Raw genomic sequence first — 68,308 nt, 5'->3', positions numbered from 1 at the left:
CTGCCAAAGCGGCCCCACCCTCCACCACCACAAACCTGGTTTCCACCGCCTTGACCACACCCCCAGCCCCAAGCCCAGGATCCCGTGAGGGTGACAGCAGCAGGCCCAGGGACGCTGGAGCCAGACGCAATCAGAGTGGGCAGCCGCGGCTGCGGCGACTTCGGAATCTGGTTGTTAGTGGGCGGCTGAGGGAGCCGCGCTGTCTTCCCTGTGTTTATTTGGCTCCATTGAGGGGCTGGAAACTTGATCTCCGTGGGGATCGGGCTCTGGGTAGCCCTCGCCTGGAGCCCTGGCCGCTCAGAGCTGCTCACAGACTATCCTGCCATCTGGGGAAACTGAGGCCAGGGAGCAAGAGGAGAGGGATTTGCACAATCATAAACAGAATAAGCCAGCTGCCCTGTAGGGGGCGCTTCTTACACTCCAAGCACTGGGCCACTTGCTTTACATCAAATGTCCCTGGAAGGAAAGTAATAGGATTTTTATTTAACAGCCTGGGAAATGGGCTTAGAGAGGGCACGGAATTTGCTCAGCACCACACAGAGCTGGAGCTGCTTTGGAGTTCAGATGTGCCTGATTCTAAATCCAGTGTCCCTAACCACTTTGCAATCTGGCCACCAGAATATCTCTATCCACTCTGAACCTCCCCTCCACAGCTGGCCAGGGGACATCTGACCTTGCCTGGCCTGACCACCCTCCACAGACAGGATGGAGGGTGCTCTGAGCCCCTTCCTCTAGCCCTGAGCCCTGCCTGTCTCTGAGTCCAGCAGCAGAACTGGCGTCTCTGAGTGGGCCCAAGACTGTGAGGACCAGGTAGGTCTCTAGCCTCTTGTCCCAGGATCCCCTCCACCCACCCACCGTGCAGCACAGTTGGCACAGAGATGGGACAAGAAAGGCCTCCAGCGTGGGCACCTTCCATGGCCACCTGTGCCACAGTGGAAAAGTCAAGCTCACCACTGACAGCTATGTGGTCCCAGGCAAGTGACACGACCTCTCTGAGCCTCTTTCCACAAAACAAGGTATTGAATCCCGTTTCCATCCTTCATCCCATGATGCTGTGCGTGCGAAGGGCTCGGGAGCCAACATTTGCTCCATAAACATTTTGTCCTGGATTTGAACTTTGACCTTTGTCTTGTTTTGTTTTTGGCTTTTGACTTTCATTCTCAGATTCTGTCTTCCAGCAATGTGCTACCACTTTCTGGGGAGCAGAAACCTGTACCCACTGCCAAGATGCCCCATGTGGTACTGGGAACTTGGCCAAAAGGCTAACCAGCAAACCCGATGTCCCTGCTCTCGCTCTGAGCAGCCCTGAGCCTCCACAAAGCTGTTTACAGCTTCGGGTCAGGTCCCTCTCAGAGCCAGGGGATCCAGTGATTGCTTTATCTTTGAACCAAGTGTCTAATCCCACTCCTTGTATCCCAGCCGGCTTTTCCACACTGGGTGGAGGGACTGAGTGGTTGTCCCTTTCCTCCAGTGGCTCCCAGGCCTGGAGAGGAAGTGAGCGCCCACCCCCAGCCCAGGAGCCTCCCAACCACCTTTCCTCCCGGAAACCAAGACGTCACCCCACACTGCTTTCCTTTCCTTTTCTTTTCTTTTTTTTTTTTTTTGATGTAATAACACTTTGTTCCCCACCGGGCCTTTTAGGGGAATGCTCAGACCCCTCCCAGCCTGGGGAATTCCCAGGAATCAGGGTCAGACTTCCAAGACCCTCCCCGCAGCCAGTCCTGCGGAGGAAGGAGTGGAGCCGAGCCCCTCAGTGGGCAGATGGAGGAAGAGGTCACCAGGGAGATGGTGGCACATTCCTGACTCATCGTCCTCCCTTGCCCACCTAGGGCTCTACTCCATTCCTGACGTAGGGTCCTTTCTGGCTGGTACCAGAGAGCAGAAAGGTTGGGCTTTTGGTCTAAAGAGTGTCAGGTCTGATGGTCACCAGGACTCCAGCCCTGCCCTGCCACCTTCTTCCTGGTCATAATCTGGACCTGAAGTACAGACTCTTCTTACAGAGCAGCCTCAACAGCAGGGCTTTGAAGAACAAAAGCGGTGTCAATTCGGCGCGTGTATACACACACACACACACACACACACACACACACAGCATACACACACGCACACGCAGCACACATGTCCCTGTGTGTTAAGGGCACAGTGGAGGCTACTTGTGTCCGTGAGCTTTCTTAGCACTTCCCGGTCCTCAAACTCTGAGACCCAGGCCTGGACCCAAACCATAATCCCCACACACTCCCTGAAGCCTAAAGCTGACCCCTAATGGGAGGAACCATCTATGGTGCTGCCCAGAGCAGAAGTCCTGGTCCAGGTTCCCTAGTGACGGGAAGCTCATGACCTCCCCAGGCCTCCCACTGCAGGGCAAGAGCGGCAGAGAGAGCTGGAGAGGTCAGAGATCTGAGTCCAAACCCTGGCCCCAGGCCTTTTAGCCCTAAGTGAGCCTCCTCCTCGCTCCTCTGAGCCTGTTTCCCCTCCTGTGTGATGAGATTAAAATGTTTGTCTTAAGAAACTGGGGTGAGAATTAGATGAAAATATATGCAAACCCCAAGTGGCAGCTGCCACCTCCCTGCCCCCATGGAGAATAGTGATTGTTACTGTGTCTGATCTCCACCGAGGTACACGTGCATGCCTGGGGCTGGACTTGGGGCCTGATACTATTAGTCTTCACCATGGCCTTGAAGGGAAATGCTGGAGTTTGCCTCATTTTGTAGTTGTTGTTGTTATTCTTTTTTGAGACAAGGTCTTGCTATGTAGCCCAGGCTGTCCTTGAGCTCACAGCGATCCTCCTGCCTCAGCATCCTGATTGCTGGGAGTATAGCCACCTGCCACTATGCCTGGCTTACCCGTTTCACAGGTGAGGAAGCTGACATTTAGCGAAGTCTATTTAACTTGCCAACGCCACACAGGCAGATAGGACCCAGGTGCCCTGAACTGGAAAGCTACTGGTTTAATCGCTGCAGACATGGTAGAGCTCAGGAATATTGGCCACTGGTGCCATTTCATAGTATTATTATTATCATTATGTGTGCGTGTGTGTGTGTGTGTGTGTGTGTGTGTGTGTGTGTGTGTTACTGGCTATTGAATCCAGGGTCTTTGCTACATCTCCAGCCCATTTTGAGACAGGGTCTTGCTAGGTTGCTAAATTGTCCAGGCTGGGCTCAAATTTTCAGCCTGCCTGCCTCAGCTTTCCAGAATGCTGGAATTACAGGTGTGTGCCACCACAGTGATCACCTTGCTTCTTCTCTCCCTCTCTCTCCCTCCCTCCCTCTCCCTTTCTTTCTTTTCCCCTCTTTCTTTCATGGGATATATATATATATATACATATATATTATATATAATATTATATATTATATAGGGATATATAAGCCAGGGCCTTTCATGGGGTAAGCAAGTGCCGCACCCCTGAGCTACACCCTAGTCGGTCACCCTGTTTCTAAGCCTCCTTTTCTCCCCAAGCCCACATCTCTTAGAACTTTTCCCTGCTCCCTGAACCTCCACGGCACCGCCTTCCAGGGCCCAGGCCCCAGCCCCTGGCCTCCTCTCTCCCTCCCAGCTCCTCTGTTGGGCCCAGAACGCCTGCTCCCCACAGCCCGCCCTCCCAATCCCGGTCAGACCCCATCCAGGCCCCCACGGGACAGTCCCCTCTCCACGCAGCCAGCCTTTGAAGGCTTCATGGAGCGTCCTCGGCCTGTGCCTTGGACTTGCTCATGTGATGACAGCTACATTAGCAAAAGAAGATGCTTCCTCACACTGAACAATGAGCTCTTTCCCAGCAGCACTCCTCAACTATCAGAAGTCACAGGCCTCAGAAACGATCTTGCCCAGCATTTCTCAGGGAGGAAGCACTGGTTCTGGTGGGCGGCACCATCCTGGGCATCACAGGATCCCTTGCAGGTGCTCAAGGCCAGCAGCACCCTGACTTCACCATTGTCACAACCAAAAGTGCCTCCCGTTACCAAAGTCTCCCCATCTCTCCTACACACACACTCATGCACAGACCATGAACACACACACACACACACACACACACACACACAATTCTCTTTGTACATATGAACTCACAAGGCCCAGAGAGGCAAAGAGCTGTCTCTGAGGTCACACAGCAAGTGAGGTTGAAACTGACTGGCGGTCAGGGCAGAGCTCCTCTCCTAGTGTGCAAGATGGAGCTGTCCTGCTGAGAGGCTGGGAGCTGGAGACAAGGGCCCTGCCATGTGTCCTACTCCAGCTTTTTGCAAACCCAATTCCCCAATCTCCTGCCAAGGACTCCCGGAGCCAGGAGGATTCCAGCTGATAAAAACCTCAACCTCTCACATTCTGAGGACTCCGCGGATTCTGCCTCGCTCCCAATAAACCAGAAATGTCGATGTCAAGTGAGGTTAACACAGGGGAGCCTGAGCCGGCCAGACCTTGGCCTTTCACTACTGGGCTCCACTCACCCCACCCCCCAGTTGGGGACCCCTTGGCCTGACCATGGAGGGGCTATGGGGTTCCTGGTGTTACCCACCCAGAGATGGAGGATCCAGGAACAGGAGGGGGATTCAGAGAACCCCAAAGCCCAATGCACAGCAAACATGTGCTTTCCAGACGGGAGGCTCCACCAAGCCCAGCATCTGGGTCTATGCTTAGGGAGGGATGCAGAGGGGAGCAGCTCAGGCAGGAGGGGGTGAGCCTTGCTGTGCCTCCTTCAGTGCGGCCACACCCCTGCCACTTCTGTGGGTGAGGTCAAGAGGACCCTGGAAGGTAACCATCTCCAGATAGGGGACACTCCTGCCCCTCACTAGCTCTGTGACCAAAGACATGCATGCGTTCTAACCACTCAGGTCTGCAGCTTCTCTTTCTGGATCATCAGGAGGGTAGAGCCAACCTCTAGGGTTCTTTTCTGAGCCTAAACAAAGCAAATCCTGGATGGGGGTAACCCAGTTCCCAGCTCTTGTTCAGTGTAGAAATAAAGCTATGAAGGCAGGCACAGTGGCCCACACCTGTAACCCCAGCACTCTGGGAAGCTGAGGCAGGAGGATCACAAGTGCAAGACCAACCTAAATTGTTAGCCTAATGCAACAACTTAGTGAGACTCTATGGCAGACAAACAAACAAACAAAAAGGAGTGCTAGGGATGTAGCTCAGTGCAAAGGCCCTAGGTTCAATCCCCAGTACTGGAAAAAGACAAAGCTATAGGAACAGCAAGTAGAACAGGCTGGACTGGTGATATAATAAAAAAAATGACTTTATTTCTGTGTCTCGCCATCTCTTTAATATGTAGTCAGTGAGTGAATTGGGCAGGGGATGAATTTTTTTTTTAATGTCTTGGTAGTGTCTAAGTTAAACAATCCGAGGCAGCACGAGAAAGCCCAGACCCACGCAGATTTTCTGGTGCAGGTGGCTTCTGTTGCCATCCCCAGACCCCATCCTTGGAGCTGAAGTTTTAGCCCAGCTCCAGCCTGAGCAGCAGGGGAGGGAGGGATGAAGGAGACAGGGGAACCCCCATTTCCCCTACCCCTCATGCGGGAGCAGCCTCGCTCTCAAGTCTGCCACTGCCTGTCGCAGGACAGGTCATGGGGGTGTCTCGGGCTCCTTCCCACAGAGCCTGCACCCCACTCCAGCCTCATGAAGACACCTCCCATCCAGAAGATTCTGTTGGACAGGTATTTCGGGGGGCTGCAGATCAGCTCTCCGGCTCACTTCTGGCCTCAGGAGTCTTGTGCTGGGTGGATCCCTCAGACTTGGCCCTCCTCTCTCTTCTCTGGCCACTTGAGAGACTCCACCAGGCCCAGCATCCAGGTCCCCTGGCTTCAGGAAACATGAGCCACCACTCTTTAGTAGTCTTGTAAGCTCCAGGGGAAGGAGGTGGCTGCCCCATGCCCCTGCCCCCTGAAAGCTGAAGCGCCTTCTCCACTCTGCCCTTTCCCAAGGTTTCCTACTCAAGGCCCAGGGCATTTTCTGCTGCTTCCTCACAGATTCTGGAACTGAGACCCATTGTCTGCTGGTACCCATTGTCCAAACCTGCGTGAAAGTGTCACCTCAGCAACCCTCACCTCCAAGTGGCCGGCAGGGCAGGGAAGGGGACAGCTCATGAGGGTTGGCTTTATCACAAGGAAAGCACGTTTTAGGCAGCAAGGGATAGGATTTTAAAATCAATTCTCTTTCTTTCTTCCTTCATCCCTCATTTGCTCGCTCCCTCCCTCCCTCCCTCCCTCCCTCCTTCCTTCCCTCCCTTCCTTCCTTCCTTTTTTTCTGCTCTGAGCATTGAACCCAGGCCTTGAGCATATTAAGCATGCATTCTACCACTGAGCTACAACCCCAGTCCCTAAATCCTGTTTTGCTGTGTTTTGAGAAAAGATCCCGTCCCATAGTTCTGGCTGGCTTCAAACTCACGATGACCTTCTTGTCTCGGCCCCCAGAGTTCTGGGATTACAGGTATGCACCACTGCTTCTGGCTACCTAAATACTGTTTTAAATCAATGAAGTATTATACAATCACTGTAGAAATATTTTAAATGCATAAAGGAAAAATAGAGAAAATGGCCTATAATTCCACCCCCAATGGCTAATGCTGTAAATATTTAAAGTCTTGTTTCTTGTCCATGTATATGGCAGGATAATTTATCAAGATCATTTGTGTTTTCGTTCCCCACCCCATCGGATTACTTCTACTGCCCGCTTCTCTATAACAGGATGAAGATGTAATTTGCATAACATAAAAGTCCCCATTTTTAAAGTGTACGGTTCAGTGGCTCTTAAAATATTCACTAGGATGTTGTGTAAATACTGTGGCTGTCTAATTCCAGAACATTCCTATCCTTCTCAAAAGAGCCCTTGTAGAGGTTGAGCTCCAATTCTGAATGTAAGGACTGTCCATGCTGTAGCATGAACTGACGCTTCACCCTGTCTTACGGCTGAATACTCCACTGCGCAGACACAACACACCTTGTCTACCCGTTCATTGGCTGACCGACGTTTGGGTTGTTTGTGCTTGTTACAAATTCTGTAGAACACTGCTATGAACATCCATGTCTAAGTTTTTGTGAGGACATGTTTTCACTTCTCCTGGACTCGTACCTAGGGTGGAATTGCTGGGTCGATGCTAATTCTGTGGTTAGCATTTTAAGGCGCTGCCAGACCGTTTTCCATGTGGCTACAGAATGTTGCACTCCCACCAGCGTTGCGTGAAGATTCCAGTTCCTCCTCATCCTCACCAACACTGGTTAGTTTCCCTCCCTCTTCTTTTTAAAAAAAATTATAGTCATCTTTGTGAGTGTGAAGTGGTATCTCATTGTGGTTTCGATTTGGATTTCCTTAATAAATAATGCTGTTGAGCAGCAATATGGTTTTAAATTGACAAGCAAATTCCATTGTACATTACTATAATGTATGGTAATAGGCTATTATCAGATATGCAAATTCTTTCTATTTCTCCAATTCACTGTGCTGTTTTTAAAGAAATGGGTTCTCATTTGAGCATAGTGGTGCATACCTGTAATCCTAGAACTCTGGGAGGCTGAGTCAGGGGATCACAAATTCAAATACAGCCTGGACAACTTAGTAACTCAGCCAGACCCTGCCTCAAAATTAAAACAAAACAAAACAAATTAAAAAAAAAACAGAGAATATAGCTCAGTGTGAAAGCCCTAGGTTTAATTCCCAGTACTGGAGAGAGAGAGAGCGAGAGAGAGAGAGAGAGGGAGGGAGAGAGATACTAACTATGCTGGCAAGGCTGGCCTAGAATTACTAGGCCTAAGGGATCCTCCTGTCTCAGCCTCCCAAATTGCTGGAATGACATGCACAAACCATTGCACCCAGCTTAATTCACTCTTACATGTAAAGCTTTGTATAGTGCAATCATTTCTGATTCAACAAGTCATTCACTCACTCACTCAGTCATTCCTTGTTCCATTTAATAGCTACCACCCTGGCCAGGCCCACCATAGGTGCTGTTGTGCAGCTCTAAAAAAAATAAAAGCAGATTGAATCCTGGCCTCCTAGAGCATGAAATCTGATGACGTATTAAATAATCACACAGGTTAGGAGTGACATCAGAAAGCCTTGTGAGTATTTGTAAGGAAATACACAGTGCATACATAGGGATGGAGGGAGTTGTGGAAACCCCCAAATTCATGGCCCCTCATATGCAAAAGTCAAGCGGGCATCTGAAGTAGGGGCAGTGAATCCTCAGCCTGTGCGGTCTGCACTACCCCTGGGAGCTGCTTCAGACTTGGGTCAGGTTGTGGGTCTCCACCTGGTTTTGGAGAATCCAAGACCGGGTGTAGGAGCCATTTAACTACGGCCTGTACTGGAGTGGGGTGGGTGGGGGCTTCCCAACCTATCAAATCCTCCCTTTGGGCGACACAGCTGTGCACTGAGAAGCTGGGAGTGAGAGCTGAAACTGAGTGCTACATGCAAGGAAGCAAAGAGAAACTCTGGGGCTTTGGAAGCTGTGAGCAGACAGGAAACCGGACCAGAGGCCACAGGAAGCAGAAAGCAAGAGCCAGACAGTGGGGAGGACGTAGCCGGCCACAGCAGCAGGTAAGGCAGGGCCAGGCAGAGTGGGGCCGAGCTCTAGAGAAGGGCTGGAGAGGACAGGTTCCCTCTCCTGTCCTCCACAGAGCTTGGCAGACACCCTGGCTCCGCTGCTTGGAGCTTCTGTTTTCCTCATTTCCTCTCGTACCTCGCTCACTGGAAGTGGTCTCTGTGCCTCATATAAGTTTCATGTTCCAGGCTTGTGGACCCAGCCTGGCTCAAGAATCCCCAGCCTCATTTTGCAGAAAGATCCTGTGAATGGGAGGAAGCGCTATGGATGGTCACGGAATCCAGGACAGAGACGTCCAGCTCCACGGCTCAGGCCCAGGGCTGAGAAGCCCGGATCTGACTCTGAGTCACTGTACAACCCAAGCAAATGCGGTGCCCTCTCTGGGCTTGTTTCCCTACCTACAAAAGTAGGTAAGTTCCACATCCCATCTTAGTGTGAATATTTGGGGAATCTGTGATATGAGAGGCAAAAATGATCTTTTTAAACAAAGCCAGAAATGTAAGTAGGCCAATAAATGTCATTTGTTTGAAAATTGCAACATCAAACATTTGAGAAAACCAATACAGTTCTTTTTTAAAATGAAATAAAAAGAAACTTCATGCAATCCGGAGATTTGAAATTGAGGGGGTCTGGCAGTGACAATCAGGTTGAGTCCCCTACAGGCCTCCAGGGTCACCAGCCATCGTCTTCTTCCCTCTTGGGAGGAGGAACCTGATTAGTCCACAGTCCACAGTGAGTCAGGGCCCCCAACACCATTGCCCCTTGGCTTCTGCGGTTCGGGTCATGCTGGTCTGTCTGCTGCCCTTGGGCCTAATCCTCCACCATGCCATCCATGGGGCAGCTCCAGCCTGTGTCCCCAGCTCTGGTTCTGCCACCCTCAAGAGCTGCCTTCCATTTCCCAACTCTGATGGTCACGCCATGTGCCTGAGGGAGAGAGAAAAGATACTGGGCCGCCACCCAATCCCACCAAATCACGGCCCTCCCTGGGGTCACCATGACAGCAGTGGGAGGGGAAGGAGACTTTCGGAGGGAACACAGACCCAGAGCCCAAACTTAACTCATGTTCCCTGGCTGTGAACCCTGGAAATATCTATTTCTTCCAATATAAGGAGGTGTTTTAACTCCCATCTCACTAAGCTGTGGGGAGGCGAGTGACTGGCCACTGGATCTTTACTTGTTGAGGGAGGACCCATCCAGTGCCCACCCCGTGGTCCCTTCCACACCCCCCTACCCTGAGTATAGGAGGGGTGCTGAGGCACGTAGCGGAGAGCCAGGGGCTGGGTTTTAATGTGAACATCAGCTCTGGGTGCCCACAAGGCCTCTCTGGCTCCATTTATGAGCACCGTAGTTTTAGCCCAGGACTAGGTGCCTGTGGTCTGAGTCGGGGTGGCAGGGCCATTTATCACGTCTGAGTGATCCTGGACTCACTCTGCCCAGGAAGTGAGCCCACAGGGGCCAGCTGCAGGGTCCTGGAAGAGCAAGACGTTCAGCAGATCAGGAAGCTTCAACCTGCTGACCCCGGAGCAAGTGACGCCCAGCCCCGGGAGAGATAAGGGTATAATCATTACACAGTGATCATTTCCTAGGCCCAGGCACTGTCCACCAACCTGGTAAGTTTCGACTTACTTAACCCTTACTATGAAGTAGACACTAGTGTCATCCCCGCTTCACAGATGAGCAGCAGTTCGTTTCACCTGCTCAGGGGGAGCAGGAGCACTGCACACCAGGCCGTCAAGCGGCAGCTCCAGGATGTGATTTCCTGGCAGCTTTGAATCTGGACATGAGCAGGCAGTCACCTGCTTCCTCAGGTCCCAGACCTGGGCCACTCGCAGCCCACAGAAGTCCTCTGGGATCTCAAAGGCTATTAGTCCCACCTTTTTGGAGGTGAGAAAAGATCCAGACAGAGCTCAAGACTGTGCAGTCATAGGATCCTAACAACCAACCTGGAACTTTTCCCACCGGAAGATTCTGTAGAGCAGGTTCGTCCCGTCACCTGCAGGCCTCCTCTGCCAGTCCCGGGCTTCAGAACTCCACCTGTCCCTGGCTCCCTCTTCAGCTTGCTTCAGAGCAGAACCTGAGCTCTGGAAGCAGATCTGAGCCATCCATGGTCCCGACTTGCCATGTGATTTGGGGCAAGTCACCTTGCTTCTCTGTGAAAAGGACACAGTATCTTCACCAGGCTGTGCTGTGAGTTTAAATTTCCTGGAGTTTCAATAAATGTGGGTTTTCTTATCTGGGGCTCCTTGAACCATTTATTAACCCTCCCCTAGCCATGAGTAATGTTCATGCCATGCCCAGGGTTACACCTAAAACATAAGCTCTAGGGGGAGAGTTGGAGCAATGACGCCTGCCTGCATCTGCCCAGTGCAGATTCTCTGCAGAAGGGAATGTGGCAGAGGAAGCGAAGAGAAGACCTGCACATCCTCTGAGCCAGGAGACAGGAAGGCAGATCAGCCAGGCCGAGCTCAGGGCCGGTATGGTCCTGTCCCGCTGGGCGACCTAGGCAGTCTCTGCTCCGACCCCACCCAGAGCCTTGGTCTCCCAAATGTAGAGAGGGGACGAGGCTCTTTCGTGCTCTTCCTACCCTGATTGTCTGTGACTTGATCAGGGCAGGAGTCCTTCAGAGGCTGGGAATCCTCGTGTCCCCTGCCACCAACCCATTCTCCTCCCCCTTAGGAAGCCCCACCCTGGGCAGCTCCTGTGGTGTCCTCAGTCTCTTGAGTCACTTGGTCTATAAGTGACTTTCCTCAGTTCTGAATCCTGGTTGCAAATTTCCTGGCCAGGAAAGTATTTTGGCCCCAGCGGCATAAGGTGGCCTGTGGGCTGGATCATGTGTCATCGGCTAGGGGTGAAATAGCTTCTCCAAAAGTAGGGTGTGGATGAAGAAGGAGGGAAGGCATCTCTACTTCAGAAACAAAACAAGTCCACCTAGAATGCAAACGAGTTACATGGAAACCTGTACCTACATTTAGTTTTCATTTATCCAAAAAGCTTTCCAAGGCAACTGGCAGTGGGATATTAAAAAGAAAAAAATCCCCCCTTACACCCATCTGGGAAAATAAACATCAGAAGTGAATACCCTTGACTCATCAGAGAATCTTCTTCCTCATCATTTATTAACTCTCACAGTACATGAAATCCTGACTTGTGGAGGTTACTGGTTTTCCACCGGAAGGAGTCATGATGACGTGGTGGCAACTAACTGTAGAGAGCTGTGAGTGGGAAATCTTTAAAAACACGCAAATAAGAGCAAAACAGTGCTTTTAAAAGCAGACACAAGGATTTAGCAGCTTGAGTAACATTCACCACTCCAGCTCGTGACAGTTTGGGAGTCCCTAACTCTTCAGGACGTACGATAGTTGGCAGACACATAACAACCCTGGGACATGAGGGAAGAGTCACTTGAGATGATGGTATCGATGATAGCACATTGGGAAAGGTTTCCGTTTTCCTTCTAAGTTCTGAACAGCAGAGCTAAGGCCTCATCTGGAAAAACACATTCTTGGGGACTCATACACTATAAATGATGTATGACTGTGCAAGGGTTTATAAGCCACTCCAACAAAAATAATAAATGGCACAATTTTGAAACCAAACTCTGAAGCTAGCAACTAAAATTTCTCCATTGGAAGAATGAAGTGCCTTAACAGTGACTTCAATTGGACTGAGGACTGTGGAGACCCTGCCAAAAGCAGACAATTCTACCATCTCCCTGAGGCGAGACCCTCACACTCAGTTCCAGGAGGGGGAGGAGATTCTGCTGGACTGCAGAGTGTTCAAACCTAACACCTGGGGCGGGGGGATTCAGGGTCCTCAGGACTGTGGGTCCCAAAAGTCACACACATCAAAATCACTTGAGGCTCATAAAAACTTCCAGAGGCCTGGGAGAAGAAACAGAAGTTTATGTTAGTATTTTATTTTATTTTATTTTACACAGGGTCTAGTGAAATAGTTGAGGCTGGCTCAAACTCACAGTGATTCTCCTACCTCAGCCTCCTGAATGCTGAGCCACCATGCCTGGCAGGAGTGTATTTTAAATGCATTCTTAAGTAGCTCTGGGGTCCATGGCCCCCCAGTTGAGAATCACTGCTCCCCCCATTTTAGAGATGGTAAAATTGAGGGCTGGAGAAGAGCAGAGCAATGGTTCAGTTGCACTGAGAGTTCAAAGCCCAAGAAGAAGCAGGCTTCTTTTCACCACATTGGCCCTGCCCCCACAGCCCCCTGGGACGAACATTCCAAGGACCCATGTAACAGGAAAGGAAATGTCAGCCGTGCCTATGCTGATGTTGGAGAGCTCATTGTGACTCCAGGATTCCACCAGATGCAGCCCTCAGCCCACAAGCAGCCAAGCTCCATGAGCCCAGTTTTTTCCAGATGGAATTGGGGATGGGATTACAAAACCCAGCATTTATTTTTATTCCCCCAAGAAAATAAATCAGCAGTTTTGCTCCAAGCAAAGTGGTCAGAGGAAGCAGTGTTCTTAGCCAGCAGGAGGGCTGGGACCTTTTCCAGCCCCAAGCCCCTCTGGGCTGCCTTAACATCCTGAAGGTGTCTAACTCGAAGGCAGGCAGGACCGCAGACAAAATGCTCTTTGGGCTTTGGACTCAAGAACTCTCTTCTCTACAGCAGTGGGCAAAAAAGACTTAGGAGGTGGAGGGTGACTGTCTTTCTGGGGACAAATGGAACTTTCCCCATATTCTCTCCTCCCCTCTGATTTCTAAAATTGGCTGAGGGGGATTTAGCTTCGCAGCACCACACTTGCCTCACAAGTGCAAGGTCCTGAGTTGAATCCCTGGTACCAAAAAAATAACAAAATAAAATAAAATTGGGTGGGGTAGAATAAGATTGCTACTAGGTTTAACTGGCATCGAGGTGCTGCACAGAACTCCTCAATGGTAAATGTCAGTAGTGTTGACAGAGAACCCTGAACTGTAGGCCTGCTGTGTCACAGATGTTAGGAATCTGGGTGTGAAGCCAGATTTTACCTCCAAATGCTGCGTGAAATTGGGAAGACTGTACTCTCTCTGGCCTGCACAGTTTTGGGACTCTAGAGTCCACGAAGCCTAAGACAATGGCCCGCCCTATGCTTCAGATGCGGCTGTCACAGGAGAGGGGACTGTCCAGCCCCCTGCCCCCCCCAGATGTAGACAAACAGCTTTCTTGTACCCCTCCCCCAAAGCGCAATATCTGGAACTCCTGCTCCACCAGGAACGGAAAAACCATTATCCGCAGATGACATCACTTTGCAAAAATGCCGGCAGTGGTTGCCAAGCAGAACTCCAGGGAAGGGGAGGGAAGAAAGGGTCGGGAGCATGCCAGCCACCAGCTGCAAAGCATCCAGCACCTCCACGAGTCTCAGGTTCATCCTGTGACCAAACTGCTCTGGACTTCGGTCCACCCAACTCTCGGAGAGGCTGCACCCAGGCCATGTAGGTGGGAGCCCTTCCCACTAGGACAGTCCACCATCGAGTGGGTCTTCAGGTGGAACCTAGGGAGCCTCCATGCTGCAGGTGCCGGGGAGGGGCCAGAGGTGGGGCTGGATGCCTCCTACCGAGCTGGTCCTGCCCCCCCCAACCCCACTGGGAGAGCATCTGCAGAATGCTAGCCAGCAGCCATAAGGGGGGCCTGCTTTAGTGCACAGAGGGCAGTGCCCATTGCTCATCTTGCCACCTGCAGGTTGGAGGCAAAGGGGAGCCAGAAAGATAAGCTCTGGGGAGTAGAGGGGCCCAGGCCGCCCCAGAAGGAATCTTGGAAAGGTCACTTGAAGGCCTGGGCTCCCATTTCTCCTCTGGATAATAAGAGATTTGGTCCAGAGCTTGTGGGGTCTCTTTCAGGGCTATGATTTGGTGGCCCTAGGAGCAGATAAATCCCAACAGCAGTGAGAGTTTCACATGGGCAGAACTCGGAAGAGCAGCTGTCTTAACAGGGTGGGAGTCCCCTTCCCGGCTCTCGTCCCCACTGAGAACAAAATCATCCTTCTTCCCTGCTTTATTCTAAATGGGAGGAGAAGGCAGCAGATCATCCTTGGCTGGAACAGGCAGCATTGCCTAATGGTTAGATCCTGGGGACTGCCGGGCAGCCCCTGTCCCATAGCTCCTGCTCTTCTGGTACTGTAGACCCCTCTCTTGCTCCTTCAGGCCTGAGACGGTTGCAGCTTCCTGCCTTCACTCATCTCTGGTGAGGCACCACCCCTACAGGAGCCTTTAACGCTGCAGCCTCACCTCAGCAAAATGCCCCCTCATTACTTCTCCAGAGATGATTTACAGGCCAGCAAGCATACGAAAAGGGGCTGAACATCACTAATCATTAGAGAAATGCAAATCAAAACCATAGCGAGGTAGCTCTTCATATCCATCAGGATGGCTACCAAAATCCAAAAAAGAACAAGTGTTGGGGAGGATGCAGAGAATTTGGAACCCTGAGTGCCAGGGCACGAGGAGCAGCCACTGTAGAAAACAGTGCGGTGGTTCCTAAAAAAAGTAAAAAATAGAACCACCATGTGACCCCCCAGTCCCACTTCAGGGTGTATCTCCAAAAGAATAAAAAGCAAGGCCTGGGAGTGATGCAAACACTCCTATACCCATAGCAGCCTCGTTTTAGATACTCATGGACAAATGCATGGATGGATAGTTTATTATTCATCCTTAAAAGGGAAGAAAATCATGTCACATGCTACAAAGATGAGCATCAGGGACGTCAGGCTAAGCGGAATAAGCCGGTCACAAAGACATATATGGTGCGATTCCTCTTACATGAAGTACCTGGAATGATCAAAGTCAAGGACAGGAAGTAGGATGATGAGTGTCAGGGGCTGAGAGGAGAGGGGTTGAGAGCTGCTAACAGATTTAGTCTCTGTTTTGCAAGATGAGAACGTTCTGGAGACCGGTTGCACAACAGTGTAATTCTACGGAACTGTGTACTTCAAATGGCTCAGATGGGTTTTTAAAACTTTTCAAATTATATATTTTTAGTATGTGCAATTTCCCATCTGTCAATTAAATCTCAATAAAGCTGTTTGTTTGAGGTTGTTTTTAAGGTCCTACATTAAAATTTCTCGAAAAACTCGTGATTCCCAAACACATGCACATCGTAGAATTTTCTGGGAATCTTTTAAAAATTCCCATGCCCAAGCCACACCCAAGGCAGCTAAACCACAACCCCTTGTGGCAGGGCACAGGGACAGGAAGTTTTTGACACCCTCCAGGTGATTCCAATGCGCACACAAATCTGACACCCACGGTATTAAGTCCATGTCCTTCCCAGGCCGTCCATCCAGTCCATGGACAGACATTTCCTGGGCATCCACTGTATGCTGCCACCGGGCCAGGAGACCCCCATGGTGAGCACGACACTGGAGAAGAGCTCAAGGCCGGATGGAGGGGCACGGGTGTGGGAAGGAAGGCCCTGAGGCAGAGCAGTGGGGTGGGCAGACAGAGTCCCCGTCCTTGCTCTGCTCACACCAGCTACAGGTCTTGGGGAAGTCCATTTCCTCTCGATCCTGTTCTGCAAAAATAAGAGATGAACATTTACAGGGCTGCTGCCGCTACTGGATGAATGGAGAGGGAGGAAGGTCCCCTCCCAAGGGGACTCCACTGGCAACTCCTTCCCCTCCACTGGGCCCCAGCACCAGCCTCTCCCTGCAGCACAGCAGTGGAGGAGGCAGTATTCTAGGGACAGAGGTCAACCCCAGATCCACAGATCCACACCAGGGACGCTTCCTCCAAAGCCTGCCAGCCACTGGTGCTCAGGGGACTGTGGTGATCCCTTCCTCCCTCTGGGGTGCCGCTGTCCCATCTTTGCAGCAGGGCAGCAGCCTGGAGGCCTAAGGAATTCCCCAGCAGGAACCCTCCAGGGAAATCAAGGCTCTAGGGTAGATCTGTGTCACGGAAAGTACGGGCCTAAGAAGGACTTGGGAGTCCCGGCCAGGTCAGGACTCCAGCGAGATCTTCCGACTCCCAGCCGCAATGGGACAACCAATCTCCGTCCCAGATATCCTCTACTCAGTCTAGCTTTAGACCAGTCACTCCTCTGCTCAAGAACTTTCCATGGCTCCTTGTCACTCAGACTCCAGGGTCCCTGTCCACCACCACAGCTGATCTCCCAATGTCCCCCAACCTTCGCCTTCCATTTTGCTTACCACATGGTACTATCTCCATCTCTAGGCCTGTGGGTTCTGGTACTTCCCAGAACACTTGCCCTGTCTCCCTCCTTGACGGATGTCCTGCTCCCCGCCTCAGACATGGCCTCTCCCTCTTCTCCACCACCAGGCAACTCTTTCAGGCTCTCTGGGTACCGCCTGCACCCACCTGCCTCCGCGGTGAGATGAGGCGGTAGCGCGAGGAGAGTTCGTCTCCCTCATCACCCAACGTCCTCGCCCAGAGAATTACGGGGAAGAGGGGCTGATGAACTCTGTGTCCAGCGCTCACACCAGAACGAGCAAATAGGGCTGTTGGGTGCCCACTGGGAGCAATTCTAGGCCAGAGGTGCCTGCACCCTGAGCCAGCGCCTGCGGCATGATCAGCCGCCAGCAGCTGTTTTTGTTTTCCTTTCTCCCTGGGCGAAGGCTGTGGGGGCGTTCTGAGCCACAGCTGGTTTTTTATTTCAACAAAGCTCCAAAAAAAAGCCTTGAGCATATTTTTAGAGTGAAAGGGGGGAAAAAGAATATTTTCTTCCCTGACCCAATATGAGGGCTTGCTCCAATTTTCCATTTGCTCCCCCTTCTGGGTGGAGTGCTGGGGAGGTTTCTGGGCAGGAGGATCGTTTGGGACAACAGCATATGAGCTCACAGCCCAGGCAGGCTGAGGTGCCTGGATGCCCTGCATCCCCCCGTCCCCCAAAACAGGCGCACACGTGTGATGTGGAGAGGAACCACGCACTGGGTTAAAGACCGTGCCAGAGCAGAAGGGACTTGGAGCCAGGTGTGGATCAAGCCCAAAGTCCCACCCGAGAAGAGTAACTGAACAGTGGCCCAAAGGGGGTCTCCACAGGCAGCCCAGAGCTATGCAGCATTCACACTGAGTGCCTGAATCCCTCAGACCCAAGCCTGCCTGGGATTGGAATAAAGGATATGCTGCATGTGATTTTTATTTCAATAATGGGAACTGGACCCAGGGCCTTCACACTGAGCTACAGCCCCAGCTCTTTTTAAAATTTCTATGCAAAGTTTCTCTGAGTTGCTAACTTGCCCAGATTAAGCTCAAACCTGCAATTCTCCTGCCTCAATCTCCCAGAGTGCTGGGCTTACAAGCATGCACCACCACTCCTGGCTCTCGATGCGTTGTAGAGTGACCAGTTTTGAACTGTCTGAAGACACTGTGGGCATGAACAAAATACCAAATCATTTCAAGCATCCCGAACTCATAGAGCTTATTTGGAAATACATTTTCTCAATCAGAAAATGCTAAATGCACCAGTGTTCTTCTGGGGTGTGTATGGGTTGTGCTGTGAGTGTGTGTGGAGCACTGCAGCTGTGCTCAAGCTGCAGTGGGAGGTCGGTGCTGGTGTATGTTCGATACGTGCTGTATGTGCTGCCTGCTGTGTGGATTTGATGTGTGCAATGTGGATACCATAAGCAGGAGCCAAGACACATCTGAATAGTGAAAGGGCGCCTGCTTCCCTGAGCACGCTGCACAGTGGCATCTTTTCCAGATCATACACGTGTTGGGTAGAGTGAAGGCAGCAGAAGGGAAAGTGGCATTTTATGAACTTGCCCCCCTATCAGCCCCTACCCCCTCACTTCAGAACACTCCTTGCTCTGATGACACCCAGTCCCAAAATCCCTCAACCAAACCATCTGAGGACAACAGGCTGAAGTGAAGAGAAGCCCAGTTCTCTGCACAGGACAGGACACCTCACGCATCATTGGACCAGCTTGCATCATCCTCTAGTGCCCAAGAGCCAGCCTTCGAGACAGGTGAACTCTGACAGCAACAGAAACCACACAATCCCGGCAGCAACCATGGCAGCCCGCAAAGGTGCCCACAACTGGCTCCCTACCAACATGGCCCATTTGCCTCTCACACTCACCCCTCAAGGGGGTATGGCATCTGTTCATCTTGATATGCAGATGTCGTGGGATTAACCTAGCAGATTAGTAAAGCACACCCCTGGGTGTGTCTGGGTGGTTCAAGGAGCTGCAGCCGTGGGTACCATGCCTTCTCTAACAGTTCCCTGCTTTGCTTCCCAGATGCCGGGGAATTAACTAAGCTTCTACCATGACGTTTCTGCCATGGAGCTGGCCTACCAAGGACTGAACACCAGAAACCATGACCCAAGTTGTACCTGTCCCCCTTTAAGCTGTTATTGTTGGATATCAGGTCTCAGTGATGGGAAAGCTGAGTAATAACAGCCCATTGCCCTGCTTCATTGGAGGAGGGAACAGACTCAAAGGGGAAAAAGAGGGGAAGACAGACTCCTGGCAACCACAAAGGGCCAAGAAGAGTGCCCAGAGTCAGAAAGGTAGCTCCTTGACTTTAGAGGTCAGGCAGGGAAGTAGGTGGCAGCTTGTGGATGTGTAAGGATCTATCTCCACCAAAGGGCACTGCCTCCAATTCTCTGTCTGCAGACACACAGGCCCTGCCCAGGACCAGAGCCAGGAGGTCTCCTGCCCAGCTGTTCCCAGGTGTGTGTCCAGACCAGGCCCCCTACACCCAGGTACTCCCTTCTATCCCCAGGCAGGAGGAGAGAGGATAGTTACAGGCTTACTCTCTACTTCTTGGAAACTGAAGCAGCCCAGCTGGAACCCAGGGGACCTCTGTAGGAAGTAGATTTTTTGGGGTGAAGAAAAAGAAAGAGACTTCAGGCTTTCTCAGCTCTTGGATCTTGGGCTCATCCCCCTCCCTCCTGGCACTTAGCATCCCCCTTTGGAAATGGAAGCATCAGCAGTTCCCTCTCAGATGGCTGGAGAACCACGCATTAGTGTGTGACAGGTTTGGAACGAGCCTGACACGAGGGAGGCACTAGACTGATGTGTGTCCTGTTCTCGTTCCCAGCTGCCCTGGGCCATAAGTAACAAACTGGGCATGTTTGGTCCGAAAGCCCCTCCCCTTTGGGCCCCAGCAGAAGTCGTAGGGAAGAGAGAAACAGCAGTTCTTGGAAAGTCACCACAGAGCCCTTCCAGGAAGAAGCGGGCCTTGTGTCCAGGTGCCGCTTGAAGCCTGTACCAACCTGGGGCTGGAGTGGCTCCCTGCCCTCTCAGCTGCTTCACAGCACTATGGTCCTGTTCCCCGCTGTCTACCCTGGCACTCGGCACTGGAGACTCTTCAGTCACACCAGGTCCTCTCTCCCCTGAGCTACTTCACTTGGCTCTGCCCTGCTCCAAGCCTCCAGGCTCCACGTCAGAAGCATGAAGCCCTCATTCTGTAGCTGAGTGTTCCAGGCCCTTCCAGTGTAGCCAGGGCCCCCGGAACCTTCCTATACCCTTTACCCTGTACCCCACAGGCTAGCCACAGCCAGCTTCCCCATATTCAGCAGCCAACTGCTATCATTACCCACAAGAAGAGCTTACCTCGGTGCTTGGCACTCAGAGAGTTGCTCAGCAAGATGCCACCTACAGTTGGCTGGAAAGCCAGGCTTTTGCCTTCACAGGGTCCCTTGCTTGGAATTCCACTGCCCTCCTCCAACAATCTGTGACTTGTTCTTCAAGATCCACCTTGGTCTTTACCTTTGCCAGGGAGGCTTCCTCGAAGCCCACCCCTCCAGACCAGTGAAGGTGCCTTCTTCCCAGGTGGAGATGCTGAGTGTCCCCAAACCCTCAAGTCATGGCTGCCTTGTCTGGTTGAGATAGCTGGCCTGTTCCCCCGCCACTCCTGGGAGCTGTGGATTTGGGTGATCTTCCTTGCTCATAGCACCTGCTCAGTGACCAAATGGGCTCTGCTCCTGAGATGCCCAAGTCCCACTTTATCTCAGTGGCTTCAGAGAGCAGTTAATTTGGATACAGACTTTGCTGGAGATAGTGGGGAGCAAATTGACATTCAGGATCAGACATAGCAACTCTTAGAAATTTGTCAGCCATCCCTCAGCACAATCTCTCCACAACTAGAGTTGGGGGACTCGACCTCCACGAGAGTTCTAGAAACTCCTCCATTTCTCTTTTCAGAGCTTCTCATCCTTTGCCCTTCATCCTTCTCGGGTTAAAAGGCCAAACTTTGACTGGCTGACTCCTTGGTGGCCGCAGGATTAAATCTCCACCAATGTGCAAAATTTGCTGTTGTCTGCTATTTTAAATGCTCATGGTTATGGTCTAAACACTGTCCTCTAAAATTCATATGTTGAAATCTAGCCTCAAGTCCCTGAGGATGTGGTCATGTTTGGAGATGTGGTCTTTAAAGAGGAGATTAAAGTTAAATGAGGTCATTAGTCTGGGAATGGCTGTCCATTTAGCTCAGTATGACTGGTATCCCTGTGAGAAGAGGATGTTTGGAGGAGACAGGTACAGAGGGAAGGACCCATGGAAACACAGGGAGGAGACAGCCATGTGCATGCCAAGGAGAGTTCAGGAGCACCATTCAACTCTACCACCACTTCGATCTTGGGCATCTGGTCTCCAGAACTAGAGGAAAGCCAGCAGCCCAGGCTGAGGCCCAGGTGAAGGCAACCCCTGCTGATGGCTACAGACATTTTTTGTGTGTCTGATTGTATTGTCCTTGCCTGTCTGTAGGCCAGCCTCCCCTTGAAGATTGAATTCCCTGGTGGTTCTGTGCACATCTGATCTGTTCATTCTTTGGAGCCCAGATCCTACGACCTCTTCAAGAGGATCAGAGAGTATTTCCTGGGTGAATCCTTCCAAGGTGAGCAGAATTGTGCTTCATTGGCTCTCTGAGTTGTCAGATCCTGAAAAGGGGAAGAAGGCCAGACAGCACACATCCTTCTCGTGTTGCACCAAGCACGTGGCCTGTGGTTCTCATCTTCACTGCGTCCAGCCCTGAAAGAAGAGCACCCCTATTTCACGGATGAGTAAACAAACCATATGGAAGGCAAGTGACTTGCCCAACATCATTCATGGTGTCAGAGCCATTAAGAAGGAGAGACTGAAACCTGTTGGTCTCATGGTGGCCAGAGAGGGGTCAGATTCCCTCTTTGGAGGGAATCAGAGGGGCTGGATGTGAAACCCCACTACTCTCTTGTTTGCTATGAGAAAGCAAGTTGTTTCCTGCCCTGCAGCCTCAGCAGCAGCTGCTGCTGCTGCTCATGCACAGTCTCCCAGAGTCACTCAGAGGCCCTGCACCTGGTTCCACAGGAAGTCTAACAAAAAGCTCAGGATAGAGGCACTTCCGGACATGGGGGTGGGTAACGTCTGTCCAGTGCCTCAGAGCACTGCCCTATTCTATCATTCACCTTCCTCCCAGGCCTTACAGGACATAGGACTAAAGAAGGCTCAAAGACTCATTGTTCTCCCTCACCAGGCCAGGCCTGCCAGGAACCAGCAACTAAAAATAGTCCAAGCAGAATTCTGTGTCCAGCTGCTTATCTCCCTGCAGAGGTCAAGAGATATCAGTGCTCTTCCTGGCCACCACTCTGGGCAAAGTCCAGCTTGGCCAACCCCCAGGCCACCCTGACTGAAGAGCCCCATCTTACAGCCACAAAATAGTTAGTGGAAAATTCAAGGCCAGCTGTGATTCCTAAGGGACAGAGCCAGACTTTTAGAGCTGCAGAGGTCAGAGTTCAGGGTTTGGGTCTCAGCTCGGCTCTGGATTAGGAAGAATGACCTGTCTCTCTAACCTTCAAGGCCTCAGCTTGCCTGCAGGTAGCGCCCATGCACACCTTCACTTCCCAACCCTCCCCCAGCACCCTTTTGTAACTACTGGTACTCCCAAGCCCTAGGGAGGAGTTGAAGGCTGGGGAGAACAGAGAGGTGCCCTTTGTTTATTGTGGGTTATGAATGCCAAAGTCAGAAACATATATTTTTAATTGTATACCATTACTAATGAAGTTATTCCAGGTTTGCAAGGTTGGTTTGATATGTGCAAATCAATGTAATCTTTCATTCTAACAGGATAACGCAGAAAAATCATGGTCATATCAACTGATATTAAAAAAAAAAAAGCACTTAACACCCTTCAAGATAAGAACTTTCAGAAATTAGGGCTACTTCTTACATAAATAAATGAGCTTCCTATACACACAAAACAACTTCCTATATAAGTAAAGAGCATCTACAAAACACCCTACAGATAATATCGTACTTATTGGTAAAGACTGAAGCCTATTAAGGCAAGCAAATAAATAAATGGCATTCAGATCAGAAAGGAAAAAAATAAAATTGTCCTTTCTTGTAGGTGACAAGATTGTTAAAAAAAAAAACTCCTGGAACTATTGAATTCAGCAAAATCACAAGCTAAGAACTCTACATGTCCATTGTATTTATTTGCACTAACAATGAACACATAAAAGCTAAAACCAAAAATAGAATATATACAATCATCTTTTGAAAAAATGAAATGGATATAAATCTAATGAATCATGTAAAGGAATTGCATGCTAAAAAGGACAAAATGCTGATGAAAGAAATCAAAGAGGATCTAAATAAATAGCAAGACGCACCACATTCATGGATTTGAATATCCAACATCTTATGCAGTTTGTCATAAGTTGAAATACAGGTTCAATGCAATTAGTATCAAGATCTCAGAAAGATGTTTTATAAATTAGACAAGATTATCCGAAAATGTATACTGAAAAGCAAAAGAACTAGAATTGTTAAAATAATTCTGAAAAGAAAGAAGACTGGGAAAATCACTCGACCTGATTTCAAGACTTATTATATAATACAGTGATCAAGAATGTGTGGCATAGGCAGAAGGATAAAGGTGTAGATCAATGGAACACACTAGAGAAACTTGAAACTGACCAGGACAAATATCACCAGTGGATTTCTGACAGAATGGCAAAAGCAATCCAATGATACCACCACACACCCAGTAGGATGGGTATAATAAAAAGGACATTGTCACAAGTGTTGGTGAAGATGTGGAGAAATTGGAAACCTTACCGCAGTCTTGGTGGAAATGTAGAATGGTTAGTTTAGCAATGTCTCAAAAGGTTAAAAATAGAGTTTGCTTGTGACTCACCAATTACACAGTGACGTATGCACCCAAGAGAACTGAAAACATGTCTACACAAGAAAACTGTACATAAACACTCATAGTAACTTTATTCATAATTGCCAAAACTGGAAACAAATCAAATGCCCATCAATGAATGTATAAATAAAATGTGAGACATTATGTGGCATATAAAATGTAATTATAGGCACTGAAATTTTATTAGGCAATAAAGAGAAACAAGTGATACATACTACACCATGATAATCCTCAACAACAGTATGCTAAGTAAAAGAAGCCAGCTGCAAAAGACCACACATTGTGTGAATCCATTTATGTGAAATGTTCAGAATAGGCAGATCTAGAAACACAAATTAGAGAGTGGTTGCCCAGGGCAGTGAGGGTGGGATAAGAGGAAGGGAATGATTGCTGAAGGGTATGAAGTTCTTTTAGAAGGTGATGAAAATGTTCGAAAATTGATTGTAATGGTAGTTGAATGGCCCTGGGCATATGCTAAAGACTGCTGAATTGTACATTTTAGGTGAATGGTATGGTATGTGGATGTCTCAATGAAGCTGCAGGGGTTTTTTGTTTTTCTGATACTGAGGATCAAACTCAGGACCTTGTACTCACCAGGCAGGTGGGGCACGACTAAGCTAAATCCCCGGCCCCTGGATTTTTGTTTTTGTTTTAAGGTGATTCAGTGGAAGGATAATCGATGAAGGGTGCCATAGTAATTGAATATCCTCATACAAAAAATGAACCACAACCTGAACTTCACAGATTATGCAAGAATTAGCTCCAAATGGATCGCAAATTTCACGGTAAAAGTACAAAACTTTTAGAAGTGAACAAAAGAGTAAAGTTTCAGGTCCTAAGACTTAGTGAAAAGTTTAGATATACTACCAAAAACACGATTCATAAAAGAAGAAAAAAAGATAAACTAGACTTCCTCCAAAGTCAGAGCTTTCACTTTGCCAAAGACAATAGGGGAATGAAATGACAAACTACATTGTTTGGGAAGTTATTAGCAAGTTATGCATCTAACAAAGGAATCATACAGAGATTTCATATACAGCACTCTCAAAACTCGATAGTGAAAAAGCAAACAATCTAACTCGAAAATGGGCAAAAGACACAAAGAGACATTTCACCAGTGAGAACAGAGTGACGGCAAATAAATACATGAAGAGATACAAAAGTGTGAATGAAGACTGATGAGACATTACCATATTTCTACTAGAAAAGCTAAAATAAAGTGTGAGAACTACATTAAATGCTGTCAAGGATTCGGAGCAACACATTTCTTATGGTACTACCCCTCTGGAAAAGTTTGGCAATTTCTTAAAATCTAAGCCTGCACTTACCGTATGACCCAGAAACTGCACTCTTACACATGTGTCCCAGAGAAATGAGAAGTTACATCCACACAAACCTCCACACAACTGTTTAAACTCCTTCCATATGGAATGGCCCCAAACTGGAAACAACCAAGACATACCTCAACAGGGGACTGTTAGATCTCCCTCGCCTTAGGATGGTGCCCACAGGTGATGACGCAAGCCCGTCCTAGTGATGTCACAACTCCCCCAATCCCCAGCCGCTCCATCACCCAATCCCACCCTGGCCCCTACGAGCCCCACCCCACTCCTATCAGAAGCGCTCCCTGTGTCAGCCATGCTGCTCTCTCCTTTGTTCAGAGAAAGCCCGGCAGACCCTCCCCATAACAAAGGCTTGTCATGATCCTGCTCTGGTCCTGGTTTTTGGCTCTTTTTACCTAACAGGGTCTAGTTAAGCAAACGGGTCCATCCATACCATGAAACACTACTCAGCAATAAAAAGGAACTAACTATTGATACACAGCAGCTTGGATGCCTCTCAAAGACCTTATGCTGAATAAAGAAAGACAATCTCCAAGGGGCACTTGCTGCATGAGTCCATTTATGTGACATTCTTGAAATGACAAAATTATATAGGTAGAGTACAAATTAGTGCCTGCCGGAGTCAGAGACGGTAGTGGGGGATGGGTGTGGCTATAAAAAGGATATTGAGGGAGAGCTTTGTGGGCGATGGAATCATTGTGGTAGTGGTTTTACGAACTTGCACATGTAATCAAATGACATCCAACTACACACATCGTACCAAAGGCAGTTTCCAGCTTTTCTATTGTACTGTAATTATAAAAGAAGTACTCATTGAGGGGCACTGGGTGAAGGGTACATGGGACTCTGTACTATCTTGGTCGTTTCCTGTGAATATATAATTATTTCAAATTTAAACCATTTTCATTGCAATGAGACCTTTCCCAGGAAGATGCTAATCCTTGTGCTGGGGAAAGGGTCTCACATAATGGATCTGAGCCCAGCCCTCAGGGAAAGGCCAAGTCCACCCATCTCCACCTGTGCCAGCTGTCTCCAGCTGATGAGTGGAAGTGACTACTGTTCTAAACCAGTGCCTGGCAAATATTAAACACTCATTGTCATCAGTACTGTCACTGCGAACTAAGGGTTTGGGCAGGAGCAGGCCAGACAGTGGGAGCTGTATGTGCAAAGGCCCTGAGTGGGGTGTGGAGGGCAGGACCGGAAATGTGGACCAGAAAACAGACAGACCAAAAGCCCAATGGCTGCTTCCATGTTACCACAACCACTGTGTTAGCTAAGAGCTCTTACGGCCCCTGGTTATAAATGAGGAGACAGGGGCTCCGAGAGGTAAAGAAGCAGTAAAGAAGCATTGAGCCTTCACTCTGGCATTGACTTGAGGTGTCAACCCCAGGTCTGGAAGCCCCCAAAGCCTATGCTCTTAATCACTGCTTTCCAAGTCCCACTGTAAAATCACTTCAGAGGGAGAAGCAAACATCTCTGGAGGTGTCAGTCAGTTGGTTCTAGGAAGGCACCCAATTTTCAGAAGGGGAAAGCGAGGAAAAGGACTTGCCACAAATCAGCAGCAGAACCAGACTGAAGGCTCTTGCCCTTGCTCACCTGCTTCATCTTGTTACAGCTTCCCCTGGAGGCTGCAAAGGGAGCTGCCTGCCCCAGAGGGGCGCTCTGCCCTGAGCTTTGGGTGTGCCTGTGTGAGGTCTGAGCGAGACGGAGTATGGACTTTGCCGCAAGAGCAGAAGCTTGTAAATAACCAGCAAACAGAGGCTCCAGCCTGGCAGAGGGCAGAAGGCCAGTGTCCCAAGTGGCACGCCACACACACCCCAAGCCCGGGGCAAGTGTAAACAGACTGCTCCATCCTTTCACACCCCTCAGTCGTCCAGAGAAGGGGCCACACCATCCTCACACCCTGTATATGGAGCCACACCTAGACCTCAGCCCTTCATGCTCCACAGGTGCTACCCGCCCCTAGGAAGGTCCTCAGACAGGAGGCAAAGCTTGATTCCCCTTGTTTTCCAGGAGGTACCAAGGACCAGAGTGGTGAGTGGCCTCCTCGAAGGTCCAAGGTCACACAGAGGGTTTGGGACAGATGTGAAGGCAGAGCCTAGAACTCTTGGCTCCCAGGCCAGCTCCCTGATGGCACAGGTAGATCTCTGATGAGCCCAAGTAGAACCTCTGGGGCCTGGCTGGGGTGTACCCTCCCTTCCTGGTGGCTTATTCGCAACCACAGGCTCCTCCCCAGCCACAGGCTCCTCCCCCTGCCCCCCACCCATTCGTCATCTCCGTGTGTCCAAAGGGCCAGTGAGGTGGGACTGTTGTTCGCACTTTGTAGCCCACTAGGAACTGAAATTGAACTTGGGACAAGGCTTTCTGCACTTACAGCCCCCCGCCCAGGTTTCTGGGCTGCCTTACCCTCAGGCTGGGGAAGCCTGCATGAGTCGGGCGCCACTCAGGTGCAGCTCAGCCCCTGGGAATCTCTGATGGCTGGAATGATGGCTACCTAAGGCTGCCCGGAAATTGGGAGTGTTGGTTCTGATGCCTACTCAGCCAGCCAAGCTTGTCCACTGTCTCTGAGCCTTAATTTTTCTCTTTTGCAGAATGAACGTAACTTTCCAATCTTCCTCCAGGGGATGCTGTGAGGACTAGCAGAGATCAGGCATGGGACATGCGTGTTGTGTGCCTTGTATGGGTGCAGCTGTTTTCTTGTACCTATTCTCTGGCCCTCCCTCTGCTGTCCCTGGCCCATCTGTATGGAGAGGATCCCATCAACCTCACAGCTGTTCCTCAGTCCCCCACTGCCTCCTCCCACCCAAAGACAGGACATCAGTGGCAGGGGGCCAGGGTACTGGGGGGTCTGGGTGTTCTGTCTCTCCTGCCAGACCCAGCCAGGAAGAGGACCCAGATGTTCCACAGATGTTGCCATTGTAAGCAAAACAGCTGCATACAGCGGCTTCTCTGAGCCCCACCCATGATTGGAGGGCCTGAAAGCTCTTCTGGAGAGGTAGAGAAGGGACAAGGCAGGGTCTTTATGATCTGAGGTTTGTCTGGGTGGAGAGGTGGCTCAGAGAGGCTGTCTGGGAAGATGTCAAATGAAGGATCCAGAGAAGGATAGCAGGCAAAGTGACCAGAGGGTGCAAAGGTGGGGAGGTTAGATGGGAGCTCAGAGGGTTTGGTTATAGTGAATGAAGCAGGTAGGAAGGAGGCCAGAGAAATCGGTCAGTCTATGGCGGTGGTCAGGGAAGGACATCTATAGGGGCTATCACTAACCTGCCCCAGGACCCAACTTGAGATGGAGGGAACTTCGGACACTCCAAGGGACACCTAGGCCCTCTGAGCTTCCTGGGAGATAATGAGCTCCCTGGGAGATAATGAGCTCCCTGTCATAGAAGGATGCAAGGAAGGGACTGGACCAGAATGTCTGCCATGCTAGCGTCCTGGAGGCCATGGCTGCCTCCCGCCAGGCTAGGAGAACACGGTGCTCCCACAGCCTTGGCTCTCTCGTAAGGAGTCTGGCTGCAGCTGAGTCCCCTCCCACTGCCATCCTACTGAGTGACACTGTTGTGCCCTCTTGCCTCTCCACCCTCCCAGCTGACCCCAGCTGCTCCCAGCAGGGCCAAGACTGGGCAGCAGAGTAAGGACGTGCTGTTTTTTACTTTCTTCCTGGAACGGTCTGGCTTTGCCCTCCAGCAAAACTGTCCCTGGAAGCATAAGATCTGTGATCTAAGACTGCAGGCTCCAATCCAGTTGGGCTGGGTTAGAACCCAGGTGTGGGAAGCATAAGAAGAGCTTTGCCACTCGCTGGTGACCCCAAATAATGCTGTCGCTAAGAGCTGCTCACGTTTAAGGAGGACTTGCCCCATGCCAGGCACTGAACTAAACTTGCCACACGCTTGACCTTGGCTCAGCCACGGCTACTCAGGCCTGGGTGCCAGTACACACAACGTAGAGATGAGAAAACAGGCAAAGAGAGGCCATGTGGTCTGTGCGAATGTTCCCAGCTAGTAGTAAGCAGCTGAGCCAGGAACTGAACCCAAGCACCTGACTGACCAAGGCCCAGCCTTCCAACCCCTCACTGAGCTGCTTCCCCTCCCTCCACCTTAAGCTTCTCACCTGTGCAAAGGGGTTGGGGCTTGCATATGAGGACCTCAGGGCACCTGGGATGCCACCCAGAGAAAGGAGCCTGTAAAAGAAAAGTGGGGACCAGCCCAAAAAAACACTGTACAAATGAGAGGCCTGGGGGCCTAATGGAGCAAGGGAAGTACCCACGTCCCCCAGGCAGCCCAGGTTGGGCCAGCAGGGAGGCCCCAGGCACCTTTCCGGTCTGGTCTCCAGCTGCACAGCACAAGCTGGAGCAGCTCTGAGACCAAGGGAATCAGGGTGTGGTGTCTTCCAAACTGGGAATTCCACCTGCCAGACTTTGTTCTCCTGGACTTTGGTCACTGTGGCAACTCGGGAATGAGACGGTGGAGCACCTACCCCAAAGCTGGATCCCTGGGACCCAAAGAAAGGGGAGAGGGACTCTTTGTGGACTCAGTGGCTCCTCCAAGCAAAAGATGCTACCAATAGGCCGGGTCAGACCAGAGCGCAGGAGTCCTGGGCTCTGACGCAGCTCTGCCCAAAGCATTGGAGGAAGATAGAGAGCGGCATGACAGTCTTCCCTAGGCCTCAGCTGTCAGTCCCCAAACTCCAGCCTGGGAGAGGCCTGCTCCGAGTTAGGGAGCAGCTAGGGTCCAGTTCTACTCCTTGCACTGCCAGCCACCAGGTGGCCTGTTTGCAGAGCCAAATGGGGCTTGCTGGCTAGGTCCAATGTGAGGCCTGGGGCTTGGAGGAAAACAGCCAGTCCTTTCCTTAAGGGGCAAGAAAAGTTTTCATGTGTGGAGTCCCTACTGCATACCACGCCCCCAGTTATGACTAGAACATTGGATCTTCATCCCAGCACTAAGTCATTACTGTCTTCTCTATTTTGCAGATTCAGGGGACACAGTGACTCACTGAGGGGACAGAGCAAGCGAGTGGCAGCGGCAGGACTCAAACCCAGGAATGCCTCATTCTGAAGCCTGAGCAGCCTTTGGAGACACAGAAGCCATGCCTGACCACGGCTGCTTGCCAGGGCTGACCAAAGAACGTGCATGGTGCTGGGAGCACAGCGCAGGGGCAGTCTCCTGTCCTGCCCACGACTGGCACACCGGAAGTCCTTCCAAAATGGGATTTGGGGTACGCCATTTGCAGAGGGGCAGAAGTCAGGTGCAGTCATAGGGTAGTCAGCTCGCCTTTAACTCCCGAGTAAAGCCCCAGGATCTGCAGAAGGAACAAGACCAAAGATCTTCTCAGCACCCAGGTCCCTGCAGCCCCGGAGAGGGCTCAGCTTCCAGAGATCACTAATTCTGACCCTCTCTGGCAAAGGGAGGCAAGGAGGACAATACAGTCGCACGTCTTCTGTACGTCCCTGGTGAGCTGACCTGGGCCCAAGACCCCAGGCAGAGAACAATGTTCAAGGGGAGGAGGGCGCAGCCCCTCCTGCAGCTTTTCCATCCAGTCTAATCAGCATAGTGGAGCCAGTCCCCACCCTAGGCCACACCCTTGCCACGCCCTCGTCCCGGGAGGTTGCCTGTGTGGGCCCCAGGCACCAGCTTTGGCACTAGCAGGGCCTGGGGCCTGGGCCTTCCTCAGCCCCCATAATAAGCAAGTGGTCAAGGTCTTGGCCTGGAGTATAGCTTTGGATCAGGCCTTTCTTCAACTTGCATCTCCTTCTGAGGGTGCAAAGATACAGAGGGGAGAGCCTGGCCTCAGGCTGCAGAGGGACACTATCTCCTGTTCCCTTCTCAGCTTTTCCTTCTGTCCAGAGGCCTCTGAGAGCCTTACCTGAGATTCTGGCCCCATCTGCCTCTACCAACCATCCCTGAACTCCTGAAAGCTCCGCCAGAACATCAGGGTGTGGCCAGGCAGAGAAGCCTTACTTGCTGAAGGTCACATAGCCACTTTATGATCAAGCTAGGACTCCGTCTTGTGGCCAGTAGAGCACAGCCATCCAGAGCAGAGGCTTTGCAGCCTGTTTGGCTTAGGCTGAATCCGGCCTCTGCCCCCTGCTGCACACATGACCTGGGATAAGTCACCCATGCCTCAAACTCTTCAACTGTAAAATGGAAGTGAGGCCATGGAGAGGAGAGGTGATGAACAACTGAAGGGATGTGGCTGTCTCCGGCCACAGGGGCAGTTTAAGAGCAGCGATCCCCGGTGCCCCAGTGGCTCAGAGTGGGGTGCAGGTAATGGCAAGAGAGAAACTTCTGGGTCCACAGCCAGACAACCAGCGGCCCCAGCCACCTGTGAAGGCTCGAGAGCAGGAACACAGAAAACGCCAAGAACAAGAAATAACACAGGCCTTTTATTTGCTCCTGCACTGGGCTACTGTGTGGTCTGAGGGTGCCATGCTTTCCTGGAGGTCCCGAGGGACGCCCACCCAGGGGGTGCTGGATTTCTGTGGAGGTCAGACTGCAGAGCCCCTCCAGGCCTCAAGAGTCCAGATGGTCCAGATGCCTGCTACTGGTGCCTGGGTCCAGGAAATGCCCTGACACTGGAAGATGGTGACCACCTTCTCTGAGGGTGGCTTTTCACAAGGCATTGGTTAAGATATTGCACTTGTAAATTAGGAAAACTGATGAGGCAAGGGTTTCCTATTATAGGACGATGTGCCAAGCATCCAACTACTGTTTAAATAAATAAGTCTCAAGGTGAGGGTGTGAGCTGCAAGCCCCAGCAGCCCCCAGGAGGACCCCAGTGCCCAGGCCTGGGCCTCCTGCCCCATCAGCCAGTTCTTTTAGGAACTTGGTCAACACAAAATCTCCAAATCTCCAAAGCAGGGAGCGGTAGCTCCAGATCTGGCTCAGCCAGGGCCCCTGACCTGCCGGGGCCCCGGTCCCCCTCGTACCAGGGCAGTGGGGACCCAATGGGGCCAGTCCTTCTACTCCTCCAGTAGCCTAGACCTCTTGGTCCAGGCCTTGAATCCAAATATCCAACTGTCTGTCCGGAGACGCAGCCTCTGGGGGCTTGCTTGTCCCCTCCGTCGCAGGGGGGAGGGGAGGCAGGTGGGCAGGGGCCCAGCCCGCTTGGTGTGAATGCTGAGCTCTACTCTGGTGGTCCCTAGAGTGGGGGACTCATCTTCTTCTGGTTAATTAGGTCCAGGTAGAGGTCAGAGCGGAGAAAGCGAGGGTACGAGTCCTTTTCCATGAGTCCAAAGATGCGCTTCTGTGCCAGGTCAAAGCAGCCCCGTGTGACGCTTTGCAGGTTGTCTCTGGTGTGCTCCCGTGTGTACGAGTCCAGGTTTACCTGTGGGGTCACAGAGGATGTGGTCAAGGTTGCCCATGAGGGACCGAGCCTGGAGGCCAGGTGCTGCAAAGTCAGGAGCCACTCCAGCTTCCCCTCCAATACCACCTCCTTCTCTATACCACATCACAAGGATCCCCTGGATCCCCAAGGATCCCCCTTGGGCCAGAAGACCCAAGTCCTGGTGCAGTAGTCACTTCTGCGGTGGCAGAGTTTATAGGGCCTGAAAACACAGCCCTAAGGTCATGTTTGCTAGGTTCAAATCCCGGCAGTGTCACACCTAGATGGCCTTCTGTAACTCACCAACTGCAAAGCCTCAGTTTCCCATCCATGGGCTAGGAATGTTAGTGCATTCCTCAAAGACTTGTGAGAATGAAGTGAGGGCACCCACATAAAGCCTTGTGCGCATGGTACTTGGTGTACAGTACGCTCTCAACAGATGTTCGTGACTATGATTGGGCTCTCTCTACGACCCTCTCCCCATTTTTAAAATAAAGATAATATTCAAAGCTATTGCACGGGTTGCTGTAAGGAATAAACATGACAGCATGTACATAAAGGGCTCAGCATGTGCCTGGATGGGATAGCAGTGCCTAGATGGGATTATTTTTGTCATGAGTCAGGTTCCTCCTCTTCCCTGGCCCCATCTCCCTTGAGAATCCGTATGGCCTCTCCCTTTCCTGAGCTGTTGGCTACCCTCTTACACCTGAAGGGCCACTGGGCCACGAAAGCCCAGCCAAAGGCCTACCTCTTTGCAAGACTGGATTGCAATGAATTCAGCAAAGATCTTCTTGGCCTTGGCTGCCATCTTGGACTGTGACTTGACCTTCTTGAAGTCCTCACATGCCAGCCAGAACTCCAGGTTCTCTTCACTGAACTCCGTGCGAAGGAAAGCCTGGAATACTGCTAATCCATCTGTGAGGAGAACCCCAGAGCCCAGGTAAGAAGAGTGGCTGGTTGGAACCCACAGCTTACCCTCCTGGGGCCTTGAGGGTAGATGTGCTAAAAGTTCAGTAAGAAGTCTCAGGAGCCCCGGGACACGGTCTTAGCCCTGGCCCTGCCCCATTATGGACCTTGGCCATGTCTCTCCTCATCTGTGCCTCAGCATTCGCATTGGTAAGATAGTGACCATCAGGGCCGTCTCCCAGAGCCCTGTGGGGATCAGCTGGGATTTGCCCATGAGACATGGGTACATTTGGCCCAGTATGAGTGAGCCCTCAGTACATGGAAATGTTTATTTGTTTATTCTGGGAACATGGATCTGAACACACAGGTCCCCACGGCTTCCAGCAGGCAGGGCCAACTCCCACAGGCAAGGAGGGGCTGGCGGGAGTCCACTCCAAGGTCAAACCCGGGGCCTCACTAGAGCCCAGCCTTTCCTTACAACAGGGACACCTGAGGGGGCCCAGGAGAGGCTTCTCTTTGCCTCCCCAGGACTCCCTGCCCCGGATAAGGGGAAAGGAGAGAGGCAGAAAGCAGGAGGGGAAACAGAGCGGCTGGGCCCACTCACATTTATGAAGCAGCAGCTTCTCCAAGGACTCGCTCCACTTGAGAGCTTCCTCTGAGGTAGGCCTGAGGGGCAAGGAAGGAACACGGGAGGGCTGTGAGGCTGGGGGCGGGGGTGTGTGTGTGGAGAAGGCAGGGACTGGGCTTTGTCAGCTAACCTGGGCCTGGCCCAGCTCCCACCTCACCCCTGCCTGGCCTTCCTCCCCGCCCCCGGCCAGCTGTTCCCTGTGAGGACTGCTGCCTGCTGGGTACCAGCTCCCACCACAAGACCCTCCATCACCCCAGAGCAGACAAAACCCCTTCCCTGAAAGCCCACTCAGCCCTGTTCCCCAGGAGCCAGGGAATGAGTGTCTGCAGGATCCCAAGGGTGCCGGTGCCGGCAGGACCTACTTGAAAGACTTTATCATCTTGTCTGTTTTGCCCGCTGGCGGGGCTCCCGGCGATTCATTCCGTCTCCTAAAGATGGCCAGCTTGTTCTTCACATCCTTGGCTCTGGGGGCAGAAGCAGAGAGTGTTGATCGCCCTGCCACACCTGACCCGTGCTAACTCAGGGTACCAGAGTGGGCAGGGGCACCTACTCTTTCATCGTGTGCCGCCTCTGAAGGTTCCCGTTGCGAGTGAGGTACATGCCCCGGAGCATCTCTACAGGGCCCCCCACTTTGAGGCCCCAGGACAGTCTGCAGGGAGCACCCCTTGGGCTCCTGCCCCCTAGCCTGTATCCCACGCTGGCGGCGTGTAGCAGTAGTAGCAATGGTGCAGGCTGCAGCTAGCGAGCGCTGAGCAGGCACACGCTGGAATCCCGGCTGGAGACTGGACTCCAGAGCACAAGCCCGGGCTGGGACTCAGACAGGAGGAGCCAGGAAATGGGAGGGACCATGACGGGGCGTGGGGGGGGAATCCCTGCTGGCCAACCCTGAGAGGGAGCCCGTGAAAGGGGCATGTGTCTGCAAGGGGCCAGCCTCTGGGTCCGCCCCTGGCAGGGAGCCAGACCCAGTTATTTGTACCGGGCCTTCCCCGTTGCCATGGCACTGGGGAGACAGTGGGGGTGGGGACAAGTCAGCAAATTGCTGGGAGGGAAGGAAGAGGGAAGGCGGGAGGGAGAGGAGGCTCTGCCCACCAGGGTGGCAGGGCTGGCTATTTTTAGCCAACCACCATTTTTAGCCAGGCCACTCCTCCAGAAGGCCCCAGATTAACACAATGGGTGAAGCCATTAGCAAGAAAAGAGTTAAATGCTTCCTGCTCTAGTTTTGTCCCTAGTCCCCAGCGCTGGGCACTTCCTGTCATTGGCGTTGGATCCACGCATCCATAAATATGCTGGAGATCCAAAAAGTCTTGGCAGTTTCCAGCTTGAATAACTTCAGATGTATAAATCCTATAAACTTGCCAAAACATTATTTGAAAAATTAATTATTTAATTTTTATGCATTTTTAGCCTCGTGGTTTTTGAATAATCAGTTTTTTCATTTTTGGTTTCCATCCTTCCAAAGACATAAAATGCTGACTGAAACCAAAAATGAAAATCTTATTATCAAAGTCACAGAGCTAAGTAAGTGTAAAATAAATTTAAATAAACTTTCAAGTGAGTTGTAGCATTTACACTTCTGAAGTTATTTAAGCTTAAAATGGCACCAGGACCCGTGGGACACCCTGTGTAATTAGAAGAAAAGATACGGAAATCGGGAAGGTTGAGAGGCCAGGTTCTGAAGCCCAGCAGCCTTGAGTTCTGATCCACCAGCCCCAGCAGTCAGCAATCATGTCTTTTCTCCAGTGCCTGATTCCCACTGAATGCCAGTCAAGTTCTAGTCTATCCAACAGGGATGAAAAGAGTACCTATCACCTATGGGGCTGTTGCAGGACTTACGAGAAAAGGCATATAAAGAAGCCTTAACATAGCACTTGGTGTAGAAGTGCTCTGGCATAGGACACTGAGGGCCACACCTGTCCTGGGTGGCTGAGGCAGCTGTCCAGAGCCAGGAACCCTGGTCTAGCAGATTCCAAGCCAAGGAACCAAAGCTGAGGAGTCTAGGGATCAGCAGGGAGCCTGTAGAGAGCCCTGGGGAACAGGGAACAAGGGTACACTGCTTCCTGGGCATAATGCCCTGCTTGAGAGCCCCTTGTTCAGCCCACACATGGCCAGGTGAGACACAGAAGCCCAGAGAAGGCCTTGCCTGAACTCCAGCCTACAGGCTACCTCAAAGCCCCTGGGCTTCCTGCCTGCTCAGAACCCCCTGTATGTCTCTGTGACTGGAGGGAGCCATGGCTTTCCTCCCAGATGCACAGGTATGTAGGTATATCTGAGGCATCAGAGCCAGCAAGCCCACCACTTTACTTGCAATGAACAAGGAACTAACCTCTTTGTGGGTCCATTTACTTGTTCATAAAATAAAGACATGATAAGTTTAAAAGGAAATGGAAGAAAAAATACGAGAAAATGAAAAAGTGGAAATAAAGTGTTTGTAAATGCGGAGGTTAGGAGGGGGTGAAGGGAGGGCAGGGACAAGGGGAAAAATGAGAACCAAGACCTGTCATGTAAAGGTACAAGATCCCAGTAATGAATGTAACTGCACTGTCTACCTAGAATGTACCAATAAACTCAATAAAAAGAAAAAAAAAAGATCCTAAATTTTAAAAAAAGGAAATACAAATAGCAGTGACAATTAAATTGGATCGTACATGTAAGACACATGGAGCAGAGCCTGGCACAGTGTTGGCTGTTATTTTCATGGTTACCTCAGATGTTAACAGTTAAGAGTATTAGCTTCAAACACTCAACAGGTGGCAGCCATTCTGAAAGGGGGCTACAGTGACAGGGTGGGCCTGGGCAGCTCCAGCACCCTTGTGCCACCCGCCACTGCTACACACTACCCCCAGCAGGAGCACCATCCACAACAACTCTGACACTGAATGGACTACCACCTCCCCATCCAAACCAGCGACTGAGGGCAGATGGTCAGTGCAAGGCATTTGGCTTGTATACTTCACCTTCTCTAGAAAGTGCAACTACTTCTGGCTGAGGAGTGAAGGCAGGGGAGCCTTGGGTGGGATGGAGGTTATAGGGTAGTAGTCCCCAGCCAAGGTCAACGCTAAAGATGAAGGTTACAGGACATATCTAGGAGACACTTGCCTTCTTCCCTAGCCCCATTTGTGCACAATAGTGAGAGCTGCTGAGCTTGGAGGGGAAGTGGCGGGGGGGGGTCCCTCTGGGAAGTCTGTCCACAGCCTCCTTCCCGGTGCCTCCCGCAGTCTCCAGGACCTCAGGCCTGGGCATATAAAGAGACCTAAGAAATCTCCCATACCCTGCTGCAAGGATACACACGCACACACACTCTCTCTCTCTCTCTTAATTGGCACTGCTGGAAAGGCTTGTGGAGCATGGGATACAGTACAGTAGATGGGCCAGCAGCGCCCCCTCCTGGTAATGCCTAAGACAGCATTCAAGAACCCCGGAGGAGAAAACAAAAAACAGGAAGTCCATGAACCGTGGGCAGTTCAGTGCTTTCTCCAGGCACTCAAGAGCCCAGAGACAGCAAAGAACTTGTCACCGTTTGGCTCAGAGGCTGGAAAGGGCCAGGGCAATGGAGCTGGCTGCCTCTTGTTCACTGCAGCTTCTGGGTACTGAACCAACAACTTGCGTGGCATTGAGAGTGTTCAAGGCCACTGCAGAGTCCCAAGCTCCTTGGTGTCCATCTAAGCTGAGAGTGGAGTGGGGTGCAGCTTTATCCCCCTCAAGAATGAGGCAAGCCTTTGGGCAGGACAGGAAGAGTTGTACAGGGAGCCTCCCCAACCACAAGAATGAGGACCATGGATCTTCCCAACATACATGTTTTTGGTCTTTCGCTTCTGGGAGGCTTCATCATCGTCCCCAAGCACCTCAGTTCCACTCATCTGCAGAGAAAAAACAGACACAATGCAGACTGGGTGTCCAGGGCTGCTGCCTGACCCAGAGGCTCCAGGATCCAGCAACTCCTTGCAACCAGATGGCCCCAGCCCTCAGTGATCCCACCCCAAGCAGAACAGGTTGAGGGAGGAGACCCCCACAACTAGGAACAGCCCATCTGTCCATGTGGTGTGATTGGCCTGGCACAGCCCCCAGCTAAAGGAATCTCCCCCTGTGCATGAAGGAAATCAGGCTTGCCTGGGAGAAGACAGAGAGACCATACTCCTGAAAGGCAAGAGAACAGGGCTCCAGCCAGGCTTCTGCTCTGTGATTTGGTTCAAAGGAGACCTGGGATTGGTGAGCAGTGTGCAAAGTGAATCATTACGCAGGCCTGACAGCACCTCTCTTGCCTTAAAACTTCTCAAGGCTCCCTGGTACCCGCAGGATAACATCCAAACGCCATAATATGACAGGGCCTTCCAACGTGGGAGCTGGGAGAAAGCTCTAGCCCAGAGGAGGTACAGCTCCTTTGGTTGTTCTCCAGCATGGTCCCTGCTCCAGCAACACCATTGATCAGTCTCCAACAAGTGTCTCCACCTACCCTTTTGTGATTCTCCTGCCTCCCTTTCCTCCTAAGATCCAGCTTCAGGAAAATTTAGAACTAGACTTCATCCAAGCCGCTCAAATACCTCCTCCCCTTGGAAGCCCTCAATGACCTGTAGAACAATTCTGGGCCTCCTTCACCTCCTGCAAGATCCCCTCACACCTGAGATGGCTTGTTCCAAATGTGCCTTTTCTGTTTGACTATGAGTTTCAGAAGACAGTCTTGGTCTTGCTCAGTAAGTCAATTTGTCAAGTGCATGGAGGAATCAGAGAGAGGTAAGGGGACTAGGAATGAAGAAACCTCTCTGCTTGATCCAGAGCCTTCAACTTTATCCCAGGGTTTTCTGTTCAGCCCTCAGACTACGCCCCTCTTTGCACCAGGCCTGTAGAGACACTGCAGGCTCAGGTCCTCTAGACTAGGCTGTCCACTGGGTCCCTTTCCCTGCCTGTGCTTGCACATCCTCCTCCACAGAGGACCCAATGACAGAGCCCAGGCTGTGTCCTGAGACAGCAGAACACCTAGAGTCAGAGTAGGTCGGGCATGAACCTCCTTCCCAAGACAGGGCAGAGGGCTGCCAGGTATGAATCTCAGCCGGATTTCTCATGAGACCCAACATGGACTTCAGTTGCCTCATACTGATGGGCTAAGCCTAAAAATGCTGTCTGTGTTCTTTATACTTGGAGTTAGTTCTTATAGTTTAGATGCAAAATGTCCTCCAAAGCCTCATGTGCTCTGGGAGCAGGGGGCCCTTGAAAGGCGACTGGATTATGAAGGCAGGGTCTGGTAGGACGAGGTGGGTCACCGGCAAACCTGACCTGGAAGGACCTATCGGCTCCCTGGCTTCTCCCTGACTCTCTGCTTCCTGTCCACCATGCTGTGAGCAGCTCTCCTCTGCCACGCCCTTGTGCCATGCTCTCCTGCCTTGAAGCCAGCCAACTATGTACTGCAATCTCTGCAGACTGTGAGCCCAAGTAGACCTCTCCTCCTTTAAGTAGCGGGTATCATGTGTTGTATCACAGCGATGAGGAAAGTGACTAAAACAGTAGCCCTCTCGGCCTCTATGCAGCAGCCACTGGACAATGGATGGATAGGTGGGTGGAGAGATGGATGAATTATACTTTCATTTATGGAACTAGCACTGGAGGCCAAACCTTAGAATGGGCGTAAGTTACGTACTATCCCATTCATCTCCACAGTGAATTCAAAAAGTTAAACAGAGGCTCCGAGTCACTTGCCCAAGAAAACCCAGCATTTCAGTGACAGAGCTGGAAACAAAGTCCATCTGAATTTGAGGCTGTGTTTCTCCACCAGAGGATGCTGCTACTCCCATGCTAGGACAGGGCACAATTCTAATGATTCTAGTGAAAGACCCAGGGGAAACTGTCTCCTTCCTGCAACTGCCTCTCTACTAACCACAAACACGTGTGTGTACGTGCTCACAGCAGCCCACGCCCATACGGTGTGTAATCCCAGAGCTGGGCATAAGTCCTGCTTCCCAGACTCTCAGCTTCAGTTTTTTAGTGATAGCGGAGGCCTGGTGACAACCACCCCATGTAGCAGGTGAACGATTCACCAGGTGGAGTCTGGGTCTCCTCGTGATCCAGTCCCAGGACAAGCTGTATTATCAGTAGCCCAATGGCCCATTGAATGTCACCACTGTCTCCCCAGAAATACACACACAGGCTACAATCACACTGGCCTGGCTCAGCAGAAGCCCCCACCCGTGGGAAAGGGCCTACAGCACTGGGCTTCCTCCCGTTCTAACCTGGCTTCCGCACTTTATCAGCCCCACACAATGGGCCTGGGGACCACTCCTACCCCAGCCGCCACCCCAGCCTCTGCACTGCTGGGAAATGGGCTCTTCCTTCCACCACTGGGAGGGGATCGATCATCTTCAGCACGGACAGGCCCAAGTGAAGCAGCCTGATAGAGGGCTGAGCTGTTCTGGCCTTGGGAGCCACCCCCACCCCCAGGCAGCCAGAGAATCCACGCACCGAGTAGGGCCTACAGGCCAGGAAGAGCAGACACTAAGACAGGAAGATAGAGTTCTGAGTCCCCCTCTAGAGATTCTCCAAATCCACAGGGAAGCTGCGTCCTTAGGCCTTGGAAGGGACCCAAGGGGCCCCTCAAATCCTCTGGCTGCAGTGGGGCCCACTTCCCCACTATCCCCTGCTGCCCTACTGAAAGGCAAATGGATAGAAGCCCAGAACCACCCAGCAGCCCTTTGTGTACTCAGGCAGGAATCCCTGGGGCCTGCCCCGCCTCACCCAGCCACCCCCGGGGCCTGGCAGCTCACAGCCTCTTGGAATAATAATTATAATTCGTCCCATCATTAGAACTATAATTATAGTAGTGATTAAGAGTGTAGATTCAAAATTGCCCAGATCTGAATCATAGCTCAATCACATATTAACGACTTGACCTTAGTTAGGTTCTACCCCTCTCAGTGCCTCCGTTTCTTTATTGGTCAACGAGGGTGACAACAGAACTCACCTCAGAGGGCTACTGTGAGGGTTCTAATAGTGAGCGTGTGGGAAGTGCTCTGTAACTATTAGCTGGGGAAGGTTTTAGTATTTATTAGGCATTCGCTATGTGCCAGGTACAGTGCTCCCAATGCCTTCTAATTTAGTTCTTGCACCAATTCTTAGAGGCATTTGCTGTTATTTCCCCCAGGTTACAGCTGCGTAAACTGAGGCCCGGAATGATTTGCTAACTTGTCTGGGCTCCCTGAGTTGACAAGCAGCAGAGAATTTGGGGTCTGGCTCCAGAGCCAAGTGCTGACTGAGGGCTCCTCTGTGAGCAGGACCTCTGTTAGTTTTCTTCTTGGTCCTGGTCTGAGTTCTAGGGCTCCCTGACTGGGCCCCATGTGACCATGTGAAGACAGTGGATCTAAACTATATTTATTTGTTCAGACATGGGAAATAACTCTTCTTTGGGCCATTTGAAAGTGTTCTCATATCCTGGGGCTGAAAGGCGCTTTTGGGGTCTTCTTGTCTGACATCCGGCCTAGGTGGGAAGCTTGGTACTGTGGGCTGGCATCCGCCCCTTGACAGTCTCTGCCGGAGCCAGTCCCTTGCTGGGTGGGAGGAAGGAAGCCAGGGTAGGGCCAACGCCTGCGGTCTCTTCACTGGCAAAGAATGGCTTGTGACCCAAGGCTGAACCAGGCCAGGCTGGGGTTGTGCTTTAATGACAGCATCTTGGGCCCAGACCCGAATTTATGCTGTGGAGCTCCTCCTTTGGCTCACCAGGAAAATGGCAGGTACAGGCCTCTGGATCCGCTCTGCTGGGCACCTGGGGGTCCAGCAGCAGGGGGCGCCATGAGCCAACTAACCACACAGGGAACAATGACCCACTGGATTACCTTGAGGTCTTTCTCTCTGGACTTCAGTGGGACAGCTGTGGCCACACAGACCATCCCTAAGACCCGTCTGATTCCAACACTCCTGCTTACAGTGGAGATCACTCGGGATATACAAGGGCAGGGTGACAGCAATGGGGAAAGAAGGGACAGCAGGGACTGACAGTCCCCCTGTGGCAGGCAGCACGCATTCCCTGCAGTGGCAGCTCATTCACACAGCAGCACAAATTCGCATCCCAGCTTATGACCAAATCACTGCCCTGTGCACAGAGCCTGCAATGCCCCCAGCACAGAGATTTACAGCCTACCACCTGAATCCCTAGAAAAAACCCAAGAAGACCTAGCATTCTCGTATTTTATAAGAGAAAACAAGCTCAGAGAAAGAAGCTACTTGGCCAAGGTCTCAAAGTCAGGAAGGAGGAGGCAGAGCTGAGATTTGAACCTGGGCCTACCTGGATCCACAAGCTGAAGACTACCTCTTCTTCACACTGCCTGGGAATAGTGGCCCATCACTGACCTTCCAGGACAGGCAGGCCCGAGCCAAGAACATGGAAGTGTGGGGGAATACGCCCCACCTCCGCCCAAACTGGCCCAGTCAGCCCCTCATCAGCATGAGATGCATGGGTCTGGGGCAGAGTCACAGAGGACTGGACAGGGTGAGGTCACTGGCTGCAACCTGGCTGGCTGTGCAGCCTGGGACAAAACAGCCTCAGCCCCACCCCGAGAGAGGAGCGCTAGACCCACCACACAGCCCTGCTGTGAAGGTCAGAGAGGGATGGCTGTTACTTTGTGAGGGGGACACAGGTGTCACCACTCTTGTTCCTGCTGACCTCCGCTTCCTCTCTGCCTCTTCCACAGCAACGTGAAGGCCATTTATGAAACAGCCCCTCAGTGCCAAGTACAGGCACTGCCCTAAATTTCTGGATCAAGATATTTAATCTTGCCATCAACCCTATGCAGAAGGCATTGCTACCCTACCTACTTCTTTGGTGAGGAAACTGAGGCTCGGAGGGGGCAGGGATTAGCCCAAGGCCTTCTGCAAAGGGGACATGGTGCTAGGCCAGGTGCTCATCCGGTCCAGGTTTCATGGCCTCTCACCCAGGATGGGTTCAATCCTGAAGCTGGTGGGCTGCAGAGACCAGGATGAGGATGATGAAGGACGCAAGCCCCGGTAAACGGAAGTCACCTGGGAGGGTGGCCAACACAGGGCTGGGGACACTCTCTGAGGCCCCTACCAACGCAGTCACTCAAGCCCAAGAAAGGAGGTGATGGGCCAAAAACTGGGAAAGAAGATGCCAGTGGGAACCTGGGCACCCAAAGAAGAAGCTGAGGCAGGAAAGAGCTGACCCAAACCGGCTGAACTCCCAGCCAGAAATGTGTGTGCTAAAATAGGAGCTGGGTCGAGAGAGCTGGGGAACTAGATAGAAGTGTATGCACGAATGTGCACAGATTTGTCAGAATATAAATATTTGTGTCAGAGCAAGGGTGACAGAGGAATAGAATGGGAAGGGAAGGATCTGGCAAGAGTATCAGGATCGGAAGGGCCAAAGCAGGTTAGTGGGTCCTTGATTCTCAGACGCTCCCTAGAGAGGGACAGCCAGACCAGACTCAGGTCAGCCTGAGGCCTTGCCTCTCCTGTAGCAGCTGCCTCAAGAAGCAGCCTATGACGGTGACACTCAAGCTCAGGAGGGCATCACAGTCCCTGGAGGGCCTGTGTAAAATGCAGGGTGTGTGCACAATCCTGGAAATTCTGATTCCAGATCCTGTGGCTGGGGACTAGAAATCACATATGAATAACTTCCTCCAGGTGATTTTGGAGCATACCAAGTTTTAAGAACGACACATGCTTACAGATGAGGAAACTTAAGAGCCAGTCCCAATTCCTCAGGGATTGTGTTCCATTTCAATGTCCTTTCTGGAGGGCCCCAGCCTGCCCCTCCAGACTGACCACCTTGCAGCAGAAGATATCCTCACAAATGCCAAGTCTGCCTTATGGCCAGGGCTTCAGAGCTCCTGTTCAAACTCAGTGTAGAAGTGTACTGAAATCCATTAGTGATGTCTGCCATGGGTTTGGAGAGAAGAGTGGCAGCATGCACACCACACGTTGCCCTTTAGGAATCTCCTGCTCTAGCCAAAGAATGCCTGCCCCTTCCTCTGAATATTCTAAACCTGTTTGACCTTTCAGGCCAGGCTGGAGCATCTTTTTTCAAATGCTTTCCCTGTGGGGCCCAGGTTCCAGGGTCTCTTCTGAATTTCCAGATCTCTGAGGGTCACCTTTGCTTCCTGGTCCCTGATTACCCCTCCCATTGAACCACACTCACTTGTCATAATAACACCTCACCCTGTTCTTGTACTTCAAGAGCAGGAAAGGCACCAGCGCTCCGTAAGGCCTACACCAATGTTGTTCATGTTTTGGGGCCCTAGTCTCTTCTGGTTCATTCTTCCCACCTCTGGACTCAAGTGCTACTGGCCTCTAATTTCCAGGGAAAGAAAGTGAGGCTCAGAGGAGCCAGAAAACTTGCTAAAACCCATGCAGGAAGTAAGGGACAGATCCCAGGGTCAAACTGGTTGGTGGGCTTCAAGGCCATGGCACAATCTCTATTCCCTGTGAGGCTGTGCTCCCAGCCCCCACAGAAAACAGATTTCTCACATCTCTGTGGCCCTTGCTGTGACACTGAGCAGAGGACCTGGCACACACAGGAAATCCATTAAATCCTTACGTACCTATGTATAAGTATTTGCACAGACAGCATAGTACTTATGAGCTCTAGTCCTGGAACCAGAATCTAATTCTGGTTTAGATACTGGTAAACTGTGTATCTGGAAAAGCTAGATTACATCTCTGTGCCTCAGTTTCTGCATCTGTAAAATGGGCACAAAATGCCATCTACTCCATAGAGTTGTTTTAAGAATTACTGGGTTAGTGCAAACTGCTTAGAATAATGCCAGCAAAGGATAAATATGTGCTCTTTGTTGCTATTGGCTGACAGATTTCTAGTTCAGCTAGGCCTGCAGCAGATCTCAATTGTAACTCTTTATTTCTTCAGCTATTATCTCAGATATTTTACACCCAAATACTCAGTGTCCTAGGCTAGGTCAACCCTTCTCTGCCTTCTCTGAGGACAATGAAACTGTGGGATTACAGCGTCTGGGGCCTTAAAGACACGGTTGGTTTCAGGCTAGCCTCTGACTTCTTGGTCCCTCCGGCCTTGGCTTTGTCTTCCGTCACGTGGACAGGAGGTTCACTGGGAGGCATACAGAAGGGCAGAGGTGGGTGGGCGCTGATGCCCACTCCCCCGCTTCCCACAAGCCCGCCCTCCTCCGCCTTTACCCTCTTACCTTTCTGTGTCCTGTGAAGAAGAGGGAAAGGTGGTGCATGGAGCCACCGTTGCGGCCCAGCTCTTTCTTGAGGGTTCGGGGTGAAGGTATGGCCCAGCTGGGCGAGGGACTCTCGCCATCAGAGCAGTGCAGGGTGGTGTCGGAGGAGAAGCAGGAGCCCCGGGCCTCCTGTAGCAGGCTGCCCTCACTGTGTGTCCGGCGCCGCAGCGAGTTCTGTACCCGCAGCGAGAGGCTACCCTCACCCGCCAGGCCCGTCTCAATCATGCTGCTGCGCTTGGCCTCGCTGCGCTCGCCACAGTTGTCATCGCTTGTGTCCTCATCCTCGTCTTCCTCTTCCTCCTCTACCTCCTCTGCCCCCTCTGCCTCCTCTTCATCTCCTGAGCTGCCCCCCTCAGCCCCGGCCTGCTGGCTGTAGGTGCTGTCCAGCCGGACCTCGGGGATCACAAAGGTGGGTCTGGAGGTGGCAGGCAGGCCCTCAGTAGCTGCCGATGGGTCCCCAGAGCTCGAGGTCTCCTCAGCAAGGGCCTCAGCTGGCAGGGAGACCAGGCCGGGAGACGGGTCTTGGCAGGGTGGAGAGGTCTGGGCAAGGGGCTCTGGGACCACAGGGAGGTCTTGGCCAAGTGCAGGGTCCCGGCAAGGAGCAGGTTCTTGGCCAGCAGCGAGGTTCTGGCAGGGTGGTAGGTCTGAGGCTGGAGGGGACCCCTGGCCTGATGGGGAGTCCTCACTTGGTGGGGCTTCTGAGCCCAGAGGGGGTTCTTGGCCAGAAGGTGAGTCATTGTTTGCTGGAGATTCTTGGCCAGAAGCAGGTTCCTGCCCTGAAGAGGAATCCTGGATGGGTGGAAGGTCTTGTCCTGGAGGCAGCTCCTGCCCAGGAGAGGGGTCCTTGCTGGGTGGGGAGTCCTCAGCACCTGGTCCCTTCCCTTCCTCCAAGGGCATCTCTTTCTTCTCATCTGTCTCTGTCTCAAACATCTAGAAACAGAAAAATTACAAGGAAGGTTCAAAAGAGAAGGCTTCAAGAGGCCAGACACGGTGTATGAACCCAGGTCATGGAGGCTGGCACCAAATGAGGGAGTAGCCTGAACCCTGCAACCCACCACCAAAAAGTCCAAGTGCCACCGGGCATGGTGGCGCATGCCTGTAATCCCAGTACTCAAGAGGCTGAGGCAGGAGGATCGCTGTGAGTTCGAGACCAGCCTGGGCTACATAGTGAGTTCCAGGTCAGTCTCAACTACATAGTGAGACCCTGTCTCCAAAACAAACAAACAAACAAAAAACAAAAAAGTACAAATGCCAATAGAAACCTGAAAGCCCTCTTGGCTCAGCTCATTAAGCCCCCACTATCTCCTTGCTTGGGACTTCTGCTCCACCCAAAGCATGGCTGTTTACTTGCAGGAGAAGAGGGAGAGGTAACCACCACATGTATGGCTCCCATGGTGTGGTAGGCACCATGCCAGCTTCACTCTCCTCTCTTGCACGGTCTACCCCACTGCACCATTATCCTCGTTTTATGAAAAAAGAAAATAGGAGTGACATTGCACTGTGAGTAAAGGAAAAACTAGACAGTCTCTGTCTTTATGGACCAGAAGCAAAACAAGCCCCCACACCAGAGCAGTCACCAAGTGGCAGAATCTTCAACACAGCCAAAGAAACTCTACCAGAACCAAAGTTTAAAAAAGTCTGAGTGAGTCATTCAAACAAGAATTCACTCTAAATGTTAAGTACCTTTTGAAATCAGTAAACTGGAATAAAACCAGAACTGTAAAATCTTGCCCACACCTGGGCTAACTGGATATCAGACACAGATCATCTCCAAGGCACGAAGGGATCACCCACCCAGTGATTTTTAAACACACAATCCAAGGGACCCTTCAGGCTTTGCTGGGAAGATTCCATTTGCAAAGGGAAAAGCAGTTCCCTTGACGAGCGTCTGAAAAAGATCTGTCTCACAAGGAGTTTGCACCCCTGACAATGTCAGGGTCCAGGGGGCCACAGCCACATGGGAAAGCAGGTCTCAGCCCTGCCTAGCACCTCACCACACTCAAGGATCTGGAATGCTAGTGCTAGAACTAATTAGAGCCCAGATGAACCACGGCCACTTTAAACAAACGAAAGAAGACCCAACACCTACTCTGGAAACATACAGAGGCCCAAGAACATGTGCATAACTATGCACTAGCACAGAATTCTGTGGTAGGTGCCCCCAGAACTTGGTTACAAGCTCTGGTTAGGAGACCACGAATGACCATTTGATGTTATGATGAAAACTGAACCCCAAGTGCAAAGACTTATCCACTACTGCACAGATGCCCTGAGACCCAAAGGCCATGTGCCCTGCACTGAGAAGTCTTGGAAGGAATATGTGAACCCCCAGGCAGGCCCTCTCAGCTATGAGCAAATGACCCAGGCACACATGGCTCAGGGAAGCTGCACACACAGGTCAAGGGTCACGCTCTGGGAGCACCAGAGCAGATGTGAAAGCACAGCATGGGGAAGAGCCACCGCCTGGGAACATGAAAACAAAAGGGGTCCCGTCCGGTGGAGAGGAAGGGGAAGTCTCGGAGGATTCTAGGATGACCTGGCTGGGTCAGAGAGCACACACCTTAGTCTCTGGTTCCTGGGCCAAAGACAGGTGCCAAAGATGGACTCCACAGCATTCTTGCCCATGGGATACTCCCGGCAGGTGGGAGGTGACCTCACAGCCTTAGACCATGAAACACCTGCGATTGCAAATCCCCACTGCATAGAAAGGGAGACTGAGGGCCAGAAAGGGGCAGGGGCTGACCTAGAATCACACAGCAGGATCAGAGAGAGCCAATCACCAACGTGCCCAAGTGACAAACCAGGACAATATACTATAAAAGTATAAAGTTCTTAATGGAGATGATGATGGAGACAGTAGCTGTGCTGATTTATAAAAACGGATCTAGGGCGGGGGGATTTGGCTCAGTGGTTCTGCCACCTGCCTCACAAGCGCAAGGTCCCAAGTTCGATCTCTGGTACCAAAAAACAAAAACCGAAAAAAAAAACAAACTGATCTAGAGGGAAATTCTGAGCTCAAGGATCGCACACAAAGATTCATCTTTCCCAGGAACTCCTGAAAGTAAACCTTGCCAAATGCCCAGAATCAGTGCTGGCCACTGTGATAGCAGAGCCCTTAATCCAGAACTGCTGTAAACTAAGGGCTGTGCTTAGCACCTCAGGCTGTTCCCAGGTGAACAGGACCCTCCACTGGACAGGCAGGAAGACTAAAGGTCCAGCCTGGCTGAACAGGGACTTGGTGATTTGCCCAAAGCTAATCTGCAAAACTGGAGGCTGGAAGAGGCTTAGAGCCCAGGCCTCTGGCTCTGTTCCTCCAGAGCTGATTTCCGATTTAAGTCCCAGCCCCCAGCCCATCACCCACCCACCAGGGAGGATCTCCATTTGGACAAATAAACAGTCCCCAGTCAGCTCCCCTGAACCCCACACCTAACTCCACACACACCTGCCTCTCTAGTCCTAGGAGAAAGATGGAAGTAGTAGCAACCCCAGGTGCCCTTGCAGCCTGATGCAGACCTCAAGGCCTGTAAGGAGCAGGCTGATGTCCCCTTCCCTGAGGGGAGAGGACGGGCGGGGCCAGGCCTGTCCCAGGGGTGCCTGCTGGCAGAGCCTGCCAGGGGAAAGTACAGCGACAAGCCCTAAACCAGAAGTGCAAGTCAGCCTGCCTCTCAGAACCTGCCTTACACTGGGCCAAACCAAACAAAGCCAAGTGGGGAAGTGCCACTGGGCAGAGGTGCCTGTCCCCAGAGGACCCTCCCAAGGGACCGGGCCTGCCAAGAAACCACCCAGAATGCCCAGCCGTTACATGCTTGGAGGCCCCGGTCAGATTTGCATCCTCATAGGGCCACTTTCCCTCTTTACAACTCTGGTCAAGCCTCTGACTCTCATTGGGAACAGAGCCCAGGGACATCACGTGGCCTCACAGGCTAAGGGTGGCCTCCCATAGCGCCTGGCCCAGACAGAGCATTGGATATGAGGGTAGTTGCTAGATACTAGCCTTATTTTATCTTAGAGATGGGGAAACTGAGGGCCTAGAGGGTAAGGGAATTACCTAAGAAGTCAAAGTTTCATGTGCAGGATTAAGACTGGTCCCCTGTCCAAGCCCTCTTACATACAAGGATTTACAGCCTTGTGATCCAGAGGGAGGGGAAAGAGCCAGCAGCAAATTAGAAGTAGAGCGGATGCTTTTCAGACAAAACCCAAGGCTCACTGTCCCTTGCTATGTTCCCAGGCAGGGCCTGTGTGAGCCACAGCCATGGTAGGCAGGTTTGGTCAGGCCAGTGTTCCTGGGAGAACTGGGGTAGGAGTGACTTGAGGGATGCTCTGGGACAGCTAGGTGATCGGTGGCAAGCACAGGAGAGAATTAAGGCAAGAGAGGAGATAAAGATGAGGGCAAGATTGCAGAATGAATGACAGGTGTGGCTCGTCCTGTCACCAGCAAATGACAGCAACAGAGCTGTCTGCATCAAACCTGCTCTGGGCAGGGCCAGCAGGATGTGGGGGCTGGGCACACACATTCATTCATTCTCCAGGCACTGCAGGGAACAAGTCAGACACAGTCCTCTGCCCTCAGTGAAGCAGAAAAAGGAGGCTAGACAATGGGGTGTAAGGAGTGTGGTGCGCCTGCTAATGGAGGAAGTGCAGGCAGCTGGGGACATCCACTTAGCTGTTGCAACAGGTGGGGGTGACAGGAATCCAGCCAGATCTCCCCAGGGAGACCAGGCTGCTCACTCAGGGCCTTAGGTCTGGAGTGCTGGCCAGTGCAGCCCCACCCTCCTGAGGGGTCTGTATCTCTCCATCCATCACTCCTTGGCTTGGCTGGACCAGGGCTAATTCTGCCCATGTCTTGCCTGCTAGCAGCACACAGGAAATGAACCAGGGCCTCTAAACAGAACCACTGTTTAGGATCTAATCAAATCCTCTCCCAAATCCAATCCAGAGCTCATAACAGGCCGGGGAAGGATGGCAGCTACTGTACCCAGAGCTCCTGCTCACACCAGGAACTCCCAGGCCCCCACACCCCACTGACTGCCCACTGGGTTTGGGGGTCGATGGTGGGCTGCTGGTGGGGACTTGCCCATTGTCACATAGCTACTCATTTCAAAGCCAGGACAGTTGACCCCAGAGGCAACCTGCAGGTCTCACGCCAATGATTCATCACATCTCATCTCAGCATCTGCCCTCAAAAACCACTTCCTGCTCTGGGGCAGTATGTGTGTGTTGGGGGTGGTCCTTGGGTTTGCCTAGGCCTCAGGGTGTCCCTTGCACAGTCAGGATTTTACAGAAAACACTGGACATAAAGCCAGAAGATCTGGGCTGAAATTGCCTCTACTTGCTAGCTATGAGGTCCCAAGCTACCTGGCTTTTTAGACCGTGAAGGGGTGAAGATGCCTCCTGCTTCTTTTCTAGAGAGCCAGGAAAGGCTTGGAAAGTATCCATGAAGCACAAGTCACTTGAGAAAAGGAAAGGCCCTTAGAATCCCTGCCCTGCCTCAAACCTCCGGGCTTGGCTTTTGCACTGGGCTGTTCCTTCAAGTTTGGTGCACTCTAGTCCCCACCTTTTGGGATCCCAGCTCCAGGCTGATGTTCCCAAACCTCAGCTGCTCAGCCGACACTCAGCTTCCTCCACCCAGCCTCAGTCCACGCTCTTCCAGGGTCTGGCTTCTTGATACCAGAGGCCAGAATCTTCCCTGCTGCCTCTGCCTATGGTTCAGGAAGCCTCCAGGCCATTCTTTTCCCTGCCTCTAATGAGACAGGTTGGGCAAAGTCTAAGAGGACAGAGGCCACAGCCAACAATGCCAGGGGCTGAGGCTACTGAGCCTGCTTCACATTTATTGGCTGGAGAACCTTGGGCTTAACCTCTCCGTGCCTCAGTTTCCTTAGCCATAACACAGGATTAAGAACACTTCCTCACAGTGCTATTAGATGAATAAATGAGCTAATGTGCATCTAGAACATGGCACTGGGCAGTCAGGCAAGCACTCAATAAATGGCAGCCATAACCACCACAGTACAGTTGGCTCTGACTGCTCCCTCCAACTTCCTCTGACTCATCTGCTGAGCCGTCCTCCACCCCACGCTGCCTATCCCTCAGCACTTGGGCTGCGTACCCTCTGTCATCTCAGAGAAGCATGCCAGCATGCCGCTCCATTAGGCACCCACCAGGCTCCTCCTCAGGCCACAGCCACCCATCCGGCCACTGACACCTCCTGGTCCACACAGCCAGCCCAGACCTTTCTCCAGATGCCACATCCCATAGGGAAGCTGTGGCCCAGTCCTCACAGTGGAGCTCCGCAGCCAACTGTTCTAGGCTCGAAGATATACAACCGGGACAGAGCACAGGTACCGTCCCTTGTCCTCACGGAGCTCACAGGCTAAAGAAGGATGCCTATCTCCAAGAACACAGAATACACACTAAACATGCCCTGAGGCGCAGCAGCGCTGCGAGGTCTGTGAGAGGGAGGAAAGGGGAGAGTGGAACAGGTGGCCTAGAGGGGTGAAGGACCTGAGAGATGACCCTGAACCAGAACAGAAGTCTGCTCAGTAGGCAGGGAAGGCTCCACCGGGGAGGAAAAATATATGCAAAGGTCCAGCCACCAGCAGCTCAGCACACACACTTGAGCAGAGTGGAGAACTCCTGTGTACCCTGTCAGTACCCCAAAATCAATGCAGCCCAGACTGAATGTATGATTTCCCTGGTCCCTTCTTCCTCTCAGGTCCCTGTGCAATGCCACCCTGGTCACCCAGCCCAGGGACCTGGATATCATTTTCTCTCCTTTTCCTTCACTGCCACCCCTTGTAGCCAATCATCAAATCCTCAGGATCATCCTTTGTCGACTCTCAGAACTCTTTCTACTGGGGGGCTACGTATGCTGGGAAAAGAAGGCAGAGGAGTACTCTGTACTTTCTGCTTAATTTCCAAACTGCTCTAAAAGATAAATGCACTGATTTAAAAAAAAAAAACAAAAAGAATCTTTTCACTCTATCCATACCCAACACCACACCACCATCCCCCACCCAGATGGTGCCAACCTCAGCGGTGGCCCAGATCATACCCTGTGCTATGGCAGGAAGGCTTCTGGTACAAATCTGAGCTTGTCACTCCTCTCCTTAAAACCTGGTGGCTCTCCAGTGCCTTGGAAATAAAACCCAAGTGCTGTAGTCCAAAAAGAACCGGGTTCTGCTCTTCCTCTATCCTCACCATGCCCCCAGCCTTAAGTGTTTGATGAGTGAATGAACGATTGCGCAATCCAGTGAAATTCACGGGACCATCTAGACACTCTCCTCAAAGTGTGGCCACTGCTAGAGAGCACTTGTGTGAAGTACAGACTCTTCAGGAACTGCTTTTTAATAAGATCCCAGGCGATTCATGTGCCTATTGAAGTTGGAAAAACACCAGACTAGGCTATTGGCTTTCAACACAGTTCATTTTAGAATCACCTGTGGAGCATTTCAAAATACCTGTATCTGGACCCCAGTTCTAGACCTAGTGGATCAGATTCCCTAAGAGTAGGGCCCAGGTATTTTCATTTTTTTTTTTTCTAACTGTCAGACAATTCTAAAGTCTACAGCCTCAGTGGATAAGGTGACGAAGGCGGAAGGGAGGTGATATGCCACAGGTCGCACAACAGAATCGGGACTAGTACCCAGGCCAGGACTGGTTCCCACGCACAGAGCTTCCTGTATGATGGGAAACAGTGCAAAAGAGAAAAGACCTAGGTCGGGGGCGGGGGGAGCTGGCAAGTCTGCTAGAGGCATCTACCCATTTGTGAGCCCCATTCATAGAGGCCCAGGGAAGGAAGAATTCGACCACAGATTGAAACCTCTCTATACCTAAAGGAGCCCATGATTCACCTGTTGGGGGCTCAGAAGGGCAGCACCCTGCAGCAGGGAGCAAACCCATTCTACTGAAAGAAAGGCTGAGGCCCAGAGACACAGCTCTCCCCAGGTCAGAAACTCCGCCAATACTCAGGAAAGGGGATTCCCTGAGGAGTGAGAAATCAGGAGACTCCCTTACTCCTGGCACTGCCACCTAACCAAGCCAGAAGGACATGCTCCAGGCAGCCTGCTGGAGACCCCCAGCAACTCCCAGATGCCTGTTTCTCCCCAGGCTGACAGGGAAAGCAGCTGCAAACTATGTTCCAGCTCTGCTGTCCTGCCACAGCCCTGCCAGGCCCATTCTTCTCTCAGGGTCTCGGACGACACTGCTTCAAGAGTGGGCCAAGGGCATCTGCACCCCATAGACCTCTTTTTCTACCTCCACTCTGAAAGGCAAGGAGTTGAAAGATGGGATTCCTGGGTGTCTTCCTGTGCTGTGGTGAAGGACGCCTGTCAGGAGAGCTCCCAGTCCTGCTCCAACCCTGGGTGCTCTGCTCAGGAACTAGCTCAGGCCAGGTATCACTGCCGCTCCCTTCCTGCCCAATACCCTCCTTCTCTGCCTCTCTGCACTGTGCCTCTTCTCCCTAATACCTCTCCCTGCTCAGGTCCATTTCCTACCTGTCCTGTGAGTCCCAGTCGGTTGCCCCTAACATCCCCCAGTTGGAGGGCTCTTGGCCCCCTGCCAGTTCCCAGCCTACCTTGCTCCCCACCCCACCCCAAATACCTACAGCAAATACTTACCAAGCCCAACCACGAGCCAAGGCCTGTGCCAAACAGCAGCAAGACTTGTCCCTGCCCTGAAGGTATCAGATCCACAGGGAACAAACTCAGGGGCCAGGTCAATTGCCTACCTGCACTCCCCTGCCTAGGGGGTTGTGGATGCCGAGAAAGACCAGCAGGGCTCTCAGCAGAAGAGGTCACAGGAAAAGTGACAGGACAAGAGGCTGCAGATAGAGACAGCACAGAATTCTGGAGGAGACACAGGTGCTCCATGGGGCACGAACAAGGTGTTGAGGAAGCTAAACCCCTCCCACCCTGAAATCAATGTGTGGCGAATGGGCCTAGGTCCCAGCTTGCTCATCTTCCTGCCCTCCCAGAGTTCCTCTACTTATTTGCATTTTCATCTTGTGCAAGTCACTTAACCTCTGTGAGTCCCAGTTCCCTTATTTGCAAAATGGGGCCAATGATACTGACCTCATAGGGTTGGAAGTGAGAGTATCATGCAAAGGCATTGCCACCGTGCCTGGTAAACAGCAGATGCTCAGTTAATGATTCCCCGATCTTTTTCATCATTATTCATCTGTTTCTTTTATTTCTAGCTCCACATTTTCTGTACTTACAGCACTAAGTAGACGCTGCCGGGCTACTTACAGGCTGGACTGTGTATTACATTTGCCGCATAACTCGGGGGATGTGGGGGGGTGGAGTGAGGGAAGTAAACCAGGACCCCCCTCTGGCGGAGCCAAAGCCCCAGGCCATGAGAGTAGAGCAGGCCAGGCAGGGAAGCCGAGAGCCGGGGGGGGGGGCACAATGCACATGGCACAGGATGCACAGAAAGTGAACTTGAGCAGGTAGACATTAGAGCACGAGTGCACACGCACATGCACGCGCCCACTCACTCACACAGCAGAAGGACTGCCTTCGTACTACCCCAGAGCTCCTTCTCTGCCCTCTTCACTTCCTTTCTCCTTGCTCCTTCCCTTTAAAAACTATTTCCTCAGAGCCCACCTGGGCCAGGCACTGTGCTGGGCACCTGAGATGGTACTAGGAGTGGCCAGCAGTACCAGGTGCAGGGCCTCTTACTCCGCGTGGTTTGTGATTTAGGATCAGAAGTCCCATCAGTGAAGAACTCCATACGCCTGGGGACCCCACCAAACTTTCTGCTTCCCAAAGACCACTTCCAAGTGGGGCTTTTATGCAATGTTCTGCGCTAGGCTGATGAAACCAAACAAGCTCTGCCAGGCCAGAAAGACCCTAGGAAAGGCACAAATAGTGCTGCAATCACGAGGCCAACATTTGGAGTCAGGCAGGCCTGAGGACAACTCCCACTCACTTCCCAACCACGTGACCAAGTCAGAGGGCCGCCTCCCTCGCTAGGCTCTTGCCAGACATGTGGAGGCAGAGCCCAGCGCGCTGCAGTGTTCAGCGCATGGCAGCGCCCTTTGCGCTGGGTGGGCACCAGGGACCAAGCCTAATCCATGCTTCCCTGCAGGGAACAGCTCAGCAAACAGGGAGCATTCTGCGAGCAGAGGTGGTGGGAAGGGAGCCCAGTGTGGTAAGAACTGGTGCCCGGAGATCAAATCAGAGCTCGAATCCTGCGTATAGGCTGCTTAACCCCTGCAAGGCTTCACTGGAAAATGGTGATACAAACACTGAGTATCCACAGCACAGAGCAGTTGGTAGACAGTCCACATAAAGGGCTGAGCAGAGAGTCTGCCACATACAAGGAGTATTCGTTATACAGTGAATGTTTAAATTTTAAAACATCTACTACCGTAAAACAATCATCCCCATTAATCTCTCTCAGAATACTCCACTCTCTTTGCGTACACCCATCCCATTGTTCTTGCCACTTTCAGAAGTTCTAGAAGCCATCTTTCATGAGTATCTTTACAAGGTATGATTAAAAAAAAAAAATACCCTCAATGCTGCTGCCAAGTGCCATCCAATGGAAAGGCAGGCTCGTAAAAACATTTCAGTGTGTCCTCACCCACCTTATGAACCAGATCTGGCACCACACAATTTCTGGCTCCTCCCCAGAGTCAATATGACCAAGAAAGGTAGGCGTTTTGAATCGATATGGGGCACTGAGGCAGTCACAACAGTGCAACTAAAGGTAATTATGAAAGAGGACTTCCAGAACTGCCTCAGAATATGACAAAAACACTGGGATAAGTGTGTTTGAAGTGGGGAGGGGTGCTTTGAGGTGGATTGGTAGCAATGTGTCTTTTACTGTAATAAATTGTTTCAAATGTAAACAGTCACTGTATTTTTTTTTCACACTTCATAGTAGATACTCAGGAAGAATTTTCAGTTCCTGTTATCATCATCAGTCTTATCAGCTCCCTTCCCTGCACCCAATACTGGGACAGGCTGCTTGATGCATTTTGACCTTTAAAACAGCCTCGAATAGGAATCTTATTTGCTGCGTGTTTCAAGGGAGGAAACTGAGACCCACATCAAAGGTCTTGAAGGCTGGGGAGGGAATGAGTCCATGCTCAGCTTTCCCCTGGGCTCAACCCTTCTGGCTCACTGTGTAACCTAGGCCACATCACTCGCCCTATGAGGATCTGTCCAGCTCTGGCTCTCAGCCAGCCCAGAAAGGTCAGATCTTCTTGAAGGTACATCAAGGACAGCAGGAGCAGAAAGGGTGACCTTTCCAGAGATACCCCTGCCTCCACTGTCTACCCCATTCCTAAAATACCTCTTTCATCAAGGCCTGTGGTGCTGGGGGCTCCGGTCAGGGGCAGAAGGTGGCAGAGAGAGAATGTTCGACCCAAGGACACTGGCATAGGCATCTGGGACTCAGCTACAATCCTGAGATTGAAGGTCACCTTCCAGGGCACCAGGCACGCTCTTGCCTCTCCACTGCCTCGCTGAGCAGATAGATGTACCTTGGTCTCTGCCAAGGTGTGACATGGGGCTGAGTTTGGTGGGTCTGCTCTAAATTCATCCTCCTATCATCCTCTACCCTGGGAGTTCCAACCTCTGGGCCTTCTACAAACCTGACTATGTTCTCCTGATCAAAACCCCTCCAAGTCATCTGGGATAAAGTTACAGCCCTTCACCCTGTGTGTTCTGGCCCTCTCAACATCACCACCACACAGTTTCCTCTTTTCCCTCCAGCCAATCCAATTCACACCTCTAAACCTGTGCCTGTGCTGCATCTCCTACCCAGGACACCTCCCTCCCTGTCCACCCGGTGAACCTCTACTCAACCTTTAAAACTTGAGCCCACCCACAGGGAAGTCCCTCCATCTGGGACAAAGATGACAGTGCTCTGTGGGAAAGGATGGTCTTTGTAATAAATTGGATACCCATCTAGGGAAAACGAGCTCTAGCCTCTGCATCACACTGCGCCAGAAAACCTGTAACAAGTGGATTTTAGATCTAAATATAAAACATAAAATGATTGAACTTCTAGAAGATGAGAGAATAGTTGGTTCTCCATATCTCAATTTAACCAACCCCAGATCAAAACTTAAAAGTTAATCTGTAGTGAAAATGTACATACTTTTCCACTGTAATTATACCCTGTATAACAGTTGAGGGTATTTGCATTGTATCAAGTATTATATATAAGCTACAGATGATTTAAAGTATATAAAAGAGCCGGGTATGGTGGCACACACCTGTAATCCCAGCAGATGGGAGGCTGAGGCAGGAGGATCACAAGTTTGAGGCCAGCCTGGTCTCTATAGTGAGTTCAAGGCCAACCTGAACTACATAGTGACACCTTGTCTCAAAAAAAAAAGTGTATGGGAGGATGTACATAGGTGATGTACAGATGCTACTCCATTTTATATAAGGAACTTTAGTGTTGGCAAACTCTAGTATCCACACAGTACCTTGGAGACAAAGACAAACTCATGAATACCAAGATACAACATAATCCTGTAAAAAAGAAAAAAAAAAGAATTCAACAAGTGCTGTCCATAAAAGGTAATGATTAACAAATTATGCCATATTAAAAGAATTTCTATCCTTCAAATATTCCCTAAAAAGAGTTAAAAAAAAAAAAAAAAGCAAGACCAGAAGTGGGAAAACATATTCACAATGTATTTGTCCAACACTGAACACATATCTAGAATATTTTTAGGCTTCTACAAATCAATCATAAAAAACAAGACAGACAATCCAGTGGGAAAATGTGAGAAATACTTGAACAAGCATTTTGCAAGTTATCTAAATAGCCGATCCATATATGTGAAGACATTCAACCTCATTAGTCATCAAGAAAACATAAATTAAAACCACAATTAGATATCACAATATCTAATGCCAATAAAGTTGGTAAGTAAGTGAACAACAGGCACTCACATATACAGCTTCAAGAGGATGTATTGGCGTCACACTTAGCAAAATTATGTGATGCTATCTACAAAAGCTAATTATGTATAACTCTATGACTCAGCAACTGCAAACCTCAGGTATTTACCTAACAGAAAGTATAATAGTGCATCGAAAGACAGGTCCAAAAATACTTGTAGCAGCACTATTTATTACAGCCTTGAATCTAAAAACAATCCAAATGTTCATCAAAAGTAGAATGGATAAACTGGTATATGGAGACAAAGAAATACCATAGAGCAAGGAGAAGGAACAAAATAGAATTCAATACAATAACCTTGATGAATCTCACTATCAAAATGCTGATGGAAAGTCAGCATAAAAGAATATCTATTCAACGATCCCATGTATATAAAGTTCAAAGTCAGGCAATAGTCGTTGATGACAGAAATCAGGACAGAGGCTGCCTTTGAGGTGATAATACCTAAAAAAGGGTGTAGGGAGGCTTCCAGGTACTAGAATGTTCTATTTCTTGACCTGGATGGGGGCTACGTGGTTGTGTTCACTTTGTGAAAATTTATCAGCTATACACTTCTAATCTTCCTGTAAGTATGACATACTTCCATTTAAAATTTATTTGAAAAATAAACAAAATCTAGGTGTGCAATGTCATCTCCTCTGCTCTCTGGTTGAAACAGTGGCTTTTCCCATCATGAGCCCCTTGCCCTTAGTACACATCTCTACTAGCACATTCCGACATTTTTTCCCTGTAAAAAGCTGTTGCTCACCACCTGTGTGCTGAATGCCTTCTCTGGGTCAGACCTTGTTGTAGTTTAGATCTAAAATGTCCCCCCAAAGTCTCATGTGTTCAGAGGTGGGACTTGAGAAGGTGACACTATCACCAATGAATTCATCCACTGATGGGCTCAGCTGAATGTGTTATTAGGAGTTGGGCATGGCTGAGGAACGTGGGCCACTAGGAGTGTGACCCAAAAGGGTACTTGGGTACATTCTTGTACCCACATCCTTCTCTTCCTCTCCCTGTGCTTCCTGGCCACCACGGATTGAGCAGCTTTCCACCATGATGTTTCTGCCTTGGAGCCAGCCAACCATAAACTGAAATTTCTGAAACTGTGAACTAGAATAAACCTTTTCTCCTTTCAGTTGCATATGTCAGGAATTGTCCCAGCAACAGAAAGCTGACTAATTCATACCCCATGCTGAGCACCTCACCTACATTGCCACATTTAGTGACAGCTACCTATGAGATAAGGTCTGACAGCACTCCCAGTGCCAGATGACCTGGAATCCATAGGCATGAAGCATTTCTAAGAGCTTTACATGAACATCTTATTTGACCAGTGAGATGAGATAGGCCACTGCCTGATGAAATGGGAGGCAGGTGAGGCTCTGGGTTTTGCCCAAGGGCACGCACTGTAAGGGGTGAGCACTACCCCAAGACCCAAGCCTATAGCCCCTACACTACAGAAGTGTTGTGAACTGGAGTGGAGAACTGCTCTTTCAATGGGCAAGTGTTGATACTACAAGATTCAGCTTCACCTCCTGCAAGAAACTTCACTGAGGTTCCTTGGCTGGATTGGATGCTTCCTGGGGGTTCCCACAGCCCCCCACCATGCCTCACTGTAGAAGGTGCACTGTCTCTATCCCTTACCTACCCATCCCTGGCACCAGATCAAAGAATGAGGGGATTTAGCTCAGTGGTTCCTCTGCCTGCCTTGAAAGCACAAGGTCCCAAGTTTGATCCCCGGTACCAAAAAAAAAAGAATGAGCCTTTTATGTCTGTACTTCCAATATCTGGCAAGAGTGTAACGCTGAACAAATGCGAAAGGCAAAGAGGAAGGGAAGAGTGCGGCAGAGAGACTGTACAGAGCCACTATCTGGATCAACTGGGAGCTCCATTAACCAAGTTCTGAGCAGGGAGGGTTTCATGTCCATGCTGGACACGAGTTACAACTTGAAAAGTGGGACAGCTGTGCCACTTTCCATTCCACAGCTTTCCCCTGGTTGTCTCCAGCCTTCTCTCCAGGTTCTTGCCAGTCATTTGGCCCCCAGAGGCTCTGACAAGCCCCCTTTCTGCCCCTCTCCACCTCTCCTGAGTGTCCCAAGGCTAACCCCAAGAACACCAGGAGAGCACAGGGAGTCCTGGCTACGTGGTGAAAAGCAGGCCCAGTTCAGTCCCATACAACTTACTGCCCACCTGGCCTCTCTAAATCAGGGACTGTAGGTAGTTCTCTGGCGAGCAGCCTGGGCCACAGTGCCAGATGCAGGCAGGCTAGCCCATGGTGAGCCAGGATAGGGGAGAAGCTCTGGGCCATCTGGGGCGGAGGGCACACCTAACAGCTCTCCATGCATCTGTAGTGATGACGTAGGAACTGCCAGAAAGAAGAGGACATCCTGGGACCCTTGCCCTTCTCTTTGGTGCCTGGAAACTCTGATCTCCCAAGAGGCTCGTGGCCTGGCACTTCTGCCTCCACTCCTACCCTGCTTCTGGATGCGTGGGTGTGGCTGGTGATATAGTGGAAGGTGGTGGTTCCCTGGGGCCGAGCCCAGCTGGCCTGCTGTGAGTGGCTCCAGCCTCTCTGGGTTTAGGGGCTGAGCCATAAGCAGGCTTGTTTATCCCTCAGAGGAATGATGGTTTTCCCTGAGCAATGACATCTTGGAAACAGCCTGGCTCCACAAACAACAACAAACCTCCCAGCTGGGGCCTGGGCCACAGCTTTCCTGAGAAGCCTTCTGCCCGGAGGCGAGGCGTCTGAGTAAAAGGTCAGAGACTAAGCCAGACTCTGGCTTTGACCCTGACTCTTGGAACCCAAGAAGAGGAGGGGGGTCTACAAAGACTTAAGATACCTAGAAGGGACCTGGCAATATCTGGTTCAGTTCCTGGTTGCCCCAAAGGGGAAACTATGCCATAAAAAGGCATATTTGCCTATGATCATCAGTGATAAGGAACTAGGGGGTGCCTTGTCTGGGATTTCTCTACCACGTGCATTGCTTTTCCAGAAAATAGCAGAGTTCTATTCAGTAAGCCCAAGGGCCCAAAAAGAAGTGTAACCGGGAAGTCCCAAGATAAAGAGTACCAAGCTGAAACTCAGGTACCCTGAGACATCCAGCTAGTGCAGTGGAAAGAGGCTTGGGCTGGGAAACCAGAGTCCAGGGTTCTGGTTCCTGCTTTGCAGCTGAGTTGCATGTAGCCTCAAGTTCTTCCTTTCCTGCCTCAGTGGTTCTCTATCAGTCTAGAAGGCAGACTCTGCCATCTCCAGGGCCTTGGAGACCAAATGGGAAGCAGTTCTCAGAATCCCCAGGGACACAGCTGGGCATGGGCATGCCCTGCCCAGCCGTGCCTGTGCTGGGAGAGCCAGCTAGACCACTGGCTGAGAACCAATGTCCCAGGTCCAGCCTGATTGACACCATCCTAAGGGAGTCCAGGAAGCTGGGTTTCATGACCCTGTAATCTGTGCAAAGGACCATGAGCATTGCATTTGAAATAGCCAGGGCTGTCCCCTCCACTCTCTATGGCTCAGACTGGGTGTGGACACCGCCCAGACCAGAATGTGCCCTGAGTAGGTTTTCTCTATGGCTTCAGCCAAGCTGACATCAACATTCTCTCATCAAAATCTGCCCCCAAGCCCTGGGCTTTATGGGCAATACCAATGTACAAAAACTAAGGCCCCTCCTAAAGGGCTCCTGGTGAGACTGTCTAGCTGGCAGTACGCACTCCCTTGCCAGGCACACATCTAGGATGGGAAGATAGAGCAGACTCAGAAACCAGAGTTTGTCTTCCTACTCTAGCTAGCCAGGGTAATTCAACACCCTGCTCCAAACAAACCCTAGGACCAGGCTGGGCCCTTGGTGGCTAAGGGATGAATAAGGCCCATAGCCTGCATACATAAAGCACAAAGCAGCCATGGGGTGCCACCACCAATGAACTTACTTGCCCTGGTTGTGGAAATGGAGTAGGTAAGTCATGGAGGGAAGAGACGTGAGGCAGATGGAACATGGAAGCTAGGAAGAAAGGCAAGAAAACTGGAAATGTAGTACCAAGTGTTTACAACCAGAAGTCCCATCAACGACTTCTGGTACAAAGTGCTGGAGAATTCCCAGCAAGGGGTCATAGCCCATCCTCATCACCATCTGCACCTCAACTGCAGGCTGAGCCCGAGCAAGCCCTACAGTGGAACTTGGCTCCCTGGAGGGCCCGCCCTGGGCTCAGCCATGCCACGTGCGAGGGCTGGGGAAGAGGGGAGGTGCCCTTGGCTGCGCACAGAGGACTCAAGGGGCCTGAGTGGAAACTTTGATGCCAGCTGCAGTGCCCTGGCTGGGATCCCACAGGAATCAGGGGGGCAAGAAGCCTTGGCAGCTCCTGCCTTCTGAAGATGCTCCTGCTTCAGCCTTCCTGAAGCCTTTCAGGGTAGGAAAAGTTTGCAAGAGTTGCTGAGGGACCTAATGGCCCTACACCAAGCCAGGCATCTCAAGACAGAAGAGTGAGATTCAGTGCTGAATCGCTTAGCTCAGGTCAGGGTAATGGCTTCCCACATGTCCTATTCTTGCTGTTCTGAGGCAGAGGTCCACCTTCCTGGTCTTGGCTCAGCCACAGACCTGCTGTTTGAACTTGGACAAGACCCCTCCCTACTCTGGGTCCAGGTTCTCCTCCCTCCAGGGCTGGGCCATTGGGTTCAAGGTTCTTGTGGACACCTGGGGACAAGAGTAGAGGTGTGGACCCTCCAAGTTGAGAAAAGAACTGGCCTCTCTTCTGTTTGCAATGACCAGCTCCGTACAGCCAGTGGGTCTCTAACCACTACTACCCCTTCCTTAAGAGTCCCAGCTGGAGCCAAGGAGCAGGTGCAGGCACTTCAAGGGGCTGTGAGCTCACCAGATAGAGAAAGCCGGCTTTGTTTCCAGCGGACATTTCTGCAAGTCTTGGGGATCAGAAGTGACTGCCCAAGGCTAACCCCAGAGACCACCTCTTTTCCTACCAGTGGAACAAGGTAAGCATTGCCATCCCAGTGCCTAATGTGAAGCCAGCATCCCTGACACAATAGTCAACACTACTGGCTGAGTGCTCCAGCCCCACAGTGTCCCGACTTCTCTGTCCTCTGTCGCCAAACATTCCTCTTCTCTCTCAGAAAGAAAAGCTGACTGGCTAGCCCAGAAGCAGGAGCAGAAGCATGATCCCTGGCTCGGCAGGGACTTTGCCCCCTAAGACACACACACACTCCCTCTCTCTCTCTCTCTCTCTCTCTCTCTCTCTCTCTCTCTCTCTCTCTCTCTCTCTCTCCCAGCGATCCAGAACAGAACACAACCAGTTTGGTCACAACATGCCTACCAATGGCTGCCCTAGGGAAGAAACAATAGAAATAGTAGAAACAGGGCACAGGGCGGCTTGGACAAGAGCCCCCTCACCCACCTCACACAGCCCTGTCACCGAGGCACCTACCCAGCACTCTCTGCAGGGACCCAGGCGACTCCTGGCTGCCGTTCCTGCCAGCCCGCCCCACCGGGTCTCCACCCCGCTCCTCCCGCGGGCAGGCGGGCCGCCGTGGCTGTGGCAGCTCCCGCGGGCGGGCGGGCTGCCGTGTCAAGCGACTGCCTTCCCCAGACAGAGCTCCTTTGTGTTGGCAGGGCTATTTATGGACTTACCCAAGTTCCCCAGGGGAGCGCTACCTGCTGGGAAAAGCAGAACCAAATGACCAGGTTCCACCTCCCACATCTAGGTAGCGTTTTCAAAACCCTTGCATCACCGTCCCTCCTCCTCTTCCTCCTCCTCCTACTTATCCTCCTCCTCTTCCTCCTTCTCCTCCTGCGAGCGCCCTTCCGAAACACACACCCTGTCCAGCCGGTCGCTACCACTCTGGAGAGAGGCTGGATTCCTTTCCTCCATCAAAGCGAAAACTCCGGGATTTCTCAAATTACTTTCACCTGAGAAGGAGCCTGGACTTGTCAAGGAAGAGTCCTCAGCCAGCTGGTCCTTCAGCCTGCGAGGGACGGAGCCAGCTCTTCGCTTACACTCTCACCAACGCTGACACTGGGTCCCCTGCCGCCAGTCCCTTGGAGCCAAGCCGGCCCCCAAAGTGCTGCTCCAGAGGAAGAGGTGTCCATCCCTCTCAGCGGCAACTCCTGCCCCTGGGATCCCGAGGCAGCTCCACCCCACACACATCCTGAGCGCTCCCCAGCTGGGGCAGCGCAAAGCCAGCGGCTGCCGCTCCCTGGCCGGACTGAACCAATCACGGAGGCTTCTCTGTCACACACCCCCACCCTCCGCGCGCCTCTCTGTCCCCGTGAGCGGCTGCAATTGAACCCAGGGTCCTGCAGGCTGCACAGCCGACCCTAAGAAGGTGGCAGCTGTCGGCACAGTCAAGTAATGGCAGCTTCAGTCCCCATCCGGCTCAGCTGGGGACACGCATTTTTACCAGGCACTTTAATGTGCCGAACTCAGGGAAAGTGAGAGGGGCAGAGAGCAAGGCTTCCTTCCCAACAAGAAGGCCGAGAGGGGCCCATTACAAGACCCAGGAGTTCGCACCACAAAAGTAGACATCCAAACGGAAAGAGGGAGGGACAATGGAAACAGCACTAGACTGTGACACAAGCTCCCCAATTCTAGTTCCAGCTCTAGCACTGGTTCACTGGGGCTCATTGAGCAAGTTCCTGCCCCTTTCTGTGCCTTGGTTTCCTCATTGCAAAATGGAGCTGATCCCCCCAACCCCACCCATCTGTGGGATTAACAGAGGGCTCAGAGAGCTGGTGCTGCCAAGCCCTGCGTCAAAAGCTTTGCCTGCATTCCTTTACTTAATCCACACCTCACCTTGGGAGGGGAAGACTCCCATGTACTGACGGCAGAGGGAGTTGCCTTGGGTCACACCACTAGGTGGCTGTGTATCCAGGATGGAACACCCCGGGTCCCACTCTGGGTGCCCACCCTCCACCACGCTGCCACCTCATCACTGCAAGAAGCGCTTTGCCAGCACAGAAGCTGCTCTCTGATGCTGTGGCTGCTTCAGCATGTTGTCTAACACCGACAAACACTCCTGGCCTAACACTCCTGGTCTCCCAGGCCAAGGCGGAAGTGTTCATGCCGTGAGCAGCTCCCACTGGAGTGGGAGGCACCCGGTGCCAGCACACCAACAACTGGGCAGAAGGAACCCCATTCTCCTATCCTTACTGCATCCCACCTCGGCCACCCCAGACCGAAGCACTGTTTCTCAGCTCTTACTCTCCTTGTTGTAGACTCAATGTCTCTGAATTCGTCTCTGCCTTCCCTGGGCCCCTTTCTGTTCTGTTACTCCATTCCTGTCTCTCTCACACTCACCTGCGCACGCAGCTATGAGAGAGCATCCCTTACCAGGGACAACAATGCATAGCAGCCATCGTCTGAGTCGGCCACTTATAAATTCCAACCAGTGTTCTCCTTGTCCCTGCACCAGGGCCAAGAAAGCCCTCACAAGGGACTGGGAACCTTCCAGATTGGAAGCTATCATCCTGAAGACTCTTGAGACTTAGGGTCCACCTTTGGCCTGGGAACTAAGCAAGGGAGTCTCTGGAAACAGCCAACTTTACTGGGGCTGAGCAATTCCCAGTGGGGCTGGCTGGCTCCTAGGACAGAATTTCTAGTGCTTGGGATGAGACCTGCAGGGTGGAGAGCCTGAGTACAGGACGCATTTACATAAGAGGTACACTGTGGCTTTATCACCACGTAACTCTGGAGCACTCCCACCAGGCAGCATGCTAGGCTTCAGGGATGTGATGAAGAACAGATAGCCTGGGCTCTGACCTCAGGAGCTGCCAGCCCAGTGCAAGAGAGACGCAGCTACACGGTCAGCTCAACCAGGCCATGATTAGACACTGCTGTGATGGGTAAGGCAGCTCTGCCCACCTGGGGTGCTGGGTACAGAACACTGCACATCAATGCACTGGACTGAGGCACAAAGAGAAGAGGGCCCGAAGCCTCCTCCTCAGGCACAGGAGATCTAGTGTCTGAGGGAAGCCTGGGGCAACCTCTGCCTCAATTCTCCTGCAGCCCCAGACACTAATAGTAGAGCCAGTGGCCCTCCCAGTGTATGGCCTGCAGCTGACAGCCAGGCTACTTACGCTGGGGAACTCTTGGAGATCTTTCACTCTTCCTACTTACAGCCAGTAAAACACAGGTACAGAGAGGGCAACTGACTTTCCCAAGGAAGCAGCGACTGGGTCGCAGGGCTGAGAACACAGATTGCTAACTCCCTGTCTAGTGCTTCATCCAAGTCTGAGCCCAGCAGAAATGACAGTGCTGCTCCCTACGGGGGAATGGGGACCTAGGGAGCAGAGAGATCCAGCTGGCCCACAGCCCCTGGGCACTCAGGGCCAGGGCCCCATTAGTTGATTGATATATTTTATGTAACACGTATTTGCCACTCCATGTCAGCACTGTTGTAAGCTTTTCTGCTTACTGATTCATTAGATCTGCAGAGCCGTATTAGATAGGATTTCTAATATCCCCATTTCACAGGGAGGTAGGGAGAGAACAAGACTTGCCTAAGGCTATATCTGAGCAGGTGCAGAGTTACAGATCGAAGCCAGCCTACTTTCCATCATGCCCTGGGCCATGGCACCTGGCAGCCTGCGGAACAGTGTAGCCCACCAGAGCTCAGAGAAGCCAAGGCTGTGCAGCCCCATCACATAAGCAAGCACCCCACTGTTCAGACCAGTTGGCAGCAGTTCCCAGGGCTGTGGCCAGAGAGGGCCAGCAGGGACCCACTTCCTATTCTGGAGGGCAGCCACTTCAGGAAGCCCTGGGCTGTTAATATGGTGGCTCACAGGTTGGGTGGGGGTCTGCAGACTCCAAGCAGAAAGACCCTCCCTGCCATAGAGCCAGCAAAGAAGCTTTAATTTGTTTCAATAACCACTGAGTCCCTCTGTGTGCTGGAGTCTGCACTAGGAGCTCAGACTGTAGAGGCAGCAGCCTCAGCCTCTGGGCCTGACTGTAGAGGTGGGAGTGGCAGCTTGCGGTACTGCAGTTAACCTCAGGTTCAAGTTCACAGGGAGCTCTGGCTTTTAGCCTGCAGAATCTAGGGTAAGTCCCTCCCCTCCTGGCCTCCATCATCCATTTCTAAAATGAGGCCAGGTCAGGGGCCCCAGCCCCACATTTCCCCTTTATAGTCAGTCAACTGACTTTATAGTCAGTCAAGCTGTCTCACTAAAGGAACTGGCTCAGTTAGTGCTATCTGGAAAAAAAAAAAAAAAAGAGTTCAAAAACTGAATGTAACTCAGCCTTGGACAAGTCACTGCAGTGTACTGGAGCCACAGTTTCCTCATCTGCAAAATGAGGCTATTACCAGCCTGCCCTGTGAGGCATGGGGAATATCTGGTATGCAGTGTGTGTCAATAAATATGAGCTGTCATTACTGTTATTGGGTTATTATTGTTGCTGTCACCCATAAATGAACAAAATTCACCTTGAGAGGGTTGTGTAAGCAGTAAAGTTCAATGTGATCTCATCTGCTGAATGGTAACACGGCAGGGCCCAACATGTTTCTGGCAAGTACTAATAGCTGATAATCACCATCATTTATTGACATCGTTTTTTTGATCAGGCCCATCTTATAGATGAGGGAACTCATTTGCAGAAAGGTTTTATGGCAAAGCAGTGGCACAAAAGGCAGTGAAACACATATTCTGCCCCTAATCTCATGTTTCCTAAATGTGCCCCTACCCTTGCCATCCTCCTCTCCTGCACCATCTTCTGAGGCCCTAGGACAATCCCAACCTGCTCGTGAGAATTTAGCTCCCAACCTCAGCAAAAAGAAGCCCACGTGCAGTGACCAGGAGACCCAATGTCACCCTATAGAACTGGCCTGGAGGACTCTGCCACTGGCTGGCTCCTGCCTCCAGCCCGGAGCATATTCATTGTCACCCCAGCAGTAGCAGCCTGACCTTGGGCAGCTGTAGCAACACAGGATGGCTGGGAGCCATGACCAGCTCCCTTCCTGGCTCCAGCCCAATCGGCCACATGCTGGCCTGAGATTTCAGGCTTTTGGGAGAAATCCTCGACCCACTGTACTTGTGCCAGCTCAGGGACCAGGCTGTGTCCTGACACCTGGGTTCCTGGGAAGTATCAGCCACTGTCTCAGCTATGCAAAGCCAGCTCCGTGGCCTTGGCTGCTAGATACAGTTCATCCCCACACTCCCCTGGGTCCACCTACTGCCTTGGGCCTGAGCCCAGGCCATCATAACAGAAGATCAGTGGAGGATGGACGGGACTGAAATGCTAATTTTGCTGCTGCCTGCTGTTAATTCTACAGCAAGACCAAGCCCTCCTCCCTCGGTTTTCTTGTCTCTAAAATGTGCACAAGCAGGGCTGGTGATTTAGCTCAGTGGTTCTGGCTCCTGCCTCATAAGTGCAAGGCCAGGAGTTCAATCCCCAGTACCAAAAAAAAAAAAAAAAAAAAA

General features: G+C 51.6%; 1 protein-coding gene across 6 annotated transcripts; it reads right to left on the bottom strand.

Annotated features, from left to right (window-relative positions):
- Window positions 1-27,224: 27,224 nt before the first annotated feature.
- LOC104872979 (regulator of G-protein signaling 3-like) lies at window positions 27,225-64,090 on the bottom strand. 6 transcript variants are annotated; one of them, XM_010639417.3, is made up of 7 exons: window positions 63,806-64,090; window positions 44,946-45,914; window positions 37,588-37,652; window positions 34,158-34,259; window positions 33,772-33,833; window positions 33,010-33,176; window positions 27,226-32,264 (listed from the first exon to the last, which is right to left on the bottom strand). In XM_010639417.3, exons 2-7 carry the CDS (start codon window positions 45,912-45,914, stop codon window positions 32,079-32,081), a joined length of 1,551 nt encoding a protein of 516 aa, XP_010637719.1. In that variant the 5' UTR covers window positions 63,806-64,090; the 3' UTR covers window positions 27,226-32,078. The 6 variants fall into 6 exon arrangements, with proteins under 6 accessions (XP_019065362.1, XP_010637719.1, XP_019065361.1 ...); XM_019209816.2 differs by lacking the exon at window positions 63,806-64,090 and adding an exon at window positions 63,714-63,797; XM_010639416.3 differs by lacking the exon at window positions 63,806-64,090 and adding an exon at window positions 63,527-63,620.
- Window positions 64,091-68,308: the final 4,218 nt, after the last annotated feature.

The sequence above is a fragment of the Fukomys damarensis genome, unplaced genomic scaffold (assembly GCF_012274545.1).
Source record: "Fukomys damarensis isolate Sample0158 unplaced genomic scaffold, DMR_v1.0_HiC HiC_scaffold_36, whole genome shotgun sequence".
NCBI classification, from domain to species: Eukaryota; Metazoa; Chordata; class Mammalia; order Rodentia; family Bathyergidae; genus Fukomys; species Fukomys damarensis.
This window is presented reverse-complemented; position numbering and strand designations above follow the sequence as displayed.

What these genes read in the sequence shown, in the direction of transcription:
- LOC104872979 (XM_019209816.2), bottom strand. Translation starts at nt 63,767, where the DNA reads ATGGAGGAAAGGAATCCAGCCTCTCTCCAGAGTGGTAGCGACCGGCTG. An exon ending in TCTTCACAGGACACAGAAAG is followed by an intron (nt 37,653 to 44,945) that starts GTAAGAGGGTAA and finishes TTTTCTCTGCAG; the next exon opens with ATGAGTGGAACTGAGGTGCT. An exon ending in AAGATGATAAAGTCTTTCAA is followed by an intron (nt 33,834 to 34,157) that starts GTAGGTCCTGCC and finishes CTTGCCCCTCAG; the next exon opens with GCCTACCTCAGAGGAAGCTC.